The sequence below is a fragment of the Coturnix japonica genome, chromosome 5, assembly GCF_001577835.2.
Source record: "Coturnix japonica isolate 7356 chromosome 5, Coturnix japonica 2.1, whole genome shotgun sequence".
In the NCBI taxonomy this organism is placed as follows: domain Eukaryota; kingdom Metazoa; phylum Chordata; class Aves; order Galliformes; family Phasianidae; genus Coturnix; species Coturnix japonica.
The window spans coordinates 37,631,109-37,703,197 of NC_029520.1; the positions used below are offsets into that span (position 1 = coordinate 37,631,109).

The 72,089-nt window shown below is 35.3% G+C and overlaps 1 long non-coding RNA gene across 1 annotated transcript; it reads left to right on the top strand.

Moving 5' to 3' along the window:
• Window positions 1-7,891: 7,891 nt before the first annotated feature.
• LOC107315167 lies at window positions 7,892-52,183 on the top strand. Its single transcript, XR_004307593.1, has 5 exons — window positions 7,892-7,953; window positions 8,280-8,333; window positions 9,420-9,504; window positions 16,578-16,769; window positions 52,061-52,183. It is a non-coding gene; the product is annotated as an uncharacterized LOC107315167 (long non-coding RNA).
• The last annotated feature ends 19,906 nt before the right edge of the window (window positions 52,184-72,089 follow it).

A 72,089-nucleotide genomic window follows, 5' to 3' on the forward strand; every position in this document is an offset into this window, starting at 1 on the left:
TGGATTATAAATGACAAAGTTATATATTCACAAAGATTATGACTTCACCTGCTAAATTTGTTAAACTCATGATGCTATAAAGTGCCAAGCAGGGAAATTAAACCCAGAAACTGCAAACAACCATTCATAAAAAAGTAAAAATTTCAGAAATTATGCATAGTAACTTTAATTACACTGACAAATAAATTGCAAGTAGAAAATGTCAAAGTAGTTAGCCAAGAAAGTTTATAACATTTTTTTTCGTTTTTGCTTTTTTCACTTCTTAATTTTAAGGATGCATAAAAAACAGCTATGAAGATGACTGCAGGAACTAGACAGCCTTTAGCCTTCCAATTCAAATGATTCTATAATTATGTGAGTGGATCTACTTTTATTTTCTCCCTATATATTGAGAGAAGAGAGAAGAATGAAAATGCTTTTCAAAATACCATTATGTGAAGAGAGATAGTGGTTCCTTTAGTCTTTCCTTGATGAAAGTGTTACATAACATCTGGTATTACAGTGAATAAATAGAGACCTTTGGGTGGGAAGAACAGGAGATGCAATGGGAGACAGGAAACAGATAAAAATAGGGTGGGTGACAACTCACAATGTGTCCCATACATTTTACTTTAATTTATTCTCATGCGTCTTATTTGTCTATTAGAAAAGTTCAGTACTGTGGGCAGCATTTCCAAAGCTCTAAGTTTCTCAGTCAATTTGAGATTTTGTGAAATAAAGCCTAAAGTGTTAAAATGCTGTTATGAAGACATCCAAAGTAATTGTCTGAATGTTTCAAATAGGAAAGATTTTTCATTTATTCTTTTATTGTATCTGACCCAATCAGAGCCTGCTTTCCTTTTCTTGCCATTTCTACTTCCAGGAAGTACGTCTGCTTCTGGGAAGGGTGTGTTCTACCACATGAGTGCACTGTGCTCCTTTATAGTGTTTCCGAGAAGATGGCCTCTTGGAGGCATCGTCCTGCTTGGCTAGCAGTTAATACTGATCAGCACTCAGGAGTAAGAGATAAAATCATTCTATGATTCTCTAAGTTCCCCTTATATGTACAGAAGAAAGAAATAGAGAACTCTAAGGAAAAGTCTATCACATTATAAATTACATGACTTAAAGTCTATTTCTAAAGACTGTGGAGGGTTTTGTTGTTGTTGTTTTTGTTAGTTTGTTTTTTGGCAGACAGCATTTGCTTTATTCACAAATCCTCTTGGTCCCAGGATAAGCACATTTATAAGCTTAGGATTCAATGTATATCTCTTATAATTTAAATAGTAGATAATTTAATTCAAAATTTCAGTTTGGTAACAGAGAGGGGAGAAAAAAGGTTGAGCTTTCCTTTCAAAACTAGATCTTATTTTGTTTAAAAAGCAATCTTTAAATCAAATGATGTAATTCTGGAAATAAAACAGAATTGACTGTATTACCCTCAAAATAATTCACCTTCATTTTATCAAAACTCCTTTCTTAGTTTCTCCCCCCACAGTCCATTTCAGTTCATCCTGGACTTTTTCTTTTATTACTTGCCTAGCTTTATTGTCTGTGGTATATTGAAACTGAATAGATGTTCTTACTTGTAAGGGATTACAGTCAGTGATTTGGGTGTATTGTCAGTCACAAAGCAGGGTAACTGTGCAAGGCTGAAGCCCTCCTGAGTTTGGGTCTCTTTGAGACATCTGAGGAAGGAGGAACTTTGCCTTATGGAGATGGCAATTCCCAGACAGAAATGCTCTCTACAATTTACTGTGGGCCATGCCAGTTGCCATACAGTGTACCAAGGCTGTGGGAAGCACTAGCTGCACAATAACTAATCATGTTTCTGATAACTTGATATTCAGCTTTTCCCTGCAAACATAATAAGGAAAATAACTACATTTGTGCCTCCAGTTCCCTGGAGTTTAGAGTGTATTAATGGCTATTGGATTCAGAATAAATAAACTGGATAGAAAAATCATTATGTGAGGTCCATTTTCTGAACATCAATTTGGTTTCTAAGCACTTCAATAGCTTCTCCTTAATTTTCAATTTGAAGTATTTCTGAAAATAGTAGAAATTTGGGGCATCATTGCCTTTTCTCTTCCCAGTAATGGGATGTGAATGTGGTAGCTGAGCTTATTGAATTTGACATTAGAAGTTGATTCATCTTTTGAAAAGCATTTTTACATATTGAATTTTGGCCTTTGAGGAATAGAAAGTAATCAAAAATGCACTGAGAAAAAAATGAAGAAAGAAAAAAAAAAAGAAAAGAAATTAACTGAGAAAGACACATGAATAACACTTTTCTTCTCCACAGCACCTTTTAAAAGAAAAGTATGTGCATAAGATAATAAACAGATTTTAAGGTATGGTGGCAGCGACTTCGTTTACTAGAGCTCTGAACTGAGGAGAATGAGTCCTTTAGAACTTTGTGATGATGACAGGTCTTTGTCTGCGTATGAAGTGTGTGTATTTACCCAGGATGCCTGTCCTTTGTGTTCTATTGGTGCTTGTTCATATGGGTGAAACAGCTCTACAGAGGTACAATTCTTGGTTCTATTTATGCATTAATACTCATGTTTTATATATACTATGTATATATTTAAAATATATGCATTATGTATATAATGTCTTGGCCCTGGGGTTAGGACTGCAGGGAGAGCCTCTGTGTGACAGAAGTTATCAGAGCCTGTCCCATTCTGGACACAGCTGTTTCCAGTCAGCCTCACCACAGGGCATAGCTGAGGCCGTCAGAGAAGCTTCTATTGCCTCTATGAAAACACATTTAGAAGAGAGCATATAATGTCTTACAGGCTCTTTCAATGACTGAAAGGTGCTACAGCGGGAGTGAGGTTGGTCTCTTCTCACTGGTGACAGGTGATAGAAAGAGGGGAAATGGCCTTAAGTTACACCAGGGTAGGTTTAGGTTGGATATTAGTAAACACTTCTTTACAGAAAGGGTTGTTAAGCACTGGAATTGGCTCCCCAGGGAAGTGGTTGGGTCACTATATCTGGATGTATTTAAAAGTGGTTTGGATGTGGTGCTCAGGGACATGATTTAGCGAAGGGTTGTTAGAGTTAGGATAGTACGGTAAGGTTGTGTTGGACTCAATGACCTTTAAGGTCTTTTCCAACTGGAGTGATTCCGGAGTGTAACTGGAGTACAAGGAGTCCTACACAGAACTAGAAACAGTTATTAAAGTATATCTGTATGCCTAACAGTGCAATTCTGTTTGTGTACCTCTATTTCAAGCATTTTAGGGAATGAAATCCCACCTGAACAGATTTTCCAAAGTCAGAGTGAGTTTAGGGGCATATTAAGAGCAAATTTGTCTGCAATTAGGCTCTGTTTATCCCAGAATTGTATATACAGAATGTCTTACCAGTGGACAAGGGAAGCATTTCACTTACCTCTTGCACCATAACTGACAGCTCTTTTCCCTCCTGGTGCTGCTGTCTGTCTTGCTGCTTTCTGAGTGAAGTCTTCTCATTAAGTGAAGCACCTTCTTGCTAAATCAAAAGCATCTGAATATGTAACTTTCCCAACTTTGTTTTGTTCTTTTATAACTAGTTGTCATTCTTCGAACAAGTGAAGAATGAACATTTGTAAAGTAAGCCAGTCAGAAAATAATAGAAATGAAGGAAGAAAATTAATTGAGAAAATAAAAATTAAGATAATGAATAAACATGAAGAGAATGTCAACAGTCTTGTGCAGAGCTAGAGTGAAAGTGTTATGTGAATCCTCAATAATTTTTTGTTATATAATTTGATACTTTGCAATTACCAAAGGTATACTAAATGTGTAATTATATGTATTTGAGAGTGAGTCCTGGAGAGAAAATTCTGGATAATTCTTTCTCAGAGAAGTGCACACATTATTTCAAAGAGATCATTTCTACTGAATTAGAATCTCAGACTCAATGACTATCCTGCATCATATGTCTTTGCTATTAGAAAAGCGAACAGACCTCTTTCATGAATCAGAACAGAAAGTACAGAAAAAAACTTGAAGATATATATTCTGCAAAACCTCAGATCTCTGAGGGACACTCCTTACTCTAAAAGGGAGTATCTAGTCTCCAGAGTGATCTCACTGCTAGATGAGAGCTGTGCTTTTCCCATTTCTTCTTTTCTTTGAACAGTACCGTATGCAATTGAAATTTGATGTCTTTGACATATTCATTAAAATGTCCTCACTATTTCCTTGTGCTAATACCCAATCTAATTCCACAGTATTGCAACATTCTCAGTGGATTAGTCACACACTTACATTTAGGAAATAATATTTTAATCCATTAGTGAATTGCACACAAAGAAGAAATTGCTCAATATTATTTAAGGATAAAGAATGTTGCTTAGATATGCTATAGAAATCTGACATTACTCAACAGGCAAGGTGATTTAGACATCTCAAAACTGACTTACTGGGATTTATTCTTACCTACCTGCAGTCAGACCTACAGCTACACTGCTGTAAACTTGTTTGGAACAAACTCAATTGTATATGCTTTTGGGAAAGATAATTTAAGTGTCCATAGATAAGCATATTATACAAATAAATATTTCATAATAATACTCTCATTGGTATCACTTAAGTGTTGATGTGTAGGTTCCAAATAACTGTTGAAACCCATTGTGGAATTGTGTGAGACAAGACGCTTGAATGTAAAAGCCTTCTTGTAATTAATAACTGAATTATTCCATTCCTCTGTTTCATGGAAGAAAAAAAACATATTTTCTAATCCTCACAATACTGATAGTACTCTTTTGTTGTTGTTAAAAAAGGACAAAAATGTCTTTTAATTTTCTGTACCTGTTTCGGTCTTGCTGACTCACTTCACCACTTTTGGCTTCTCTCTAGTGGCATTTGGTGCCTGTGTGAATCCTACAGGCACAAATGAATAGACTGTTGAGATATTAAGCCATCTGAGTTGTTAGTGATTTCCAAAGCCACATAAAAGTCAGACCTTAGGGGTATCTTACAGATAAAAAGCTATTCATTCTGTGTGAAACTCTGAATACTGAATTTGATCGGTCACAGCATGTAAAAGTAAAGGAAGACAATAAAGTATAATAACATATTTTAGGTCACCAGAGAACCAAATAATCATGGTATGGTTTATTAGATAAACACAATCTTCCAATGCGGAAGTGAGCAATGGAATACTGGACCTGAGACTGGGTTGGAGGGTTAAAGGTCATGACCTTCAACCTTTAGTAGTGTGATTGGATAGTTTTGAAAAAAGGAAGGTTAACATAGGCATTGGAAGAAATTATTTCTGTTTTCATATGAATATTTGCTTTACTTTGGCTGCCTTGTCTGGGGCATACAGTCTGGCAGTGTCTGTTTTCACAGAATCACAGGGGTTCAAATGGACTTCAAGATATCATCAAGTCCAACCCCCACTGTGCTAAAGCAGGTACCCTACAGTAAGTTGCACAGGTAGGCATCAAGCCAGATCTTGAGTATCTCTACAGAAGGAGACTCCGCAGCATCTCTGGGCAGCCTGTTCCAGTGCTCCATCACCTTTATCATAAATAAGTCCTTCTGCATATTTATGTGGAACTTCCTTAATTCTATTTTTCAGCCATTACTCCTTTTCCTGTTGCAAAACTCCACTGAGAAGAGCCGTTTTCGTCCCACCTCTTTTCAGATATTTACAAACGTTTATCAGATTCCCTCTCAGTCTTCTTTCCTCTAAACTGAGCAGACCCAGGTTACTCATCCTTTCCTCATATGGGAGATGCTCCAGGCCCTTCATCATCTTCTTGGCCTTCTGCTGGACTTCTAGAAGTTCCCTGTCTTTTTTGATTTGGAGAGCCCAGAACTGGACACTAGTCTAATTGTAGCCTCACCAGGGCAGAGTAGAGGGGAGGATAATCTCCCTTGACCCGCTATTCACAATTTTTTTTAATGCACTCCAGGATACCATTGGCCTTCTTGGTTACAAGGGCACGCTGCTGGCTCATGGCCAACCTGTTTCCCACCAGGATCAACAGGTCCTACTCCACAGAGCTCCACTCCAGCAAGTCATTCCCTAACCTGTACTGATGCACATGGTTATTCCCCCAACAGGTACAAGACTCTGCACTTGCTCTTGTTAAACTTCATCAGGTTCCTCCCTTCCCAACTCACCAGATTGTCCAGATCTTGTTGAGTGGTAGCAGAGCCTTCAGATGTATCAGACAATTCTCCCAGCTTTGAATCATCAGCAAACTTGCTGAGTGGACTCTATCCTTTCATTCATGTAGCTAATAAAGTTTTTGAGCAAGATGATTGAACCTAGTACTGACCTCAGGGGAATACTGCTAGCTACAAGCCTCAATTCAGAGATATATTTAATGTAATTTTATCAGTGGATGCTACTGTGGGACAATATAGGCATTTATGAACAATACTGGATGTGGAGAAAGTTTGTTTGTTTGTAAAGATAGGAAAAGTCTTTAATTTCTTTTTTTTTTTTTTCTCTTGGCCCCTCAAATATAACTGTGGTGGTTTGAGCCTGGTGAGCTAAGCTATAGTGAGCTAAGCACTATACATACACATTTTGATCTGTTTGTAAGAGCAAAAATGAGAAAGGTTGTGGGTCAAGACAAATACAGTTTAATAACTGAAAGAAAGAGGAGTGGCATGGAGATAATCACTCATCAGCTCCTGCAAGGAGACTGATGCCTGAGCACTCTCTGAGCAATAGCTGCCTGGCAGTGTACTCTCTCCCCACCTCAATTTTTATTGCTGAGCATGACATTACATGGCATGATATATCTTTTCGTTCAGTTTGGGTCAGCTGTCCAAGCGATGTCCTCTCCCAGATTGCTTACTTCTGGCCTATGCAGTGCAGGGGAGCAGAGTGGGTAAAAGAGAAGCCCTTAACACTGTGTAAGTACTTTTCAGCAGTATTGAAAACACTGCTGTTACCAACATACTTTTACCTCAAAATACAGTTCCATTCAGGATGCTGTGAATACAACGAACTCTGTCCCAGCCAGACCCAGCACACTCTTCAAAGCCCCTGAGTATAATCAGTTACGGACAACTCTCACATTCAAGGCACTGAGATGCTTTAGAGTGGTCTAGGACACTGAACATATTCAATGATGTTCATGCAATGCCATATGTATATCATCAGATTTTCTTGCAAAAGACTTTTCAATAGATGTTAATAAATTCTCTGCTAGGATCCAGTCAGGATTTTCTTTATAACCACACCTGTAATTTAAACAGATGAGGACAATCAATATGTACAACTAAAGAGACAGAAGGTAATTGGTGTAGTGGGCACTGAATACCTGGAAACAAGGTCTTTTGGCTTCAAACTGTTGAGCAGATTGTATTATATGCCTGAAGTACAACTGATATTTTCATGCTGAAACAATGTAGGTACATTATGTATTCTGGAACATATGATTTTTAATGGCCTTGGTCATGTGACTAGAGGAAAGGAATTTCTGCTGCCATTACATATATAAGTCATAATAAATAGAAAATGTTTTGTTTTGTTTTAAAATTGTAGAAAACACATTTTGTCAGTAGTTGAGTGAAATAATTCATGGGAGGATAGAAAGAGAAGACAAGGGTGCGATCAAGGTGTAATTATGCCCTGGGTGTTGCAGAGGTGTAGAAGACATGAGTACAAAAGTTCTAGAAAGCAGTATTTTGACCTTAAGTGATATTCTGAGCTATTGCTAACCACTAGGAGCTTTGGTGTCTCTATCGTAATATTGCCAACATTTAAATGTTCCAAAATTTTGAATCTGTCCATCACAAACCATAGGCATATCCTGTCCCAAACTTCAACTTCCTCAGACCATATTGGTTGAATATATATTTGAACATATATTTCTAATTGCATTCTGCTTTTGGTTTCTAAGGTTTGTTTGTTGGCTGATTTGTTTGCTTTTGTTTTTCTGTTCATTTCCTCCAGAAAATTGAGGAATCGTTGTGTATTTCAGGTATGGAAGATAGAAATCTATTCCACTAAAATGTAAGTATCTAGATCTACTTAACACTGAATAGCTTGAGATTTGTTATCAAGTTGTAATAATTAGAATATTGTCTGATGCTGGAATTGGTAAGAATCATTTACTTGTCTTGGAGACTATTAAAGAAGCTCTGAATTGTCTAAGGCAAGTTTTTTAAAACTTGAATATCTAATAACTAGCCCATAAATCAGTATGCAAAAGTATTTGCTAGAAACACTGTCTTTTCATACTTACTTATATCAGAACAACAGTTTGAACGCAATAAAATGAAGCAGAATAGGGAGATCCTCTGACTTACAATGTGTATGCTGATTCATTTTCTTGTCAGGAGAAAGACAGTGAAGTCTCTGAAGAAAACTGCTTTAACTCAGCTGACCAGAAGGTGAGTTTTAACATGAGAACAGTGGCACCTTAAGCTTGTAGTGTCATAAAACACTTTGCATTGTAGGAAAATAACTAATTTAAGATTTAAGAATACTTTTCACTTGTTCTTTCCTTCTCTTCTTAAATGAGCTATAGACTCTTGATGGCTCACCACATGAACATTCAAAATATTCATTAATTTTTGCATTCATAATGCAGAAGACATTTTCTAAATGTATGCATAAGAAAAATGAAGGAATTAGAAAAATAAACCCTCTGAACTTTCATTTAGACTGAAATTCAAATACCTTCTGTAATAAGAAGCTTTTAGTTGCTTGATCCAATTATTTCAAAAAACTTCAGGGTAATTCTAAAAATTCTAAGAGTTCCTCAATTTCCACTGAGGAAGCTGCTGCCAATTGTAAGGATTAATTACACTTCTTCTTTTTTTTCCTACATAAAGAGAAGATTAGAATGCTTCAGTGATCAGTTTGGTTAATCTTGCAGTAAAAAGAGGTAATAGTCATGTTCCAATGCATCCATCACCAAATACAAATGGATTGAATAAAAAATAAATAGCATTAGTCATCTCTTCTTTTTGCTTTCTGCTTCTAAGGTAGAAGCAGAAGGAAATTATGTATGTAACAAAGCATTGTCTTGATTTAGGTTTCTGATTTTCTGCATGAAAACAGAAAATCTGAAGCCCAAGCTAATTTTTCCTTTAAGTTTAAACAGACCTTAGTAAGCTATTTAAGGACTGTGTAAGATAAAAAGAAAAAGATTAAAAAATACCTCAACAGCAACATTCAAAATAGCATATCAGCATGAAAAGACTCCCAAAGAAGCTTGTCCAAAACACTCAAACACTCCTGGTGAGACTGACTCAATTATCAGCTGTAATAGCAGCAGATGATAGACTTCAGTAAGTGAAGTGTTGCACAGTAGGAAGATTCTATTAGCAAACACCAATTTACACCTCTGAATTGCTGTGAATATTTGTTAACATCTCCTGTATGCTTTGTAGCCATTAACTGATTAATGAAATCTTAAATTGAAGCAAATACACAGTATATGGTGAGCAGGTGTTACCATTCCCTTTTTGTAGATGATGGTGAAACTGAGTTATGTCTTTCCTGAGACCAGGCTGTTGAGTGACTGGAAACGTTCCTGAAGAGTGTATCCTGTGACAGGTAATATCTGGATCTCCCACAGCAGATGATGAGGTACTTGACTACTATCCTACGCAAAAATTATAGAATCATAGAATCATTTAAGTTGGAAGGGACTTTTACAGGTCATCCAGTCCACTGAATCTTGGGTTCCTAGTGCTACCAAAAGAAGCTGCACTACTTTTTCTTTCTCTAGTGGCTTCTAACTTCTCTCATGGAAAGTGGATAGGTTTTTTTCAGCAACAGACCATATCTGCTGAGTTAGTGCTACATACAAATTGATATGATTTTAAACAAATGGAAAAGAATGCAAAAATGATCCCATAGTAGGTAGATGACACTGCATTTAATGCTAGATGTGGCTCCAGGCAGCCTATCTGGTAGTTGGTGACCCTGCACATAGCAGGGGAGTTGGGAATAGATGATCATTATGTTCCTTAACAACCCAAGCCATTCTATGATTCTGTGATTCTTTGATTCTATGATCTACCTGAAATATCAGAGAAATTGTGTTTTCTAATAGAATTAAACTGAGAAAAGATCTTAGTTTTTCCATGTGCATCTTCACAGAGGTAAGGTTTTCCCAATTACTCTTTTCTTTATTCTCCCCTCTTTAAAACACTGGCAAATGTTTATTCTGTGCAAGAGAGTCTCCTCTCTTGCAGAAATTTCCTAAAGTTTCTTGGTAACTCATGTATAGATCCTCACTAAGACAATCATGGGTGTGAGACTGAGCCATTATTTTGCATGAATTATCCTTAACTAGAAGAAATAATGAGATTGATTGGATGTGCCTTTACTGTTATTGCAGAAATTACAAACTGTCTTTTCTTAAATGCTTTGTGTATAGAAAAAAAATTGATAAGCTGACGTTAATACAAATTTCTGCATAGAAAATTATTCTGCGTAGCAGGGCTTGCTCTCAAACTTACTCCCATGAACCCAAAGACAGACAATCAAATCTAAACCTTGTGAATAAATAAATGAACAATCTTCTCCAAAGACAGCTATTCTGGAATTAGACCCAATATCACTCATGTATTCACAGTGTTCCATTTCTCTTAGAGTTGTTTCTATGACACTGTTCCTGCTCTTTCTACTGGTTGTCTGTTTGAGATCTTTATCTCAGATTCCATACTTTGAAAAAAGATTCTGATCATTGTAACAGTAAATGTTGGATCCAAAATCATCATCATCATTATCATCAATAACTTCCTATTAATAGCCATTTAAGAAACTTCACTGTCTGCTAAACTTCATGATTTCCATCTCATCAGTTAAAGCTTTAGCAATTAACACTGTATGAAATGTAACATTTCATAGTAAATTGGCGAAATTGCAGAGAAGGAAGTTGCTGATGCTGAAGCTCAAAACTTAGAAACTATATGTTACAGGCTCTTCTGATTCCTTGGACGTGCTTTCTCTCTCCAAGCAAGACTCTGTAATACTCTGTGTTTCAGTTTTCCCAAAAGAATAATGAAAAGATATATCAGAAATTGAAGGGCCTTTTACAGTTATATATTAATCAAATATATATATCAATATATACTAAATATATATATCAAATTTATCAAATATAATTTTAAAGGCAGAATGGGAGTTATCATGCTATCCAATATTTTAAAAAAGGTACTGGAAGTGTAATTGCTCTATTTACTTCCATCTTGTGGAGCAGTAAGTTGTCATACTTCTGAATACAGTTGGCAGATGGAGGATTTCTTATTTGAATAACAGTGATATCTCCCATCTAAGAGATAGTTGCTCTAAGCTCAGAGGTAAAAGTTGGATTTCTTCTAGATCAGAAGACTGGGGGAAGAAAAAAAAAAAAAGCCAAATGAAATGCATCAGTATGTGGAGGACAAGAGTCCACATATTGTTAGGGAAACAGTAAGACAAGCCAATATATAATAAATAAATTGTATAATTTATTTTCTTATGTTTACTGGAAATTCAGTTTGAAATTTCAATTATTACTGCAGAATAGATAAAAACAGCCAAAAGTCACACTGAGAGTTTTCCTATTCTAGACTCCATGTGTTCTGTATTGTATCTCCATTGTATCTCTATCGCTATGGGTGAATGTACAGTTTCTAGATCATAAATATCGTGTCCAACCAGTAACCACTACAGGCAGAGTATCCCTGTTATGTCTGTATCCAGCTCTGTAAATATGTCTCTTACTTCCAATAAACCTGTTGCTTTAAGGTTCAGTAGAGGAATGTATGACAACAGGGAGTAATAGTGATGAGACTTTATAGAATCCAGTGTCATAATACTAAAAAAAAAAAAGCCTTGTTATGTCTTTGTTGAGGAGTGGATGGGAATTTTGCAGCTGAGTAGAGCTCTGGGAAAACTTTGACACCAGAGTAATGGATGGTCTCTTACTACACATGCAAGGTTGCAGTTCCCTCCCTAAGATTAGTTTGAAGACTATAATTAGTTTAGAAATGTCTATGATTAGCCCTGAGAATGAGTTACAATTTCATACCAACTCTGGGGTAGCTACTACTTGTTATTCTGACAAAGAAGGCTATGCAGAATGTTTCTGTACTGTAAAGGTTTTTATAGCTGCATCTGTGGCTGAACTCATACAAGCATATTTAGATGGAATGAATGAAATGGTTACTGTATTTTCTTTCTGCCTCATACCTCAACTGCATCTCACCAACCTCATAGAAGAGTGAAAATGATGGGATTTATTTCTGCTTCTAAATTGATGTCGGTCTGGGTGATTGCAGTTCTTGCCAATATTCCAGACCCTTGCATTTTAATTAAACAGCTTTGACAGGGCTAGTAAATAATATAAAAATACTGTGAGAAATTGCAGAAGATAAGAACCATCCCAGCCATGCTGGTGTGGTCTACCTACTATTATGAGTTACTTCCCATGATAGAAACGGTTAAAAAAAAAAAAAAAAAAAAAAAGTAGAGGATAACAAGGTATGGTTTAATGTGAGCACTGAGGTAAGATGCCTTTTAATGACTTTCTTGTGTCATTGCATGTAAAAACACTTAAGAATGTACTGAAGCCAAAAGGCCTACCTGTGTGACATGGTGTAGGGAGCCTGCTTTGGCAGGGGGGTTGGACTCGATGATCTCTAGAGGTCCCTTCCAACCCCTACAATTCTGTGATTCAGTGACAGGTATTTAAAAATGTTCCAGCCTTCTGAAGCAACTCAGGCAAGCTGCCATTCTCAAAGGAAAAAAGCACTCTCAAACCATTTCCTTTACTTTTAGCACCAGTTTATGTCACTATAATCCTCACCCAGTCACTTTTTCTTGCCTCCATATCATTCTGTTGGTTATACCTGAAAGCTCCATTGGTTGGACCACAGAACTGATTTGGATCTAAAAACTTTCCTGTCACTAAAAGAAATACTACTGTATTATCTGTATTATACTGTACTATCCTCAGTTACAATGTTATGTGGTGACATATTAGGAGACCACTTGATCTCTTCTCCAAAAGCTTATTTGAAGTGCAACCTTCCCCTTTGCAGGACCCAAAAGTGACGAAATACATAAAAGTGCAAACTTGTGTTGGAATTTGTCAAAGAACAAGTACTTTACAGATAGAGCAAAGAAACTATAAAGTTCTTTAAAAAAATAAAAAAGAAACAAATAAAAAAGAGTAGGTCTGTGTCTGTGCCTGTGTGTGTGACATAATTTTTTCTGAAAATGAAATGAGCTATTGGTGTCTGATAAAATGCACTTCACAGAATATGTTGTTAAGTGCTCAGAGAGCCCTATAAAGTGTACATCTATGTATCTAAGTAGATAGAATTAAATTTAGGGATGTTTACCCTTTACTGAAATGCTCTTATCTCAGGACTCACTGTGAAAACATGAGGCCTGACATCTTAAACTTGCCAGTACACGTAGCTTGCTGTTAAATAATAACAGTAATGAAAATATAATTAATAATAATAGAATATTCTCTACAATTGTTAATGAAAGAAATTGCTAATCTCTTGTTACTAACAGGAGAGTTCTTTGTCTCTGCTGCCAGAAACATATTACAACTTGTAATTAATTAAGAAGCATGCTGAGTGGGCTGGCAACACACATTATAAGTAATGTAATATTAAGAAATAAAGGCTTTGTCAGTGGAAAGGTGACAGAAGACACTGAGATACTGCCAGAAATAAATACCACATGATGATTACAGCTAGAGAAGAACAGCAGGTATTCTAACCACTGTAGTGTGAGTAAAGAATTTTACTTGATTTCATCAGCTTTAACTTAAAATATCATATGTGTCTTCTTTTTTCCCAGAGGCAATAGTTTGATGGAGGAAATTTTGATTCATGGTTAGAACAGAAGACTTGGAATTTGCTATTTTGAGCTCTGCCACTAAATCATTTCCTGACCTTGGCAAAGTCAATCACAGTAGCTATGCATCTTTCTCCATCTGTAATATGGGAACAATCACAATCAGATCATAAGAATATGGTGATATACCAGGAGTGAAAGATTTATAATGTTTTATTCACAAAAAGAAAATGTCTTGATGATGGTGATGTACCTTTACCTGGAAACATATCTGGGTGAAAATTCAGAAGTAGTTCTTATTCTAATTGTTTTTTAGAGATGTCTGTGTTTGTTTTTACCCAGTTCCTGTAAGACAAAGGGAATGATCATGCTCACATCTGCAGTAATGAACCTTTATTTCTGCTAGCTTGGAAATATGTTTCATCCTGCTCTGACTGCAATGCTAGTCTTCTCATTCCCACCCAAGGTGACTAAATCAAAACTTGGAGAGGGAGTAATGGCTGTTAGGAAGAGATGTGAAATGCACTGGTAAACTTAGTTTGGTGCTTCAAGAGGAAATAGATTCATCACTACATTTAACTTGCTTCTTCTCTGGCTTCCACCTGTGCTTTCAGTATTGGGCTAGCTGAAAAAACAGGGAGACAGGTTTCTTCTAAGCTGGTATAATAATTTCAGAAATCCATATAGTTGGCGTATTCTGCTCTGTGTGTTTCACTTCTGGAAGACTGGCCTGTTCTGTGTTTAAGAACAATTTTTTTAATAAAATATATATATTGTCTCACTTCTGTCTTCTCAAGACATCTTGAGTTTTAAATCTAAAGTCACTTTTGGAATTTCTGGTGTTTCTGTGTCTGTAGAAAACTTCAAATGTCATTACACATGCTTCTCTGCCAAACAAGGGCAGACTCTCATCAGCAGTGTAAATATTAGCATCACAGTCCCACCTGTTTCACCTGTTTTCATTAAGCATTAGAGGAAGCAATGGTTCTAGCTGCTGAAGTGCACTGCTAGTTCCAAACACTGCTGCTGTGTAGATTTTTGAGGATGGGTGCTGAAGGTCAACTGTTTCGTTCCATTTGAGAGCTGGAGGTGCTAAAGAAGTTTATATCTGCTTCTGGTTTGGGTATATAGTAATAGTAAAACTTGGACTACTGCATAAATTTCATTATTATTATTATATCCTTATTTGTATGTAGAAGTAGCTTTTCTTTCTGTCTGTGTACCAATGGGAATTTCAGAATTCCTTCTGAGTAAAGCTGTATTTACATGGGCACAAAACCTGTTTTTGTAAAGACTAAAAACAATCATTTGTTACCAAGTAGACATGCATTTTTTTTTCTCCTTAGATACTGGAAGATTCTTCAAGTGAATTATGTTGATAATGGTATTGAAATACATGTTTACTTTAACAGGAAGGTCAAAATATACATGTACTGGAACAGTGCAGCTATTAAGCATTAATTTCATTTGGAATTAATCAATGATGAGGAAACAAGCAAGACTCTTTTCTTTTTTGTCAGAAAGAAATGGCTGCCCTGATCTATAGCTCAGTCAATAGGCTAAAATTATGAATAATCGGGGAACAAGTTGGGAATTAACCTCTTGATCTCAGCTTGAATGCAATAAATGTAATAAAAAAAACACAGGCCTAATAATATTATCAATATCACTCCTTGTAGGTGATTATTTAGTTTGATTGCATGATTTTTACAAAGAAAAAATGGCAGTGCATTGTGTTCAATTTAGAAATGATTCATTCATAAAAATTAAATTATCTGAAACTTCATAGTGTGTTTAGTAGGCATCATATATATTGCAAAATCACTCTCTGGTTGCTTACTGCAATTTTTAAAAAGCAATAAGTAATCATACTCTTATTATTACTATTATTACTATTATTATTATTATTATTATTATTATTATTATTATTATTATTATTATTATTTAAAATTGCCCAGTGTCTCAGAAGTAACTGGTTTTATCAACAAACTGTTTCCCTGCCATGTTTAAGAACTGCTATATCTGTCTACTGAGGTTTGAACCTGTTTGTGCACATAACTGTCTCCTCGTTTACTGTAGACAGAAATCTCTCAGAATCAAGGAAGTGTTTTGCTCTTCTATCCCTAGTTTAAGTAAGCAAATTTCATTAGCGGTTATTGGAATAATGCTGATATCTCTTCATTTATAAATTTACTGTAATACATACCTACAGCATTGTAATAGTAATTATAGATAGATTTGTTGTGGAATGCTGTAAAAAATATGTTGCTTTTATTAGGCTAAGGGTAACAGTTTTTGAAATGCTCAAAGGCTTAGAGAATTTTAAGGCATTTTTAAGAAAGTAAACAGACACTTATGGTTTTAATTTGCTTTCAGTGGGGCCACAGTTAGCGAATGAGGGAGCTGGGCTTGTTCAGCCTGGAGAAAAGAAGGCTGTGGGGTGACCTAATTACAGCCTTTTACAGATCTTTCAGTATCAGCCTGTAAACAGGAGGGGAGTCAACTCTTTGAAAGGGTAGATAAAAGCAGGATAAGGGGAAATGGTTTTAAGTTGAAGGAGGGTGATACAACCTACTGTGTTGATAAGTCTGATATAACAATTCCAGTGAAGAGTACTAAGAAAATATACTGCAAAAGATACAGCTTCAGTAAATTCCACAACAAAATCTGATTCACATTGGAGGTGTCTTTGCTCAAAACAGATTTATGGAACCAAATGAATCTTCAGTTACCCTTGTTATTTCAGACAGTCCAAGGACTAAGTGCATTTATGCTTAGACCACTGGATTTTTAATATACTTCCCTATCTGGTTTCTTTACAGGTCTGACAACTGTGACCAAGCTTATTTGTAAAGATTTGCTGCATCCATGCAAGGGAAAAGCAGAGCAGTTGGCCATCAGCTAGGAAAAGCAGGAAGAACCAAACAGAAGACTTTCTGAAACAGACATAGAGTGTATTTCTCCCAGAATACAATAATAGGACTTCTCTGCCACTGTAAAAAAAACAGCATGAGGTAGGCATATAAGATGTCTCTCAGCAATATCTAGGAATTTCCCCTACACAGTTGTTTAGAATTGTGATTCATACCTTTGTTTGACACCAATATTATGAGGGTTGCCCTGAAAATAATGCCACCTGTTTTAATATGTTGGACCACAATGTCAGGGGAGGATGTTGGTGATAAGTTTGAACCTCCCCACCAGTCTAACAGAAGCTGACATTTTAGCGGAGTCTGTTGTGGTAAGAAAAGGGAAAAAAGGAGAGGAGATTTAGACTGGATATAAGAAGTAAGTTTTTACAATGAAGATAGTGAAGCACTGGAACACCTTGCTCTGATAGTTGGTGGATGCCCCATCCCTGGAGACACTGAAAATCAGGCTTCCCTCACATCTGGTCTGTATGAAGTTTTTATTGTCTTGAAGAACAAACTATTTCATCTTAGTGATATAAATTCCAGATGTATTTCCAAACAGCACTGCAAGGCTCCTGCAGAGCAGCTTGTGATGGGACAATTAATGAGAACAGCTGAAATGCATTAGTTCATGAGACTGAATAAGTAGAAGTTCATTTAATTGAACAAAACTTTCAATTTCTGTAAATGTTATTTTAAAAGTTATGATGAAAAAGGATGAATACTTTAAACTGCTTTATTTGCTGCCTACATTAATTCACAATTAGTGAGGGTTCTTTTCTTTCTTTTAATAAGCTGGAACATCAAGGAGGAAAACAAGAACCTGTCCTATAGCCTGTGTAGTCCACAGTGGACTTTGCAGGCTGATGCTCTGTAAATAGGATTGGCAACTTTGTCTTACTAGATTCTTAGACCTTTCCAATAAGAAAGAGTGGACAGATATAGTCAAAGGATATGGTAGCTTGGTTTCTTGTGCAGTAAATGCTATTGTTTGATTACTTATGCAAATAATTTATATCTGGATTCATTACCCTTTTTTCCCCGTTTACAAGCTCATATCATTTAGATCAACTTCTGCTAGAAAGAAAAAGTAGCATCTCAATCTTTTCTGACAGTGTTAAAGATTTTTTAAGGGAGCTGGTTGTATTTTTGTTTGGAGAGAGAAAAGTTTAGGTTGTAGCTGCTCAACTGAGACAGAAGTAATGTGTTACTATGTTTGTCAAGAGAGCTTGACGTACCTTTGGAAATTTCAGTATTGCCCTGAATGAGCAAATGGATTGTTATAAAGCTGATTTATGGCAACACTATCTGTAGAAGAAACTTCCGGTATCAAGCTGTGTTCTTGTTGAATCTACTACAAGAATAAGAAGTTAATTTTGGTGTTGAATAGTGCTGTTTTGTTTGCCTTTGGAATAACTTTGCAGGAAGAACTATCAGAATCTGTAATTAAATCAGTCCAACATTTGCGTTCTGATAATCCTCCCTTTACGTGACACTGCTGAATAATTTACGGTTAACTTTTGCACAAATAAGTGTTGTGTGGCACCACACTCAAAGGTGTAAACACACTTGTGCCCATACAGTATTTTTTTCCCATAGTTTTCCAAAACATCTTGATTAGAATCCACATAATTCTACTGTTAATATTTTGAGTTATCTCAGTTTTAGTGAAAACAGAGCTGAACTACTCACAGGTGATAGCTCCTCTAGTCAGGAAACTTAATCTTATTTAAATATACATACGCAAGAATACACATGTGTGTGTTTGTATGTACATATATAAGTATGTACATAATTCTGAGTAGACAAAATTGAGTAAAACACAAGGAAATACCTGTATCCAGGCATTCATTCACTGTTTTCATAGGGAAAATTCAACAAATGACCCTATGAGCTACCATCTATCCTCTTTCCCTTAGAATCTGAGCCCAAGGTTTTTGCCAATTGATTTGCATGATATGAAGTTATCATGTCTCACTGAATCATTCTATCTTTCAACCCCAAGCAGAAGAATGTCTAGTACCATTAATAAAAGGTTTTTGCAAACACAAGTGCAAGAAAATTCCAGTTTGTTTATGTGACCAACAGCAAATAAGTATTGTCAGGTTGGTACTATGCAGCTGATGCTTGCTGGTTGCCAGACTAGTGTCAGTTAGTTATTTTTTTCCACGTTTCCATTTTCTATTTCACAAAAGCATTCTTGTATAACAAAGTGAGCTTTGTTCTAAGATGTCACTGAAACAGAAGACAGAAAATAAACCAACATGCTTATGCTATGTTAGATCTCAGTCATATGTGTGAGATATGTATAAATTTAATCACAATTTTTTTTTAAAGGACTGACTAAATTTAGAAAATCCTGAATGCTTAAAAATGGGTACAGTGACAAGTAACTGGTGATGTATATATTTATATGTATATGTTATGTACATCTATATAAGAAAACCTTATCAACCACAAACTTAATCTGACAAAGCAAATCTATTGTTGTTTATGTGATCTCACCCTGCACCAGAAATATATCCTCTGCAGGTAGAAAATAACAGTATTTTGGCGGGACACAGCAGCGTACTGTAATTCAGTGGAAAAACTAATTGACGTAAAGAGTGAAATTATAGTACAGGAGAAATATTAGTAAAACTGATTGGAATCTTACCAGAAAAACAAACAAAACCCCCCTTCTCCCCATATCCCATCCAAAATCCCAGTCATTTTAATATTTAAAAGGAATATAATACTATCATTTTGCTATAATTGGTTTCTAAAATATTTTAGGTGTATGAATGATTCATTGTAGTTCAGTGTATTTGAAATCAGGCATGTGACCAAAAGATTTGCATGATTAAGCCTGCAGACCCATATCACTGAGTCTTAACTTAAGCAGAACAGCACTTCCACTGCTGATGGCAGCATGTGTGTCATGTAGGAATCTCACTTGTTGGACTCTAGTAGTTAGGTAGAAAGCAAAATGCTTGTTTTATGGATGCAGAAAAAAATGTAGCATTCTTCAAACGCTGTAGTATGCTGTCACTGAAGCTTTTGAATAACTGGTTTTCCTGATGTGATGATTTTTCTAAATTTTGACTTGTTGCCAAAATACCATTTCAGTTCAAATGATGGAATTATCTATGATTTTTCCCAATATGTCATCAAATTTCCATTTTAATTATGCCTCTGTTCATGGATGCAGGCATAACTTAAAGTACAGAAGGTTCAGTTTAAGCTTCAGGAAACAATTTGCAAGTGCCTGAGCATCTGTAGGTTACTTACAGACACTGTGCAATCTCTCTCCTTGGAGATACTCAGAAGACATCTGTACATGGTCCTGGGTACCCAACTCTAGGTGTAAGTGCTTGAGAAAGGCAGTTGGACAAGATGACTTGAGTGTTCCTCATTCAACCACAGCTGTTCTGAGAAGAAACAGAACAGAACCTCACTCAGGTCCTTTGGTTCACTCAAGTGTGTTTGTGTGATAGAGAAACATGCCTGCAGGGGAGATGCTGTGGTATTTGACTCTGAAGAGTCTATTAGCTAAGTGCAGCTCCTGCTCACAGTGTCTATTTGATGTAGGATTTTCCTGCCAAGTGGATTTACCTGGAGAAACATAATGAAATTGTGATGACCACTCTTTGTGAAATCGACACTGGAAAGATTAACAGTATAATTCTTACGCATCATTATGAACAGGCACATGGTATTAGGCAAATGAAAGTGAAGCCTCTGGTGTTTAAGGTTCCAGGAAGCACAGATGTACAGAGAATATTTCTTGCACTGGGGCAGCTTAAATGTCTCAATTATGCTTGTGTTTCTATTTCAGCATTTCTTTGCCAAATGCAGTTCCCAGACATTTACCTACACTTATGAGGACATCTTTATTTTGGCAGCTTGAAAACATCTATGAAATCCATTTTGATATTCTGAATAGAGTAGATTTTTTAATGGGATGCACTACTCACTCCATGAGGGGAAAAAAAAAAATATCTGACAGGTTTGATCTGACTCTTTGTATTTAGCATTAATCATGAAGGAAAAAGCCTCTTATTTTACATTATTCTAAATCCTTTGCAAGCACTTAACATGACTTGGGTACGTTTTTTGTTGTTTTTTTTTATTGATTCACAAAATTTCCCAGTGAACAGGGAGGCCACAGTTAGTCACATAAGTAATGTGTTTTTCCTCACTTCCTTTCACCATACATTTACTTCTTAATTGCTTTTTACAACTTTCTGGGTTTGCCAAAAACAACTATAAATTTTGACCTCTTTTTTTTTTTTTTTTTTTTTTTTTTTTTTCCCCTGTGTGCTGAATCTTCTTTTCATTCATTTGCCCAGGTTCACTTTTAAACTGAATGTGAAATTGACCAAATCTGCTGGTTAAAACTTTGTACCTACTTAATTTGACTTTAATTAAGCAACAAGCATGACCCCATGTTGGCCCATGTCTCAGCTCAGACCAGTTACAGGCTAAAGCGGAGCCCTGGGATAGGTTTGTAATGATGATAGGAGCAGGGGGAATGACTGTCCTGTGAAAAGCTTTGTATGCAAGATTATTTGGATCTACAATTATTATTTTACTTTCAGATTTCATTTGGATGCATTTTTGTTTCATCTTTCTGGCTTGAAGTAAGTCAGTGGTTGAAGTTCACTGTTAGCAGCTTCTTGTCCCATGGTTGAGAGAGCGGTATTAATCAGTGACCTAATTCTGCACTGTGTGAATCCAATAGAAATTGCTCTGTGTTCAACCTTCACAAAAGTGAATTTCCTTGTTATATCAGTACCATATAGCACTAAAACTATTCTTCATAAGCACTTTGTGTAAAGTTAATAATATATTTTAAATTAATACTGGTTTCTACTGCAAATGGTTAGTCTCCCATACAAAGATGGATTGAGAGCACTCCTGAGGAGAAAGATTTTGGCTGCTGGAAATACTCAGCATGAAGTGTAGTGTGGCCAGCAGTCCAAAAGACATCAGCCCCTGTGAGCCACTCAGATTAAGCCTGAAAACATGCCCATTGTAGACTCTCCAAAAGGGAGGATTCCCACCAAGATATTCAGTAGCAGCTTCTTCATAATGATATTAATGATATTAAGCATTATACTGCTGGACCACAAGGTGGATGAAGTAGGTTGCCAGAACTGAGATTAAAATAAGGCTACCAAAGGCAATCATTGTTGGGAATAACTCTGTTTATAGAATAAGACCTGTTGACCTGTATTGCCAGATTTACCAGTAACCTCTGTTCAACCTTTAAAAAATCAATGCATGGATATTAAAATTATATTAAAATCAAAACTTATGTATCCATCCAAAGTTGAGACTGACTTGTATTGCTTTTTAGAACTGGTGTTAATTTCTCAATTAAGATATTTATTTCAGTTTCTAAGGGTAATTCCACTAAAGTGAGCATAAGTGAAAGCTTATTCTCTGTCTTAAAAATAAATTATACCAATGTTCTATTCAAAAAGTGCTCGAGAACTGAAACAATTCGTATATAGGTATGTACTGTATATTTATTATGTGAGCACACATATGTAAAATATAGATATTTGATAAGAAAGTCCCTTAAGCTGCCTCTATTTCCTTGTTCTGTATGGTATTTCTGCAATATTAATAATTTATCATGCTTAATTAGATAAAAAGATTGCAATTGAGTAAATTTTGACTATGTTAATGCGGGAAAATGAAAAACTGAATGAGAAAAGATAAACAAGAATACCCCGATTCTGCCCCCTGAGTAATAAAAAGAAAAAAAAAAAAAAAAAAAGCCTCTGCATTTTTGCAAAGTGCTGTCAAATCACAGGTTTCTGTAGAACCTTATGACATTATGTTTGTGTGTACACATTATTTATTTAAGATTGATTTTAATATTTATATAGCTGTAGCAGAGTGAGGAGGGAAGCAGATTTCCTCTTTCCAATGAAACACACTTGTTTTCATCTTCTTGTACAGTGAGAAGAAAACAAATAGTGAGAAGAAAACATTTTGATATTCCCTTTGAAATGAAAGTATAATAATATTCAGATAATTCCAAATGTGGTGTTTTTTGTTTTTTTTTTTCAGTAGAGCAGAATTAATTAGATTTGATTTAATTGATTAAATTAAATTTGATGTTGATGTTTAGAAAAGTATAGTATAAACTGAAAGAATCATATCACTGTGAATGTTAGAAAGTTGTTTTTTTTTTCAGCATAATTTTTGGTATGATATCTTTGCAACTTATCATAAATGTCCTCTGCCCAAGGAAATTATTCCAAACTGACACATTTCTGTTAACCTTTTCTTGTGAATGACCTTTGTCATAAGCTTTTGGGCTCTTTGTATCTCCAAGATGTTTTTCTATGAAGTTTTAGTGAGACTAAAATGTCAGACAACTTCCCTCTCCCACAAAAACAAAGGCAAAGCTCTTCTACCATGCAACATTTTATTTTTAGAGATCCATATGAATAGCCTGATTTACACAAATGCTGCACATTCAGCTTTATCTGTCTGTGGGAATTGTTGGGTACTTGATGCTTTTTAGAAATCATAAGAGGATCAGTTGAAAAGTAATCCTTAAGAGGAAGAAAACAGGATATTTCTGTGTGAACATCATGCCCATGTTAAGCTTCTCTGCAAATTTGTCAGTTCTGCTATGCTACTTAACACTTTTCTCCAAGCAAAAAAAAAATCAATTAAAGGCGCATGAATCATTTTAAATAGTGTTAATTTGAACATCTGAATCTTTAAAAAAAAAAAAAAAAGTGTATTAATTCCTTTAGAAGTTGTAAGATGAAATGATGTTGTGTTATCCTACTTTGTTTGAATCTGAAGACTATGCCACAACTGAAATATGCCTTTAGACCTCCAAATTTTTATATTTGAAACAAACTGTTTTCACTGTGTTCAAAGAAAACAAATCTCTCCAACACTGGGAATTCTTATACTTTTCAGTGTTATAGGAATCTTTTCTAGAGTGTCCTTCACAGATAGATGGAATAAATGCTATCAGTTTGCCCTTAATGTCAAATGGCACTGCTGCTGAGATATGGCTTGGGTCAGCATTTTTACCTCAAATCTCTCCTTGTGCTTGTATCAAACTCGTACACACATAAAGATTTCTAGATAGAATGCTTCAGTAAAGATGGTTGCTTTCTGCACCAGCTCATGACTTTGCTGTGTGGGATGACTGTACATTGCCGTTATTGAAATCTGCTGGAGGGGTTTCTGAGTAACTCAGAAGATCTTTTCCTTTGGATGGAGAAGTATATTAAAGTATATCATATTGACCCCCCGTGTATCTGTCTGCCAAACAGTCACAAAGAAACCTGCAAATATTAGAGACTAAACTCTAACCCAGTGTACATTTGCATGAATTCTAAGCAAGCCCACAGCAGTAGGTGGATTTCCATCAGATTTATAGCTGTTTTAAAGAATAATGTATAGACATGGCAGATAATGTGGTTTAAGGTCTCTCAAAAGACTAACTCAGAATTCAAAGTTCAGCTATATTATTTGAGGATTCATTTTTCTTTTGTTCCTTCATTCTATGTCTTTTGCATTGCTGATTTCTACCCTGCTCCTCAGAGGTCATGAAATTACATAACTGATCATCTTCTTGTTAAATTTTTATAGACTACTTTGATGTTCAAAATAAATCTCTGTATGTTGCAGATCAAAGAGGACAATTCCTCGCACCAAAGTGGTACAACAACTGAACTAGTATTTAATTATTTTGTTGTTGTTGTTAATTTTATGTGGAAAGTATCATACTAATTTATCTGCTGTAACTGGATAGGTCTTCAGTGAGGTTACAGGTAGGAGAGCCAAAGAATCAGGATCTGATTTCATAGTTTCACCAGTATTTCAGCTGATCAAAACATTTAGACGGATGTGAATCAATTGAATAATTAAAAAATACATATTTTAAAATGGAAAAGAATAATATGATGTGAAAAGTCTTCTTTTTTGGCTTAACATAAAAGCATAAATGTTCAATAAGCTCTCAAACTTTGTTTTATAAGTCTTTTTTTTTTTTTTCCTTTTTTCTTTAGTTATTTTCTCCTTTGAAAATTAAACCAACATCAAGTCTCAAATACAATTTCAAAATTAATAACTGAACCATTATGCTCTTATCATCTTGAAAGTAAAGATTGAGTTGCACAGTTACATTTATGAAGGAAGTCTGAAAAATGTTAACAAATTTCACCTAGATCAACAGTCATTTTTTACACTGCCATTGAACTAAGTTTTAGTTATGATTACTATTAATGAAAAATGTCTATATCTTCACCCCTTCTAACCTTGCCAGATCATGGTATCTTGGATCATGTACTAACTGCTTTTTTTCACTAAAAGAATCTATTTCATTTTAAATATTCATTTCTGGTGTTTTGTTTTTTTTTTTGTTGTTGTTCTTTTTGTTGTTTTTTGGGGTTTTTTTTGTTTGTGTTTTTTTGTAGTTTGTTTGATTTATTTTTCTTTTTTAATGAATATGAATATGTACATTGTGTATAAATTTACAACCCCAGGAAGTGATAGAAATTACAGAAGACTTAATGCAAATTGTTCCTGAATTGCTATTGCAGCCACATATCTAAAAAAATGCTAATAGGTTGACTATTTCACCCTCAAATGGAGTGTGTTTCTTACTATATTGAAAAAGCCTGATGGTAAAAGGAGTTGGCTATTGTAATTGTTACTGTTGCCAGCTAAAGGTGTCATGATGTATTTGGCTTTTCAAAACGCAGATGTTTTATGAAGATTTCAATGAGAGCTGAAACTCTTCTGAGTTTATTTGCAATGGTTTTTCTTTTAGATAAATTATTTCAAATTAAATCATGATTTATTATTAATTATAATATATATATATAATATAATATTCTGTATTATATTATTAATAATGCTTTTTAATATATGACTTTTGAACTCCTGCAATAAATATACCATGGAAACTGTTTCAAAAATCATCAATGAGCAGGTCTAAATTTGATTATCAAATACTTACTGTGATTTGCACAAGAACTACACTAAAGGTAGTGATAAGTGTAAAGTAGATTTGACTTTTACATTTATTTTCATAGATGGTTCAATTTTGCTTTCTTGGAGTTCTAAGTGGGTGTAGATGAGGGGTCAGTAACATCAACACAGCCTAACAGTAAAGGGAAGAATTTGCTCATAACATACAGTTCCTAAAAGGAAATTTTTCACTATATAAACCTTGCTTCAGGAGGAAAAAGATGTATCTGTGTGGCTGATAGAGCAGGTAAAATATAATCAGTCATTCTACCATCCAGACTACTGTAGTGACTTTTACCTCACTGTAGTTCTGCAGGAAGTAACTTCAACAGCAGCCTGACTGAATCTGTATGATTTTAAATTCAATCTACTCCTGGAAACACTCAAAAAACTACGTTGTCTGACTTGGGATAATAACCCTGTGGTTTTCATCCTGTTCTAATCATTTATGCACTTTGATAGCACATTCAGAATTGCACTTAAATTTCTGGAAAAAAAATAGAAGTATATAAGAGGTGCTCCAGTTTCCTAGCTAGCACCAAGACATTAAGGGAAAAATGATATTAATCATGAGTGTGTGGGGAGCAGGTGTTAATTTAAAAAAAAAAAAAAAAAGAAATTTTGATCTGAGAGCCTAGAATCAAGTTATTTATATATCTAGAGCAAGCTCTCTCACTCTCTTTCTCTTTCTCTCTTTCTCTCTCTCTCTTTTTCTTTTTTTTCTTTTTTTTTTTTTTACCTCCCCTTTGACCGTTATTTCCACTTTAGTAATTGATATATGCTAGGAATATTCATGCCTTTTCCAAAGGTGACTGTAAACAGCTATCTCCCCATCCTCCTACATTAAGATTCAAGTCACGGTAATGGAAGTTCAGCTCAGCCTGATTCTGTCCTTGGGCTCTGGCCACATGGTCCTGACATTTCATTGGCCAAAATCATGAACACTTCCTGCACTCAATAAAATAATTCAAGAATACCTTAGGAAGAGGAGGAAATGGGGCTTTGTTAGTAATACATTTAAATAGTGATTGGATTAAACTGAGCCTTCAATCAATCTTTTTCTGAGGAATCATGCTCAGATCCTGTTTTGTTCATAAATATTTGAAATTGGAATTTCCTTAGAAAGCCTTTCTTTGAGCTTTTAAACATACTGAATAAAGTGTTTAACACACAGAGGACTAACAGAGGACTGATGTGAAATTTTCCCTTTCACATTTTTTTTCAAGTTTGACATGTATACATAACCTGTCGTATTTACTCAGTGTTGGATTCCTTTCTTACAGTTTACATCTATACTGTCCTAATTCAGAAATAAAATTAAGTCTCATCCGGAAGCACTATACAATTACCTTAAATTAAAATTTCCTTAGTTCAAGCAAGGAACTAACTTTGAAAAGCCCAATGAAACCATGAATTATCAGGGCACAGAAAAGCAATGGGCAATGAGCTTTCTCCTGTAATAGACTGAGTTTACTAGACTACCAGTTTTGCATTGCTAGGACTAATTCCTTGAAAAGAACATTTTGCATAATACATACTTCAATGATTTTTATGCAGTACTAAATATCTCAAATGCTTTATTTCATATAATGCAAAAAAAGTAAGTACTGCATGTATATGAAATCTTCCTTGTACCACGGTAAAACAGAAATGATTAATGAATAGTATTTCAATGATATCAGTATCTGACATACTTTATTCTGAGATAAGAGATTTGAAGACCATTTCCAGTGAGGCAACACAGTACTTCTTAAAAAGATGAAAATAGCTCTCTTTTAAAAGTTGTGGAGAAAGGAAGGAAATTATGCCAAGTAATTATAGGATTTTAAAGAGCATGTGCTGGATTGTTAATGTGTTAATTAAGGTTGCTGGTTACTTAGCAACGTATGATTTGGTGGTTGCACATGACCCTTCATTTAGGGTGTTATAATCTTAAACTGACCATAGACATAAGAAATCGATCAATTTATGTTGCTTGTGAAGACATAGACTGTATCAACAGCACATATTTAATCTTTCTTGTTAAAATGGAAGAAATGTACTCCCTTAAGTAAATAACTTATTTATGGCTAAAAAGACTTTGATTTGGAACTCAAACACTTCCAGCTATCACAAACTCTCTTGTCATAAAGAAAACACATTCACATTTTTATCACTCTTAAAGTGTTTTCATGTTGAATGTTTACCCTTAACTTTTCAGAAACTGCTTTCCTTTTCTTTATTATTTCTTAAAAGCACCTTATTCCTTAAAGACTACTTCTAGCTAAGTAAGTTGACTCTGCTGCCTATGCAGCATGTCTGTGTTTTGGAAACTGTGAACATTACTGTTTTGCAAAAAAATCTACCCAAGTCTCTTGCTTATTAATCACATTGTGCTTATTAATTTTTCACGTATCTCCTCTAATGGAACATTATACTCCTTAGTCTTCTGTAATTCAGTAGAATCCTGACAATAAAGGTCAAATGGCACATCTGACTTCAGATAAACTGGGATAGGTACACTAAATTGTTATTAGAAGAATTGCTCCAGGTTTTGTGTGTAGGAAATGTATAGTAAGAATCTTAAGGAGACCAGTTACAATATTCATAACATTTATAGTAATTTCCTCATGGTCAATGCACAAAGTCCCATCCAGCCTGGCCTTGAATGCCTCCAGGTAGGGATAATCTAAAACTTTGCTTTGCTTTTAGTGTCTTATGACCATCGCAGTAAGGAATTTTTTCCTAATATCATTTAAATCTACCCTCTTCCAGTTTAAATCTATTTCCCTTCATCCTGTCACTATGTACCTTTATAAAAAACCCATTTAGCAGTGGAGTATGGTGTTGTAGGTGCTTTCTGTGAGATTAAACATGTCGTTACTGTAGTCAACAGAACAGTTTTGAGTGACTTGAATCAGATCTCAAAAGATTGGGCTAAGTCTTCTGTATATTATCTTCTCGTTTAGCATAGCTCTATATATTAGTATAATTGACAGCAGAATTTTGCTGTTGAATTAGACAGTTCCTGTCAGAGTTTTATTGTCTTTTCTCTTTTTGAAAGGAGGCTGCTGAAGCACTGAAGTGTGTTCAGAGTTATGATGCAGAAAATTATAAATGAGTTGGAATAAAGAAACAAATTCAAATAGTCTGTCTACAAATATTCTTTGCAATAATGCAAATTTCAATAATAATTATCAGTAATAAAAGTTATAAGATTTCACTCTATGCTGGAATGCAGAGTATATAAGCAAACTTCCAGTAAGTAAGTGACTTTAAAATAATAGGAAAAATTTTGTATTTTATTCTAATTAAATAAATTGATGCCACTTCATGAACTGAACTGTTACGGTAAGATGCATCATATAGAGTGGGGAAGTTGACAGAATAATATTTTGTGCTAACATGCTTGAATGCCTGGTACTGAATAGTCACTGAAGTAAAAAAATCTTAGGCCAGTCAGTACTTTCTATGATGCACTTTATATCTTTCTCTCTGTTACACACAGTGGCTTTTATTTTTTCCTCTCAGTCTCTCTGACTAGCTCTCATAGCAGGATTAGATGCATCTGTTTACATGTCCAATAAATTATCAGCAACTGCCGTGTTGAAGATACGTTGATACATACAGAATATTTATATCTTTTCTCCTTGCAAGCAGACTGATATTATCCAATTTATCTTATGCAAGATACCTGGCACACAGAAGGTTTAACTTTAATTTACAAAGTTATTAGTATCTGTAGTCTCCGCAGCATCTGAAGCATTTTGTAGCCATATTTGGTAGCAATTATCCCTTAAAATGTAATGAATGTTTGTTTTCTGTGTCCTGAATTCAGAACAATTGTGAAACAGAATACTTAAGGCTCTGTGGGCCTTTTCTCATAGGAAAATTGTATTTGTACATTTTGAATAAGTAATATATTTACAACAGTAAATATATATTTCATGTGTAAAAGTGGTATAATTAAAGTAGATAAAATGATATGTATTTTCCCCTTATAAGCTGTCTTCAAACCCTGGTGAAGCTCATTTAAGTAGACTGGAAAATTAGCACTGACACCAATATTATTAGAATTATTATTAGTGTTCTTATTTGTTCATTTGTTGGCTCGAATGACTGTTTTCCTGTTGATATGCTAAATAAGATAGGACTGGTTTAAACTGAAACACACGTTGCCTTCTCCATTGGGAATAGAACTACTGGCCTTAAAATGCACGTGCATTTTTTTTTCAAAAAGGAAATGTTCATATTGTAGATGTATTTTGCTTTTCTTTGCTTTTGTCAGTACCTTTTGATATATCTCTAAGACACAAATGAGAATTCTGGGATACTAAGCTTGGAAAGAATGTGCTTTTAAAAAAAAAAAAAAAAAAAGAAAAAGAAAATATCAGAATGTATGTAAATTGGATTTTTTTGGTCATATTTCAATTTCAAAATGTCTCTTGATCCAAAATGGACTCTGGGCAGAAGGTGCAATAGCTCCTGGTTGACATAATTTATTTCCATCATAAAGCTTCATGAGTATTGGGTGTTACATTCAAAAGGATTAGGTCACATCAAGGCATCATACTTGGCTTCTGGAGGGTGGAAGAGCTCTTTAATCCTGCTGCATGGGTGCAGTCAGAAACAAGTCTGTGAGGTATTAGATAAAGTACAACATTACACATAACTAGGAAAAAAAAAGAAAAAAAAAGTGCCACATTTTATCACTTAGGTTACTTCTAGCCTCAATTATGTGAGAATTTGGACACAAAAACTGAACCAGTCATTTTCAGATTTGCTCACTAAAACCCATATTATGATGTGCCATTCCAGATGTAATTATGGTTCATTAGTTTAAATAAGGAATAATTAGTTGGCACTGTGAACAAATAGCATCACCTACACAAAAGGCTTTGGGAACCTGGAAAACACTTTTTTTCCACCTATGTTGAAGTACAAGGCTGGTCCCCTACTGAAATTAATACCAGTTTTGCCGTTTACTTCAGTAGGACTAAGATGTTCTGCATACTTCCTATGATTTCCATATGGACCTTTTCTTCATGTGCACTTGAATATCAGATGCCTTTTTCTCAGACTGCCCTTATCCTTCCTGATCAGCCTGTAATTATATTCTTCTAGAATCATTCCATTATATATGAGCTGATTATTATGACTGACATCTTGCCTAAATAAAAAAATCAGGATTGCATTTGCTAGACTATGCTTTGGAATTAATAAAGAAAGTCTTATATTTACTCTACATAGTGTAGCATACACTAAAATTTCCCCTAAACTAAATTAAAAATAAAAAACAGAGTGGTCCTGGATCCAAGGTGTTATATAAGAAGATCTGGAGTTAATTGCCAGCAACTTTTTCTGGAATGAGCATACAACAGCAGAGCTCTCACAGAGTTCTCTCTTAAATGGTGAGAACATAAAGCACAGAGTGTTCCAAGTCTAAGACCATTATTTTTTCTGGCATAATGAATCTCTGATAATGCAAACAAATTTTATCTGGCATGTTAACAGTGTATCAAGAAATCAGATAATGTAACCATGATACAGCAGTATTAATCTGCAGGATGCCAGGTGTGAATTATAGGAAAAATTTCAGGATGAACTATATGAGTGTGCTTTGTGTAGACTATTAAGCCGCAAAGATTTCAAGTTTTTAAAAAATGTGTCTGTGGGCTACTGCCATTTACATCCTACTCAACCTGGGAATTAGATCTTGATGATATATGGTAGCTATTAAATTGTGTATAGTAGGGCTGTGCTCTGATCCCTGCAGAGCCACTAATTGAGTTGTTCGTATATTAAGGGATAAATGTTGAATATAGCTACAGAGACTAAAAAAGATCTATAGTTCTCTATATGTTGGAGTAAGCACAAACTCAGAGCAAACTTAGCATTCATTCATCCTCTTATGATTCCCATCTTCTGGTAACATTTCAACTGCTTTACTAAATAATGACAAATGCTTGATGCTAAGATGTCTGGAGAATGAAATTATTTTTTTGAAGTTAATTCCTCTGAAGAACCACCACCTTAAAGGTTGCTGTCAAGAGCAACTGGATTGAATTATGCTACATACTGATGGAAAAGGAGGGAGGNGTGAAAGAGAAATATGTGATACATTCCATTTTTTTTAATGGTAGGTATAATAAGTTTGATAGTTTGCAGCAGGCTGTTTTGTGTTTTGACAGAGGGTCCATATTTATAATAATTATTTTAATTATCTGTGCAGCCTCACATCACATTGCTGTTAAATGTAAAAGTACTATATCTGTAATTTTTTTTATAAACCAGATTTCAAATTTGACTTTATAGAATTATAAAATGTACTGTGTAGTAGTAACACTCAAGAGGTCATCTAATTCAACTACCTGCTGTAATCAAGACTGTGCTGGGCTTGCTAAGATCTTTAATCAGGAAAGTCTACTTCAGAGACTGAGATTCCACAGGCTCCTTGGGAAACTGAAGAGCTGATGAGTACAATTTCAGTTCTGCAAACACAGTAAGTCTAAGTCCTGGATTCTTACTGTATTTCAGTCAAGAACTATAAAATACGTAATATTTATTTTAAATATAAATACAAAAGTAATATGATGAGAATATTCCTTTATGTTATATTTGAAGGACATAGTCTTTTTTTTTATGTGTGTGTGCTTTTAGATACTTCACAGGTTTCACTTTTCTGAGACAATTTTAAATCACAGTCAGAGTTCAACCATATTTTTTAGGCCCAGGATGATCCCATGTATGTTAATTAACCACACTCCTACATATAATACTTAGTGATGAACAGATCTATAAAGGCTTCTGAGACTAAAAAAGTTGATAATGCTAGAGCATCTTCACCCTGCTCCTTTGAAATGAGGAAAACTCTGACCCATATGCAAAGCTTCTAGCTGATTTTAGCCAGTGATTAAATGATCTTATCCTTATTCAAAATACACTGTCACTTTCTTTGGTCACATTCCAAAAAATGAGAAAAAGATGAAAATTTGTGAACATTTAGTGCAAGTTATAAAATACTTCAGCTGCGTATTCAGAAAGTGTACAACAGCTCTATATCAGTGAAAGGGGTTGGAATATATAGACAAAAACTACCGGTAGAAATGACTTCTGGAGACATAAGCAGTAAATTCTCTGGTTGTCATTCTCAGTGGGATGGAGTCAAAACAAGAAACACAGCCTCATTACACTCTTCCAGTCCTAGCATTTGTAGTCTCATGGCTAGAGATGATGATCCAGTATTAGCTATATGAGTGTACAGGAGTTTAAATTTCCTAATGTCCAGAGAAAAAAAGTTTTGCTATTCATGCTTAGTGACAAGTCAATCTAGGACATATTAAACTACCATGGGTGCAACAGTATGGCACTCAGTCTTATGGACAGATCATGTTGGCTCTGCCAGAACTCAGAGTTTTGCTATTGTTCACAGACACAGTCTAGCCTTCCATTTGTAAGTTTACAAAACAGATCACCTGTGTAGAGTGAATGAGAAGGGTTGCACAAGTTGATTCTGCCACTCTACCATTCTTATAAAGGGATCACCGTGGACTTCTCACATGACCCAGAAATATTATCCTGCTAAACTGAAATTCAGAAAATGTGATTACTTTTAACTTCTTCAGTAAATGGAGGTAGGTTTTTTGTTTGTTTGTTTGTTTGTTTTTTGGGGGGAGAAGGGGAAGGAAAAAGGAAAGGTTAGATCAAAGCAGCAACATCTGAGAACCCATTGCTCCAGAGACAAGCAAAACAGTGTTGTAGAATCCAGAGAAAAAAAAAAGGTTGAGGTTGATTAATGCATCACTACAGCATGTACCAGAGAAATATCAAAATTCAAATTCCTGCTCTGCAAGATCCAAGGGAGACATTTAGTCTGTAACTTCTCTGTCAGTATTCTTCATCTAGGTTAAAGAAAGTTGTTTAGTAGAAACAGTCTTACTAAGACCATGCATTCAACTGTATTTCACTCTACAAAAGCAAAGTGTTTAAGGCTGCTAAGAAACTAATTATTAGTCTACAATTCAAGTCAGGTTATACAGACACTAAACTTGTGGTAATAGTTTTGTTTGGTAGTAGTAATGGTGATGGAATTGACCTCAAGGTAGGTCACATCTCACAACAGACAAGGCAATTCAGCATTACATCTGAGGTCCTTTTATGATTGCTTTTTATAGCAGTTTTCTGCTTTTTCAATATTTCAGTTTCCAGGAGTCAGCATCATCTCTATTTTAATGTATTTCAAGTTGTTGGTAATCAAAGCAAAATGCATTTCTGGGAGATTGCATAAAAGGATAAAAAGAATCTAGTGACACTTTTGATAAAGAAAATATATCTATTCCTGCCTACATACCAGTACCTGTACTCCCTCCCTGGGGAAATAAATTCTAATACCTACACAGTGGTGAAGGTATTGTCCATCACATTTGTATTTGTCATTCATTGACCAGGTAATATCAAAACACTGTTTCATAGTGCTTGAACATGCTGGATCTAAATTAGCAAGAGACTCTACATAAATAGTCAATGACTTGAACAGGAAGCCTGTTGCAATTTGCTGGAAAACTGCCACATCTCCTTCAGTGGAAAGAAAGATGTGTAAGGTGGCAGTGAACTGGAAAACACACAGTATAATTAAAGGAAGCTGGATCAGTTGGGAAGGTGAGTGGATTCAATAGCAGAGACTTTTTACAGGTTTTTCTGTGTGTGTGTGCTTGTAGAGAAACTATTCTCCTTCATAAACAAGTTGAAGCGATCCCTTGACAGAAGAATGTCCACAACTGACACATGAACTTCAGTTTTTCATGTGTCAACCTCAACTAACAGTCCCTAGACTCAGTCACAGATAGTTTACTTTTATTTATGCCTTTCTTTACAATTCCCATTGAGTTCTGATGATTTTTTTGGAAGAAATTTTTCCACTTTTGATTTGATTTTCACTGAGAAAAATATACATAATTCCTGAATTTAAATTACTCCACATTACAGGAAAACATTTTATTGAATATGGCCATGGTCTCTTCTTTGTCTTAGTCAGGGCTTCTTAACTCCATCGGTGTACACTAACTAGGGCACAGAGCACTCCAGCCAACACTCTTACTATATCTTCCTCAGACATGAGAAGTTGGTTCTCAGATCACTGAACTCTTGTGATCTGAGACACAGCAGATTTGGCAGCTTCTCCACTTGGCTCACAGCTCCCTTGTGTAAGGAGACATAGATATTTGTTGCTCCCTGATAAGTGTCTCAGAATAGTTAAGCCAGTGGTCTGAGAATATGAGCTTGTTTAGAGAATCCAGTTGTGTTACATGACAGTAATCTGGGACTGTGTGTTCAAAGGACATGCATTGTCTACATAGCCAAACACCTGCTCCAGTATTAAAACTTGAAAGTATTTTGAAAGAAATGTCTTATTTAATGAATGTGTGTGATACCCAGCCCACATAGCAGTTCTCTTCATTAACTCACAGATGCTCAAGAACTTCTCCAATAGGGACACATTCTCAGGAAATTAGGTTACTCATGTTATTTAAAAATAGGGAGCTCTAAAGTGCCCTCTCTTCTCTGTCAGCAATCTGAGTCACATTTCTTACTTTTTCTTTTATTGGAAATATTTATTTTTATTAAGGAATTTATTCATATCTCTCTGCCTTAATGAAGAATGATTATGTGTTTATATGTAGTCTGATGTTACCTCATTTGGAAAAAGAAAAGCATGTAATTCTTTGTAAGCCACTATTGTTTGTGAGAAATTAATGTTTTTTTCTTATAATAGTCCTATGACACTAGATGAAATGATTCAGTTTTGGAATTTTCAGCCTCTCCCTTGAGATTTATTGATGTAGAAGCAGCAGGCAGAAGCAATGCACCACTGGTAGGTGAGGAAGCCGTTCTTCAGTTTCACCCCAAGACTGGTTGCTGCCTCAGGAAATGAAACAGACTATGACAAAATGAGGAACAGAAGGAGCAAGTCAGCTGCTATTGTACGTTATGTGAACTGTTTTCGGATTTAGCCCTGATGGTGGTCTCTTGTACAGTGGCTCCATCCAAGACTGTGAGCTGCAGTGTTCTAAAATAAATTATCAACTGTCAGAGTGCCTGGGTTAACAATACAGTTCTTGGCCTCATTTTGGAGTTGGGATTGATCCTTTAACCCCACCCTGAAACTACAGCAGTTCTATACTCTCCTTTTTCTCTTTACACAGAATTTCCAATGCCTTTATTGTTAGATAAGGATGATGAGATATAATTCAACTTCCTTTTTTTTTTTTTTTTTTTGCATTTTGAGTCACAGAGGATGAAAAGTGATTGATTTGTAGCTGTAAATCCCACATCTCATAGCAACTTTCTGATGACATCAGAGATTTTAAAGCACCATTAAGAAAAATGACTACTACTCAGACATCTGTTTTATGTACGTGGTATTCTTTCAGTCCATTGCTGATACTTAGTACACTTTGTATCAGATATATATCCTATTCCATATGTAACTGCCATTTGAAATTGCCATTATATTTCATACTTGGTCTGGATTTATAAACTTTAATATCATTATATAACTCAGGACAGTATAAATTTATAGAGTTCCTTGTTAGTGCATTTGCATTAATTTATGGAGTAGTGTTTTCATAAGCACCTTGAAATTACTTGTTTAATGGAATGTCTAAGTCCTGAAATAAGAACTAACATGGATTTCTTTGCTTAAGAGTAGGTGGCTGACTATTTATTTTTTTATTTTTTTTCCAATTTCATAGAAATGTGAGTTATACCTCTGTCTGAAAATCTTGGTAATAATTACTAGACGCAGCAACAACATATTAGAATATTTTTAGCCTTGCTGATTGCCTTTAAATTTTATTTGGTTCATGTATAAAGTTTCCAAAAAGTGAACTTGTTATGTTAGGAGTCAGGCAGAATCTTCAGAGCTTCTCTTAGCTTCAGGTGTTTTAAGTCCTGAAGACTCCCTTATCTTCTCAGAATACTACTATAATTTAGGAAAATCAGAAAAATGTCCATACATGTTTTTACTGATAACTTACATAATGCACAGTGCCAGTGATTTGAAGTGCTAGTTAAAGATCTGAGAGCAGGGGAAAAAAGAAAAAACCAAAACCTGATGTAGGTAGAACACATTTTTGTAAAAGAGCAAAATTATTAAGGTGAATGAATATCTTGCAAGATACAAATGTAAAGAAAAAACTGGAGCTCCTGAGAAGACTTTTACATGGCTTATTGTGAGATATTATATAGATTTGAATTTCTGCTCTCACCGAGTTTCACTTATACTGTGGAAAGTGAATCTTAAATATACAAAAAAAAAAAAAACTGTGAGAATGAAAATGAAGTTTTTGAATTAGAAACATTCAATGATGACTAAGGTCTTAAATAAAAAAAAAAAAAAAAAAAAAAAGAGCTCATATTCTGATTTGGCTAGATGCTCTGCACCATATTTGTGAGGTAATTAATGACTGTTGCTAGTGAAGGTTAATGAAACAATTCAACACTTCTTTTCTTATAATTCATTTTTCATTTTGAAAAAAAAAAAGTTACCAACTTTAGAAGCTGCATCTGAACCACTTCCAACTCTTGTGCACAATTTTCATTTTCCATTTACTACTGCCCCGGTGGAGCAAGTGGTAGGAATGCCGCCTTGCAACACCGGAGGCCCTGGGTTCGAATCCCCCCTGTGGCGCAAGTGGTAGAAGTGCCGCTCTGCTACACAGAGGCTCGAATCCTGGGAGGTTGGACTCGATGATCTCTAAGGTCCCTTCCAACCCGCACGAGACTATGATACTATGATACTATGATACTGGATGAAAGTTGAGAGACAATTGTGATTTTGTTTTGTGTACTGCAAAATACTTTAGTAGAAGTTGACATGAGTACTGTGAGGTCTGTGTAAAGAGGGAGTGAGGAGGGAAATTTGGAATGAAGAAAGGGAATAGAAGTAATCCTTTTTTCAGGACAGGAGAATAATTAATCACTCAAAACCAATAGGCTCTGCTTTTTCATTAATTTAAAAGTATCTACCTGTACAGAAATTAATAGAACTTGGCTTGAATGAGTTTTCAGTGCTATCACAAAGAGCAGTAACTAAGGAGAGGTTTGCAGTATGTGATTTGGGACTATTATTTATAGGACTTTTTTTAAAAAAAATTCTTGACACTCCCATTTGAAAAGTGGCAATATGAGACAGCAAATGGAGAACTCCGTTGACTATTTGCATGGAGAATGACCTGGGACGTGAGGAAACTAAGGAGTGTGCATAAAACCTGCTGTGCAATCCTCAAATGGCTCCATGGAGACTGCTTATACTTGTGTGCATAGAAGTAGTTCTGGTGTGTGCAAGGGTTGAATGGGAACTGGGAAATGGAAAGAGGGCACAAAAGAAGTGTAGAAATATAAGACTGCTGTTGTATGGGAAATCACAGCTTGAACCTCTGATTAATTAGCTGAGGCAAATGTTGGGGCAGCTGCAGGAGCACAGGTGAGAGTAATCTAGCTGTGCTCCCGGAAGGGGTGGACTTTGACTCCACCTCCTCTGAGACCTCATTTAAGGGCTGACCACCTCTGAGGCAGTATCTCTTGGAGATTGCTTCCCAGTGGAGACTGCCTCAGCTTTCTGGTCAAGGCATCAACATGGGTGAGTTTTCTTTACTAACAACCTTTGACTATTTACCACTGTCTTGGTCAACATCTTTATATTAGCCACCCTTACAGCTGTCTTTAATATTCTGTTTTTACCCTTACAGATTTTGGTGTTAATTGAGTGCACTATTCAGTCAGAGATATACTTAAAAACTGAGATTCTATTTTTTATTTTTGATTTGTGGCTTGAGAAGTGTGGAAGATAATTGTTCTTAGTCCTTTGGATACAATCTGGACCACATTTCAGTTAATGGCTGAAGACTACAAATATAAGTTGGGTAACAGGTCTGGGATTACTCTTACTAATATTGGGTTTACTATTGCTGTCTCCTTGCTTTTGTGCTGCTGCTTGTTATATTCTTGTATGTGATGGTGACTTAAGAATGCAATTGTGTATTTTATTCTATTCCAGACTGTAACACATTTGTTGGGTAAAATATAGCATTCTAGAAGGTGGAAAATTATTACAGTTAGGTTAACTATTCTTGACAAGTGATGACATTTATTTATTTGTAAGTTTGTTTATTTAATCTTTTTCTTTCTGTCTTGTGAGGTGCACAGGGATAGATTGTGTATCTATGTGGTTTCTTTTATTCAGGAGAATAACCAGACTAAGCAACTAGAATGAAGTCACTTTTATTAAGATGTCTACAGGAAACTTGTAAAGAATCTAACAGGTGAATAGAATATTATTGTTATATTTTAATCTGGAAAGCAGTTGCTTCCTTCTAAACATATATGTCAGGTTTGCTTAGTAATATGAGTTTTAGAAAAACTGGCAATCTATTACAAAGCAAATGCATTTTGATTCCCTTTTCTCTGACTGTTGTACAATAACCTAAATACACGTAATAGCTTTAGCCTTTTTGCCTTCATACAGTCTACTCAGCACACGTGAGTATTTGAATACAAACTAAGACTTGTATTCTGATATCTCGTTTATTTGTAAATTTATTATACCTTTCAGTAGTATCTATTAAATCTGAGTAAAATCTGTTTGCTTGTATTTTGGAAGGAAAAAAAAATATTACTTAGGAATAGAAATTAGGAATCATTGGATCATCAAATGAATTTTAGTAAACTAATCTGAATTGTTAATATTTCTAAAAAGGATCCACACTAGCACCTTCATTTTGTTTTATCGGTGTAATTACTAGCCTCTTATAGGGCTCTGTAAGGCAGATCTGACTTTCCATATTGGAAATATTTGAGATAAATGGATGAGCTACACAGAACAGACTAAAGGATGTAATTGTGTGCTGTGATGTAATCTTCATTATAACACTAAGATCTCTCCACTCACACATAGACTCCACAAATTAATCCCTTGTGAATATGACTTCGGAGATTTAGTGTAGAAGTGTTCTTAGATGTATTCCAAACCTAAATAGATCCAAGGTTAATGTGAAAAAGAATTTTATACATTCTCTCACTCAACTCCCTAGTTTTCAGTACATTAAACTATGATGAGTGAGCTTTATGATTTATGTTATTAGGATAATGTAATTGTAGCAGCGACTCTTAGTATTACTACTTCTGATTTTGTTCTAATTTTAAGAACGTATTGTCATTAAGGGTAGTGGCTTGGACACCCATTCTTTGCCCTTTCAACAGCTCTAATCTCTTAAGAATAGCTTTCTTTTTCAACTGTATCTAACCCCTAATTTAAATATTTTTTGCTTAAACTTTGGATCACTTGGGAAAGCAAATGATAATGACCAGCGTACATTTAGATAGTTTATTTTCAAAATTTTATCATTTTTGATCATATGTTTGTCTTGGTGTTTTCTCATTTAGAGATGAGCTTGAATCATAAGTGTGAAAACTCTGAAATATGAAGATGTTTGGGATTTTGCCAAATTTCTGTCCATCGTGTAATGCCAGAAGTGGAGCTTCTTTTAATTTGTCGTATAGAAATTATTGTCGTGGTTTTTTTCCCCTTTGTCTCTCTAGAGTTTGCTGATTATAATTTGAATAGCAGAAGGAAGCCAACTGAAAGAAAGCCATCCAGTTCCAAAGACATTTTCCTTTGCACTTGAGATTTAAGTGATTTAAACTGAGTTTCAATTTACATGTTGGATTTAACATCACACTAATTGCATATTAATTAAATAGCAACGGATCATTTACTAGCCCATTTAAACTGGTGTAACAACAGCTGCAGATGAAATATGCAGGCTCTATTATTACATAGTCCTTAAACCTTGGTAAATAAGCTTGAATAATCATTAGAACTTCAGCAGTATATGGTAACTAATGCATCTCTGCATAAATTCATTGATGTTCTTGATATAAACTTATACCAAATAATTCTCTTGAGTCTATGCTCCTGTCCTTCTACATAATCACTGGGAGCATCACAAGGCTTGTCTCTTCTTACTTTTAAATCACTTTAAATCGTGATGTATCAGAATCTAATAATAAATGAAGAGATCTTGAATCAAAATATGCATGCAGATATATTTAACTTGTTTGAAGTTCACCTCACAGGGCTGATTAACAAATGCAGTTACTGCATGTATTGATTGTGTCTCCACATAACATTATGGGCAGACTATTAGCAATAGTAAGTGCTGTACTGTTAGTGCTATGGGCTATGTCAGGGGTCATGAATTGGCAATAATAATAGAAATACTGTATGAAACTGCATGTGTAATTGCTTGAATAGAGGAACCAATAAATGAGTATTTGCTCTTTTTGATTTCTAATGAGTGAGATTGGAGCTGACAGAGACAGTGATTGATAGCTATTATAAGGACCAGTAACTGTCTCATGGCCATATTGTACATTCTTTTTCTGCCGAGTGAAGAATGGATTTGAAAAACAGTCATGTGTTTGTGGAATGAATTTTGGAGTATTCACATGTACATAACTTAAAATAATTATCACCGTGATTACAAAATTACTTTATGTAAAGCCCAATTCAAGAGCAGTTTCCTGGTGTGGTAGGATTCACTTAGCAGTACCACCTCAGTTTAATCACTCTTAGCTATATAAAAATCTGGTGTTTTAAGTGTTACTTCTCAGTGAGGGCTCAGACAGGGATTAAGAGCAGCCAAGTCTCAAAACTTTAAAAGGAACATAAACAGAAAAGAAGAATTTTCTTCACCTAAATATTAGAGATCTGAAGAGAAAAATAGGATGGAACAGTCTAAAGGTGCTATCCTGCTAGTGTAATAGTTAAATAACTTAGTTGTATAAATACTCAGGAATTAAAAGCAGTTAGCCTACTCTATTAATTGGTAGCCTAATTAAGAAAATGGGAAATGTTCTTTTGACTGTGGAAAATACATCAAGCATGTTTTTGTGAGCATAAATTATGCTATTTCTTATACTCTTTTCAAATTCAACTTAGTGCTTATAAAAATTGTGGCCTTCATTTTTTTTTTTGGAGGGTTACTTAGTAGCAGGAGGAAAGGAGTAATATCCTAATCTATATCCTCATTTTGTGAGGAATCCAAAATAAAAACTAAACAAAACAAACAGCAAACTCTATTTAGTTGGAATGGAAATATACCACTGAGTAGTTCAGAGGCTTAACAATAAAACGGTTTTAATACTGATGTCTAATTCATCTCGATATTTATTTTTTGTCATTTTAGTTGAAAATCTGAGAGAGGAAAGGAAAAGGTTGAGAATTGTGTGTTGCCAGGCATCAATCAATCACTTATCTCCAAGCTTCTAAATACTTAATTACTTTTTCATTTGTCTTTGTGTTCATAGTCATACCATAATATAACTTTGTTTTGCCATTAATATCAACGTATTTAAGTAAAATTTTGAAGCAAAATAAAATAAGGGATTTCCTGCTGGCAGCAAATCGAAGGAGCAGAAAGAGTGCAGGAGGCCAAATTCTTGTTTAATTTATATCCTTTCCAGCATCCCAGGGTTCAGTGTTGCAGTTTGATTAATGATTTCTATACTTAATGGAGCTGTACTACTGTAATGAAGTGAAAAGATATAGTCTGTGACTTTCATGGGGCAACACTGATCATACATTACTGCAAGTATAGGGCCTTATCTTTTGCAAGCTGTCCAAGATTTTCAAGTGTCTTGGTTAGTTTGTTATATTTCAGTATAAACCATAGCTATACAAAAGGCTATTTAAACCAATGTCTTACCACCAACAGTAGTGAGTGCCATGTATTCAGAGACTTAAGCAAATTTTCAGAAAATCTAGCTAAATTTAAGTTATTATAATAGGCTAGAATGTATTTTCATTCTCAGCTATATGATTAATTTTTATGCCTTGATCTATGTCTAGGTTTATATCTCATAAATTTTTATCCAAGCTTATTTTGCAGTTCGCATTCACCCAATTCTTTATCCTTTTTCTTTTGCACAAAGTAGAAGGAAGCTCTCAGAGTATGAATGAAGCACACAAATCTGAGGTAATTCAGAAGTAAGAAGATATTCTAATTAGAGGTGGCTGACCTTCTCTCAGTCTTTTTGTCCCACCAGGAATGACCTTTCAATCTGCAACTTTCAGTTGGCCTTTTCAGTTTGGAAAGCTATTATACATGATCCATTTTCAGCCTCACAGACAAACACAATATATCTAAATTGTCTGATGGAAGCTGGTATTTTGTCAATTTTGATAGGCATGGGCTTGCTAACCACAGCATAACATGTCATAACAAATAAACTAGCTGACTCAAAACAACAATCCCAAAGCTGTGTTTTAAAACAATAACATTAAAGACTAATTTTACTCTTGTATCAAAAAATTAGGTTGTCATTAAATTATAGAAAGTTAAGAAAGTTTAAAAGAAGATGTTGTGAGGTCTTCTTTCTGGAGACATTCAAAACCAGCCTGGCTATGTTTCGGTGTGACTGGATCCAAGTGTTCCTGCCCTGGAGGGATTTGACTAGATGATCTTTCAAGGTCTCCTCCAATTCCTGATATTCTGTGATAAAGGTAAACTGAAATATCTGCTGATATTACAGATGTGCTTTGACAATTGAAATATACAGTTTAACTCTTTTTTTTTTTTTTTTTTTTTTCCCTTAACATATAATTTTTTTATTTTTTTTACTTTTTTACCCAAACTTGTGATCTGGTTTATCTGCATGATCTTGAGAAGATTCTTATGTCTTGGTTGAAGAAAAAGCTTAGGTAAAATTTAGGACCTAAGTACAAACACATGCTCAGAAATGGTCTTAACTGCATAGTCATATGGAATTTGCAGATTCCTCCCTTACTCTTTAGATAGAGCATATGCAGGCTAGATATTCCTGTGATTTACAGAAGTGAAACAATGTAGGTATCTGGGCGATGTTTTGGGGACAATATGTGTTTCCTTATCCAAACTGGTATCTGTTTGTGCATTTCAGTTTCCATTGTGAATCTATAGTGATTTTTTTTTTATACACTGGGTATCCTCTATACTTAGAAAATAGCTATGATAAGGACATTTTTGGGGATCTGGATCCTAGGATCCCTGTGCCTTCGTTCCACCCTATAAAATGAAAACAATTTTTAAACTCCAGAAATAAACTTCTTGAAATAAAACAGATCTATTTGTGAAAACAAATTCAATCCTCCCTTGAGGCATCAAAAACCGATTTTTTTTAAAAAGGCTTTTTTTTTTTTTTTTTTTTGGTGGCTCTTGGCCGCAAGAGAAAATGAAAATGTCAAGTAAGGCAGACTTTGAAGGCAAACAGGAAATCAGCAAAGCATGTATATTACATCTGGTCTAAAATTTTCAGCTGGTGGAGCTTTTTTTACCATTTCCACTGAAAGAAATATCCACAGACTAATAGAAATAGAGATGCTCTGGAAGGTCAATGGGGAATATCAGAAATAACAAAGCAATCCCTACAGTTAGGCCCTGAGAAATTAATTGGAGAAGTATGCCTGACTCGCCACGTTACCTTCTGCATTCATTCTCCCTCTAAGCAGATTTCAGCTTCCAGGTCTTGAAACTGGGAAGCTTTGCCCAATAAATGAACTGAATAAGATCAAGGGTACACACACACTCCTTGTGCTTTCACTCAGTATTTCGGCTTCTACAGTGTGAATTACTGTGGGAGAAAAGACTGGATAAATTATTGCTAATTTCTGACAATGTTGTTCTGCTAGTCCTAAATTGAAATTATGGCATTTTAACTGGTGACACTAAGCATAGCAAAAATTAATAGTGGTGCTAATTACTTCTCAATGAGCTAAGTTTATAGTCTTTTAAACAGCCTGGTACAAGGACATGAAAATCAGTCCCACTGTGTGTGGAATAAGATTGTTATATATCAAAAAAGAAAAATCCCATAGAGAGATAAAGATGGGAAGAAATCTGTATAGACTCAGCATATTACAATGCTAGGTGGAGTTGCATTAGATAGCCTTCTGGATCAGGATCAAGCATGTGAGCTAGTAGTGAATTAGTGGTTGTTTCATACTATCCATGAATAATGAAAGTTCACTGTTGTTCCTGAAACTCTCCTTAACGTGCACGATAAATTTGCATCTGGAGCAAAGAAGGAATTATTTAATTTATGTAAACTGTACTTTGAAAATGATTTGTTTAAAAAAAATAAGATGTGAAAGAAAGCATTCAAGACATGGGTAATGCATGGAGATGTATAGTTTCGTAGTTTGTATGCATTTTACACCTCCATTGAGTCTTGGATACTGAGATGTTTTTCAGAGTTGAAAACTTCTGTTATTTATGTACCAAAGTTTGGTTAAGGAAGAGTGGAAAAAAAAAAATTCAGACTGTAAACTGAAGATCTGTGAATTGAGCTGTTTTGGGCTGTGATGTTATACAATTGGAATGTGACTTTATTTAAGCCATGAAACTCATTTATTTAAGCCATGAAACATACACCCCGAAAGATAGACAGAGACCAAGGCTTGCTGATCACAGACAGCAATTCAAAAAATGTTTAATTGCCATCAGTGACTCATGTTTCTACTCTGTAATCCTTTATGGAAGGTCCCTGAACACCTGAATAATGCAAGAAAAGCATTCACAAATGAAGCTGTGTCCAGTAGATGCGAGTATATATTTGCTCCATTGCAATTACACATCCCTTGCCATTTACCTGCATATTTCTTAAGATATATATTCTTACCCCTGTGCTACTATTTCAAAGTTTTTTTTCAACCTGAATGTTTTTACTAGATTGGGCTGCAGATTCTTTTGAATTTGAGAAATTAAAGAACTTCCCCTTAATTTTACTAGATGTGTTTTGAGTTCAGTTGTATTTTTCCTCTCTCACTCAAAGATTGTCAGCTATGTCATCAAATTCTTTCTCGCAAACATAACCAGGGTCAGCTGTGTCATCTCAAAATGTGCATTTATTTAGCAAAACAAGGCAGATGCTTTTATAACCACAGAGATTAATTTTAATATTTTCTAGTATGTATAGAGTTTAACCTTTTTAATTTTAACCCCACAGCCATGCATAACAGCTTGTTGTCAGTTCTGTATGAAGTGTGCAGCCTATGGAAGTGCTTTCTGTATTTTTAAATGAATTTCCTGAAGCTGGAAGATCTGGTCAGAAAAAAAGCACACTATGACTAAGTCTCTAATTGCATTTGATGGGAGGCTACTTGAGAAGCAATAAACACAGTGTGCTCACAAACCTGAGTGCTTTCCAACTATTTATGTATTCACAGTCATTTGTTTTTGTTTTTGTAAAATTGTGTAATGACTTATTCTTTGGGCTCTGAGTGTAGATGTTTGATAAATGCAATATACGGTAAGGTGTGAGTTTTGAGAGGATGAAATTAACTTGCATGTCCTGCTGCAGCACTGTCCTCTATCCCATCTGTTGTAGATATAGTTGTAGCTTTGATCTTGATTGGCCATAATGCAAATTGGTGTTGCTTCTGTTATTAATCATCCTTCAGTAACTTTAAGTAAAGGAGATTTCATCTTGACTGAATGACATTAAAATTTAAGGGGACAAGAGCTGATACAACTCCAATATTTAAAGTTGCATAAAAATGCAATTCAGTGGAAAGTAAGCATCATGTCTGTATATCAGAACTGTTCCTTGATGTATTCAAGGTGATTTTTTTTTTTTAGTTCACAAATATTTATTAGATGTTGACAGTACAAACTTTGCACAATTACACTAAAACATACTGGAAATGGATGCTGAAGAACACTATATAAAAATGTAAATGTAAATATCAAGATATAGATACAAAAAAATTACTGATTTTCCACAAAGTAAATTAAACAGCATAAGTAAAAATAATTGGATTGGGAATTCATGGATGTGTATGATTACTGTTAACAGTATCTTCACTTGATAGCATCACTATCTGTAATTAAAACAGAAATAAGCTGGAGAGGCAGGATACTGAGCTCTCAGATACAACTGGACAAGTAGAAGTGTATAGAGTTCCTCACTTTACTAATTTAAGTTATTGGTTTCTGGCTCTGTACTTCCTTTTCACTTAAATTCAAAACTTCCTTAATATAGTGCATTCTGGTTTTGATGTCTCACTTTTGATGACCTATTGATCTGTGGTGGACGAAATCCCTTTTCATCTGAGAGTCTTTTTCATCCATTTGATTGGTGTAATTGTCAGCCTTACCAAGGTCAAAGGCCTGTTGATAGATAAAATCAGCATTTATATAGAGTCCTTGGGAGGTCAATATCTTTATCTTTCAACAAAGGGGAAATAAGTCACAGAGTTTATTTATAGCCCTTTTCTCCTTTTCTTATTTTTCATTTTTTCTTTTTTTTTTTTTCCTTCCCCCTTTCTTTCTTAGACTGTAAGTGGTCCAGATTCTTAAATGGATTTGGTAATAAAAAAAGAATAGGTGTCAACCACATAGCATTTTAAGGGTCTGTAGATCTGCTGTGGAGTTTCAGATTGCTATAAAGATAGGAACTACTAATACTAAGATTAGAACTGTCTTTTGTGTTCTACTCTGAGGTTTTGGTGTTTTTATCCATTTTTAGTATGTGATTTTGGTATCTAAAGCGTGTACTACAAAAGATGATAAACTAATCTGGATGTGAAAATAATTTTTGCTTTGGTTATAGCTTGGTATTAATATCATCATTTTCAGATGCTTAGGTGAGGAGTTCTGAATAATCACAAGTTGTTATGTTTCAAGCTAGGGCATCTCTGTTTTTCCAAGCATATCTGTTTACCTTTTTTATACAGAGTCAAGAACAATTTAATTAACTCTGCATCATCCTTGCTGAATGACTATTTAGTGTAAGCTGTAAACATCTTCAATGGCCTTGTACTAACAGAGACAAAGCTACAATTGAAAAGTTGTAGAAAGTTGAAAGTGAAGGCCTGACTAAAATGTTCTTGGGAAGATTCCTCAAATTCCAGGCATACTGCTAGTTGGACAGACGTTTAATTTTTTCTGCATACTTCCAGTTATTAACAGTGTATTTAAGGATAAATTTATCATATTCTTTCCAGAGTAGGATACGTATTTCAGGAGGATGTTTTCTCTGAGAATTATTCTTGTTCCAATTTACTGAGATCCAACAATGAAACTTGTATAAGTTTGTGTTGCAGGTAGTTCTTTAATACTTTGCCAGGCAGACAGCAGAATAAGTAGAGACAAGGTATTGCAATTAAATATTACATTTCTGTTCAGAATATTCTGAATAGAAATATTCTGAACAGAAATGTAATATTCTGAAGAGAACAAAAATACTGTGAGAACAGGAATTGTATTTTTAAGAGGGTAAAAGCAGTATAAATGCTTTATTTTTACTTAATATTGTCTTTTAAATAAACCTAGATTGCACTAACTTTGCTTGTATGTCCATGCAGTTTTCTGTTTTTCTTTCTATTGCAATGAAAATTCATGTGGAAACAAGTAGCCAAATGAACCACAGGCCTTTTGTAATCTAACTTATTTTCACAAGACAGATCTCCCCCTTTTATGGAGAATGATGAACTATCTTCTTTTTCCACTTATGCCTATGCTTGCCTATATTAAAATAAATACTTTTAAATGCAGACTTCTAAAACAACTTTATTTTAAATGCAGTATCATCTAAGTCTTGAACATGAAAATTCTTCTCCACTTTAAAGTCGTTTTAACTACATTGTTCAGAAAAAAAAAAGTTAAAACATGGTTTGCAAAATCATGCCAAGCTTTGAGATGTATATATTATACTCCTTGATACAACTAGTCCTTAGATTTTCTATGTCATATTTATGATAAATTGCATCACTAATAGTAGGTCATACTTACAGTATGTTTTATCAGCCATGTCTTTACACATGACACTAATGCTCTCACTTGTTAAATAATTCAGCAAGGGAAATTTATTGCTGATATATGTTTGCAGATGAATGTAATGCAGAGGCTTCTTAAGTTTTCAAATGAACCCATTACCCAATAAGGAAATTAGGTACTGTAAGTTGTATATAAATATGTTACATCTCTGAAGACTGAATCTGATTTATACTAGCTTGAAGGGAATACTTGTAGTCAGGACATATTCTGGAGCAGTGGAAGAAGTAACAAGTATAATGAAAATTATCAAACTGAAAATGTTTTTGAAATATCCATTGGTGACTTCTCAGATATTCTTATATATTTCTTACCGTCTCTGCACAGCAAATTTAATTTACTACATCTCCCTAATGGTATCTGGCTACTATTGATAATTAATCCAGATAATGACACTCCTGGATATGATGCCACATCTCTGGACATTGAAGCGTGTCCAACATGCCATTAAAATCCCATTAAAGCTTTATTTACCAGTCCCAAACTAAAAATAAACATTGATGGTACATATGAGAGAATACTTATTACACTGACCTTGCAATGCATCTTCCAAAACTGTGTCACAGAGGACTTTCTTGAGGCAATCTGAAACAATATTTTATTTATTATTATTCCAGGTAAAACATGAGTTCTTTTTTATCTATCAGATTTAGTGTCTTCAATTTTTAATCTGCTTCCCAACAAAAAAATGAGCATACTTTCACACAGCAGAGGAGTCATCTCCTCTAATGCTTGATACAAACTCCTCTGTGGGTAATATTTATATGAGTGTAGGATGTCCTATCTTTCTGGTCAGATTTACTCCTTTACTTATTCCCTTAACCTCTTATCACAATCTCTTCTTTTTCTTGTCCCACAATTTTTAACTTTTCAAAATCTTTCTTGTCATTTAGACTCCTTCTTCCAGAACATTACTTTGTTTCTTATGCTCCATTCTTACTGATGGGCTTGTCATTTTTATTTTTTTTTTTTACAGTCATTATCTTTTTTTTTTTTTTCCAGTCATTTTTCATCCCACTCCTTCCAGGTTTTTTTTAATGTTTAATTCTTTCTGGAATCATGACATCATCTAACAATCTGATATCTAATTTCTGATCATTACCATTTTTATTTTTCCCTAGAAGCTGCAAGGAAAGGAGTAGTGTTTTACCTCAGTAGTTTGCTAAAGGAGAATTCTGTTCTAGGCAGATTCTTAACTTGGCGCAGTAGTGCTTTCTGAAATAGAAAGTGACATGTAGTTTGTTTAAATTTGGCCAGAAAGACCAAGTGAAGTAGGCTGGATTACAGTTCAAAGATTATTAGTGCTATGAAACTTGGCAGAGATTTTGCTTTAATGGGAGTAACAGTACTGAATATCTAATAATTAATCACAATGGCAATTATGTGCAAACACAATAATACAGCGCTAACGTTCCAAAGATGTAAAGAAGTTCCTAAAGAGAAATATTTGAATAGCTGCAACTGTACAACTGACTTCCTTGCTTTTTAAGTATCTTTATTAGATACAATTTTTAGTAAAAATAGATTAACTGAAACAATTCCATCAATTTTTTTTTTTTTTTCATGCTCTCTGAAGCAATTGTAGGTAACATGGACAATTTGTGTGCTTCATATGTAGTTTCCCTTTTAGTTCAGACTAGTTCAGTGTGCAAAATATTTCTTTAAATTTGTTGTAGCATATAACATGATTCATGAAAAGCACCTCAGTTGTAGATGTGAAAATAAAAGAGAGAGTTAGGGGAGATTTATCAGATTAATTAGAATAAATTTGGGGGATTTACATGGAATAACAACGTACTTAATAAACAAAATCCTCATATTGTAAGCACTTAGGTGTTGTGAATACATTCACAGTCAGTCCAATGAGGCCTCAAAGCATTCAAGATTGTTTGAAGGAAAACTATATTGATTTCAGAACTATACTGTACTAGAAAGCTTTATGTCTCAATCAGATAAAGAGAATGTCTCATCAGGTTTCCTAGCAGTGCTGAGGTTCCACTTCAGTGATATAACCTCTATGTGATTTAAAGGAACCTAGCAGAGCTATGAGATGTGGAGAGTCTGAATTTGGAAGACTGAAGTCCTGAAATTACCCAGGGAGAAGATCAAGACTGTTCTGCTTTTTTTTTTCTTGTGGTGCTGCAATGTACTGCTGTTGCGAACAGAGATGAAGAATTGCTGCCCAAGGTAATGGGCATAGTAGCTAGTTGCTGCTTCAGGGGCAGTCTTTCTGCTACTGGTTATGCTAAACAGAAACTGGAGGTGAAATCACATGAATGGAATATGGAACTAAGCACCCCCCTCATGCAAGGAGCGTTCAGTGAATGTGTCCCTTTTCTCATCACTTTCTGTTCTCATTTGACTTTTCTGAAATGAAAGAGGAGGGCTTAAGAATGCCACTGAAAAACTATGGTGCCTGTGGCTGTTGGCAGTTTATGTGTGATTAGAGTCTGTATTTGTGAGCATGAAGTTGCAAGCATGGAGTTCGTGAGGTTTTAGACATGGGTTCTTCACCTTATCTGTCAAGCTGAGTGATAGCTGATAGAAGCCACTTCAAAGAAGAATGCTTGTATGCCAGATTGTATGTATGGGGCCAGTCATTAAAGAAATGCCTCCTATTTTATTGTGTTGGCCCACAATGTCAGAGGCAGACGGTGGTGGTATAGCAGGAAAAACTGAACCTTGCCATCAATATTCTTTTATGTTTTGTTGCTTTGTGAGAAATAGCAGTGGAGGAGCTCCTTCAACAGCTGTTATTTCCCTATTGCCATGAGTGTGATTGCCATTTATTTCCCTCTCCTATTTAAAAATTTCATCTTTCCATGCTCTTTGTTTTCTGCAAGTGTTCGTATTTGTGCAGATGCAAGCATACCTTCTCTATGTACACTTGTATGTTTTATTGTTGCACAAAAGAATACCATAACAGGTTGACTGTTATCACTGTCTTGCTTATTGTTATATAGTATTATAATTTATATATATATTTATATATATATATTATATATTGTTATAATTTCATCACATGACAATGTTCTTAATGGTATTTTGTGGAAAGCAGTTGTCACATGATCAAACATTTAAAATGAAAATATATTGTCCATGCTGTAGTACACAAAATATAATATTAGCATATTTTGTAGGTACAAAGGTACAAATGAATTTCTAAAGCATTGTAACCTGCAGATTTTTTTAAACTTAAATATTTTGCAAAGTTTATTTTTTCTTTTATTTCAAAAAGAGATATTTTCTCCACAAAAATGTGTATGCTACCAGAGAAAATTTGGTTCTAAGCTTATTTTTATTAAATGTAATACTTATGTCCGTAAGTTTATTTATAAAACTGCAAATTGTTGGCCAGAAAATTAAGTCTCATGCTGTTAAGCAGTTCAAAGCTAAGTGTTCTGTTTGTAACTATAGCTTCTCAAATGTTCATCTCTAGTATGTTTTACAATAGCTTTCATTTTAGTATGCAAATGTTGTGCCTAATTTAACTCCATTCTGCATGTGTCTAATTTTTTCTGTATGTTGATCTTTCTCTATCTGCAGGAGGCACCTGACTTAAAAGAGCATGCAGACTAATGACTTTAGTCTTGAAGACTTTTATTTGCCCTCATACTGTAGAGAATTTAGGCACAATCTGATTTATGGATGATGTTCTGCAGGTGGGTTTGAAGGTATGACGTTTTTGCAAATACATTATTCTGAATGTTATTTATTTTGTTTCAAAAAGACGTGACCTGCATTTCTGTCAGCAACGCAAATTAAATTGATGTTTCTCAGACTTGTCAGAAGGAACTGGGAGAGGCAAGAATTTAGTCATGTACTGCTAACAAACTGTCTATAACATTTCTGTCAAAATTAAATGCAGCAAACCATAAAATGACTTTAAAGATAATTACAGAGTGAAGAATTTCTTCCCTGCCCTCCCCCCCCCAGTAAGTGTCATGTGTTCATGTAAGCACTAGAGGGCAATGTGACTTATTATTTTGGCAGGGGATATTCCAAAATGCCTACTCTGCAAGGTTCTGGTAAACTTTTGTAAGATATGTAAAACATATTAAATTAAAGTATACTTTAGTAAGATTGTATGAGAAACATTTCAAATGTACCTGCTCGTTAATTGCTCTGAATTGCTAGCAGCACCAAACAGAACATGGTCTAAACTCCTTAATTTTCTTCCATACCTTGGGGGGGGGGGGGGGAAGAGAAAGAGAGAAATAATTCAGAATCTTTGTGAATAAGCTGGTAGATGTAGATAAACCTTACATTTAAACAAAACTACCTAGTGTGTGAGAAGTAAAAATGCATTCAAGTTTTTATAGACATCCAGCCTGAAATGTCAAGCAGAGGTATTTACGTTAATTAAGATAAACAGGTTGCCAGGCCAATTTGTTGATGCTATTCACTTTCACAGTGCACTCAGCACTTAGAGGCTCTGAATCTGCAGCACTTAGAGGATCTGAGTCTGCAGCACAGTGCTAATACCTAAGCTAGTTACTGCTGGCACATGAGCTTCTGAGAACGTATGTGACTAAAGGGAAGCTAGGTCCATTCTGACTTTGGATGGCATTAGAACTTGTCTTTTCTGCACTCTGCAGTTCTGCTCCCCACCCTCAGGTATCTGCTTGCAAAGCTTAAAAGAATAAATTTATAAACATAAGGCACCAGAAATGAAAACATCCTTTTATTCTCTTTCCTGCAGTGAAAAGAGATGTATATTCTAGGTTGTAGACAGAGCTGCCTTGGAGATAAATCATCTGATTTCAACATCTCAGCAGTAGATAATAGATTCCCCTCAGAACCACGTAATTAAAAAATGACATTTCTGCTAGTGTGCCAGCTCAGTGTTGCCATTGCCCCAGGATTCTGGGGATGCAGGAGCCCTGCAGAGCACAACAAAACAAATGTTTTATTATTAAGGGGGACGTTGTAAGGTTGTTTTAACAAAGATAAAGATCCTTTGGGGGGAGTGGGGTGGGACAAAGTATATTCCTCTTTCCTACAGTTTTGAAAGGGGATAAGATTAAATAAATTGATTTGTTAAAAATACACTGAATGAAGGAAAGCATATACAGAATAGCAATCAAGATTTTAGATTCCATTAGCGTCTAGATAGCAAGGATTTGGCATGAATCTAGAACCCTCAGTTGAAGGACTTGTGATGAGATCTTCCCTATACAGTCTTCTGTTTGCGGGTAGTGACTGCCATTCCTGTTCTTCAACTATCAAGAAAGCAGTAATTTTCTTGTAGCTAAACTTAGTTATTTTTAATACTCATGAGGAGTAAAATTCACCACAAACATGATCCATGGTGGGTATATTATTATTTCCTGAATATAATTGGCCTAGCAGCAAAGGGGGGGTGGGGGGGGGATTTTGTGAGTCTAACTTAAACAATAAACTTAATGAGGAGATGTCCATGAAGTTTAAGATGTTTGTTGCAGAGCAAGGTGGCACGTTCAGTGAGAGCTCTGAGAAAATGATTGCAACCTCGTGTGTTCAGTAGGCTAATAGGCTAAGGACTGAAGTAAACTGGAGACCCTTAAGTGTCATAAGACTGTTTGCAGTCATAAGGCAGAACACTCTTACTGCTGTGTTTTGCTTGAACAAATTTAAAGTGAAGATAAGGCTAGAATCAACTTGTACCTGCTTTGTACACTTTAAACCTTTTCTCCCTTAACAAAGTCATTTCTGTATTTCTTGCATGGCATTTGGAATGAAAAGAAGCCAAGAAAAGAAATACCGTCAGTGATTTGTTTTTTTTCATTGCTTTTTCAAATGTTGGTAACAATTGGCATTCGCTACTGAGTATATTGCTAGCATAAGCTGCTAAATTGTCATCAGTGTTATTACTGTTATTATAGACATCTGTCTAGAGTTCCTCATTTTGAGAAATAATACTGAGTAGATTTACTCTATAGCCTAACAAAAGGCCTGACTCTGCTCTCTATTTTACATCTGAGGAATTCTATTATGAGCAGCCCCACGGGGGACTCCTTCCTGAGTAAAAGCGGCAGAGAGGTGACAATTACAATGTAACTAGTTTGCAGTGTGATGAATGTGAGCAACAGTTCATTTTCCTCTTAAATAACAGCCTCTGCTGAGCCTGAATTTTGCCATTTCTGAGGCAAGTACAGCAACAATAAGATGTTTCAGAATTTCAGTAGTATGTGAATAGTTATTTTATACAGATTAATTCCAATGCAAGGAAGGTATGAGGATTTCCTTTATCCGCTGAGAATTCATATGGATTATTTTAAGCAAAAAGTATTTAATCCAACTTGAATAAAAGCCAGGATCTCTATCCCTATGATACTTAGAAAATGGAATAATGAGTCATAGAACACTAGACATGTCCTTCAAAGAGAAATCTGTGGGGCTAACTTCATGATATCTTGGGTGACCATTGCCCTGAAACACAGTAGCTAATGCTGAGCTATTTGAGTATATACATGTGCACACATATATATACATGTCTATATATGTAAACCTTGTTTCTGCACATAACAGTGAATTGAATTCTGAGTTTCTTATGATCCAGAGTTTCTTTAATCTAATAAAATCTGTAACCACTCAGAAAATATTTGCAAAAGAGGAAAACAAGACATACTGGAGCTGATCAGGAATGGATCAGGAGAAGAAAGCTAATCAATTACAATTAATGACAGAGAGATCTAAAAGCTTTAAAGTCATGTGGGAGCTTTCTCAGAGCTGAAAGCATCAGAGGAACCTGCAACCAGATAGCAACATAAGAGAACTTGCTGCTAACTGGTGAGCTGGATCAGACTAAATTGTAAATAGTGAGAAGAATTTAGAAGTCTGCTGCAGTTCAGCATACCTTAATAATACTCCCTAACAAGCTCTTGTGTGCCCTGCTGCTAACACTATACTTAAGAGTGATGACAAAACAAGTCAAAAACAAAGTGAATCACCTCTTTTGTGTGTTCTTGAGCACTCGTTCTCTTCTCCCAGCACAATTTCTCTGTCACTATGGTAAAGTCTCTGTAATGGTTTAGAGTTGTGTAGTATTTTTGAAGGCTGTAATCCAGAATGATGTTAATAACTGTCACCAATGCATCAGGTCTTCACTAAGAATACTCCTAATTTAAGTGAACTGTGTTAGGGCAGGGAGGGGAAAGGTATGTCAGCAACAATTTAAGTTAGGTAATGAAAAGGAATATAAGGCTTAAGGCCTTTTGTGAACTGTTGCCTGTGTGATAATGTGTTCCCTCCCTTCCTTGCCATACCCTTTCTCCTTCGGGCTTACCATTACACATAAGACCTCATTTATGCAGACAATGATGTGCCCGTAGCCTCCCTCAAAGCTAACAGCTTTCAAGGTCTGAAAGATCATTATAGTCTCAAACTGAGCGTTCAAAGTTCTGGTAGCAGACACCTGGTTGAACAGCTAAGTTTAGTGTGCCCCAGAACCACCACCACAAGTCACCCATCTTATCTCATAAACAGTGAACACTCCACCAGCCTCCTTGTTTTTCCTGTATGGTAGTTGGCTGTATGACAAGATATACTATTTAGTAGCAGTGTGTCTTATTATTATTATGCTTGTTGCAGAGATCTCTTACACTTCAATACTGACTCTTTCCTGATACTGATCCTCAGTAAATGACCGATCAGATAAGATTTCTTTATGATTGTGTTTTTAGCTGTACACTTATAATTCCCTATGTGTAAACTGTTGCTTGAGTCTGAGACTAGGGCTGGATTTGGCTGCACATCTGGGACTTCTCTGGGAAAGAATTTAGAAAGTAAGGGGCGCACCCACTCTGAATCTCGTGACTCAATGGGAGCATGGCCTGGATGAATGTGTTGACATTTTGATAGGATGAAACCTACCCCCTGTGCAGTAAATAATCAATTGTACCTTCCTCACTAGAATTTTAAGTTACTGTCTTATGTATGATTAGGGTCTGTTAAATAACTATGTTCTACAAATAAATATATTTCTGCATCTTTCTTATGAGTGATATGCATAGTTTCCATCTGAGACGTCAGAGTTGCCACGCTTGCCTGACAGATTCTTTCTATTCCTTAAAACAAATGATCCGGTGATAAAACTACATCATGTACATGGGCTTTACTGTCAAACAAATGCCAGAATCTCATTACTGTACATGGTCACTTTTGTTAGTCAAAACAGTTATTCATTTCAGGTGTGTGTGTATGCAGACAAATGTGACCTATTCCTAAATACACTCTAACTCTTGATGGCAGCCCTGATCTATTTGAATTCACCTGTGTTGTCAGCCAGCAGCACCTCAAACTTCCTAACATTTTTGGTCACGTTTTGGGATACTAATTTCTCTTGGTCTTACCAAGGCTGACTTGCATAAGATATTTTAATGAAAGACTGCTGCTTCTGAAACTGTTTTGAAGGTTAGTGCCTCTAGATTTGTCTTTACGTGTATTTTTAACTTTATTTTATCTATGGTGTCTTCAGCTCTCAGATAAGATGCATTCACCAGTTACTAATTCCTACTGCCTATTTGGTAGTAAAAGAAAACAGGAAGATCACTAGCACCCAAGAAATAATAGGCCCATTCATGGACAGAAGAAACTATTCCTACCAGCTTTTGGTGAGAGCAGAGGGAAGTGTTTGTATGTTACTTTAGCAAAAATTTGTTTTTTTTAAAGTAGTCTGAGCAATCTTTCTTGAAGTATATAGCTGACAAATGAGAATGCAGCCTGATGTAGAAGTCGCTTTTCAAGAAAAGTTGCCTTTCCTTATTCAGCAAAGTGCTAATCACGATACCCACCCAGATGCTCTGTCTCATTAAATTGACAGCTTTTCTTCTAGAAAAAGCAAAATTAAAATCTCTGACATATTACACCTGGTATACACCTTGCTGAACCTTGCAAGAAATCTTCACCTGTCCTTTCAGAGTACTCTAGAGGGCCTTGTTTCCTTACAGTCTCTGTAACAGAAAAAAAAAGTCCATATATATAGCTCTGTTCAATTGTATCAGTGTTGTTAACACCCTACATTTTTAGATGAGAAACTATCTAGTAATTGCAGATGTTCTGCCAAGAGCACATGCTGTACTTGATGACATAAACAGTTGATCGGAACAAGCAATAGAAACAGCAGGTGTGAAGCTGATAAAAGCTGTATCACAAAGCATATGAATTGAGCTGGAAAAAGAAACAGAGGAGAACAAAGTACTACAAGATGCAGCTGACAGAGATGAAACAATTCTTCTCACCTGCATAGTCCCGGGAGAGAAAAAGAATGTTGGACAATTGGAAGTGAGAAGGCTCATAGAAGAATAGTGAGCTGGATAACAAAGAGTGTAAAGTCTAGTAAAAAGGAGAAGAAAAGGATGAGAAAGTAAATAAATGAAATGCTGACAAGGAAGCCAGTGAAATCATCTAGACAAGAAGTTGGTATGTGATTCTTTCTGCACTGTCTTGAGAACAAATTCACTCTTGTCATATAGCTAAGCAGTTAAATTCACTTCGAATTGTTCCAACTGCCTTCACTATAATGCACAGTTACAACATAGATACCCTGCACTCTTAAATAATAGGATAATTTGTTTCTCATAGTCTATCTTGTAAGTCCCTGTCTTATGTGTCTGTATTTCCCAGAGTGAAATCTGTTCCCAGAGAGAACAGATCTGTGGTGATTGTAATGCATCTAACTAATAGTTGCATGTGGAGTATCATAATTTCCCAGAATATTCCATCATGGAAGCAATAGAAAATATTACTGATTATCATCACATCTTAAGCTGCTATAAAGCAAAGGACCAAATATGAAAATAAGCTAGCAGGACTAGGCAGCAACCTCAGAGCAAGGCTAGTATTTTTTATTCTTTAAAATAAAGAGAAAAAGGAAGGGAGGAAAAGAAGGAGGGAGAGAGAGGAGAGGAGAGGAAAAGAAAAGGAAAAGAAAAGAAAAGAAAAGAAAAGAAAAGAAAAGAAAAGAAAAGAAAAGAAAAGAAAAGAAAAGAAAAATACTTTAAGCCCTAAGGCTAATTGCTAGTTGTAAAGTGCAGTCTGCTTCCTTCACCATGTTGAGAGGCATTTCAAATCTATTACTTGCTGTGTTGCTTTAGGGGCAGATTGGTAAAAGGGGCGAGAGCTTGAAATAATTCACTTAATGGATCCTCAGTCATTTAACCAGCTAGTTCCAATGGAAGCAGTGTTCTGATTAAAAAGCAACTGCTGATACAATGAATGTTTTCTGTGATAGCCAAATCTAAATGGAGGTGCAAGTGGGAAGAAGGAAGCTGAAGGTAGAAAATGAGATCACTTCACTGTAGGCTGGAAATGATGAGAGATCAATCTATTGTGGACTGCTAAGATAGCAGTACTTCTAGAGGAGGGTGAGAATCAGTATAACGAGTGTAACTATTCAGGTATTTTCCGATTGAATGATATCCACAGATATGTTATGGATAGCTCCCACAAGAGGTAACGGGTCTTCTGTGTCAGTAATAATAATACAAGAACTGCTCAAAAGTAATACCTCTTTTTTTTTATGTTGTCCAATAACATCAGAGATAGACATTGGTAGTATGGCAATGGTTGAACCTTCTCACCTATATTCCATTACATATTGTTACTGTGTGACAGAAGGGATCAGAGGGGCAGTGTTATAGAATGGTGTCTGACGTGGAAGTGCCTATGAAGAAAAGATGCATATCAGTGAATTCCTCTGAGCAGTGAAAATGGCACTAATTCATTGACACTTGCTGAATGTTTACAGAGACCAAACAGTGGTATGAGCGCAGTGAGTCAGCGGGTGGTCTCCTTCATACCAATGCAACCTCTGCTGAAACACAAGCCACAGTGTAGATGGCCGAGCACAGCTATCACACTATGTAAGAAGGGGTATCTCAATCAGTTTATCTGTGCAAACCAGCAAATGACTGTGATTATGCTGAAAAATATCTTTTTGTAGGCGAGAATTTGGGATATCAGTGTTATTGTACTCTCATAATTTCCAGGGAAACTAATAGAAGGCATTACTTTTGGAATAACCTATACATTCTCTGTGTTTTGAAGTAAACAGTTTAAGCAGTTTCTTCTATGTGTGCATTTATAAAATACCTGGGATGTTATAGACATACTTTCTTTTAGCTTTTGTGCTCTATCATCTTTTGTTCTCTGTCATCTCTTCCACTGCATTTATGCAAATGAGTTTGTCACTCCCACATCTGCTAATATGGTTGAAATAATATATCAGTTCTATACTTTGATTTGTATGCTGCCAGACATAGTCTTACTACTGCCTGTTGAAGAATGTAGCAGAAGACCTGAAAAGGTATTATTTCCTAAAATAACAACTTTTGTATGCAATGAAGTGTGACTTTTTTAAAGAAACATCATTGATGTAAATTGATATAGGCTGGTTTGTTTAGCAATAGGGATTAATATATTAGTTTAAGAACCAGTATAATAGCTTAGCAATCCATGAGTGATAGTTCTAAACTTTCAGTTTCAACTTTAGTGGGTGAATAGTCAAATCAAGAATTGCCTGCATTCAGGTTATTCATAAACATAGCGTAGACCACATGTGAGTGTCTTTCAGTATTTGCATTTTGAAGGAAGGAAGGTGACGGACAGAGCTGCCTGCTGTTGTCCAACTTACAGTAAACCTTATGTGCCAAGTTAAACAACTTTGAGCTCTCATGATCATGTTATTGCTTGTGTTACTATGTGTAGCATAAAAACGAAAAAAACAAAAAACAAAAAACAAAAAAACTCAAAACCTAAAAAGGCCTATAAAAGCCTATTTATAGAGAAAAAAGAAGAAGAAGAAAAAAAAGTAGTGTAGAATCCAGATAGAAGTTGTTTGTGTGATTTCATTTCTTTGTGCCACACTAGCAGCAAGTTAAATCTTTCTGTGTATTTTTAGGTTGTGTTATGACCCGTCTGTTTATTTCAGTAGGAGGTGAAAAAAAACTGCTCCCACTCCCTTAGACACTTCTGTCCTTCATCCACATTCCAGCTGCATTCAGACTTAGCTAAATTTAGTAAGCAACTGTGTTTAGTTTTCTTCTTCACCTATATTTACTGTAGTAAATCATTTGGCAGTTTCAGGTTTTCCTTTCTCAAGGCATCTGGCTGCTACTTCAAATGCAGTGACTGTGCTTGAATGGATCAGATAGTGCTTTTAAGAGCTTGATAAGGTTGTCATTCATCATGCAAATGAGAACTTCTCTATTACTGACATGCTACTTTTTGTCTATATTTGCAGAGAAAATGCTAGGATGTTGAGGAGATGACTGGATTACAAATGAGGAGTGAACCTAAAAAAAAAATAAAAAATGATTTGGAGATAAAATAGATTGGCAGTGTAACAACTTTATTTTTACTGGTCACAAGGATATCTGTGTTACCTAAGGGGTTTAGTTATCTTTTGACACATCCATCCAAAGCAAAGGTGAATTCCCACCTTACAGGACTCTTAATGGGGAACAAATTCACTGAACTTGGTAGTTGCATGCAAAGGCATAAAACCTGTCAGAATAGAAGGGATTAGGGTACTATTCTCTTTGTGAACCAACATAATGGACTTCACCAGTGAATCATGGCTTAGCATGAAATCAGTGAGAGGAGCAGGCTTCGGATTTATTCAGTGTATTTGGGAGGATATATTTTCTGAAAAGCTTTCACAGCATTCACAAAGCTTTCACTTGAACACAATGAGTAAACATTGTTGTTTGTTTCTATCTTTTCAGATATATCTGCTCTCTTAAAATAGTGTATATTCTGAGTATACAGTGAGGCAGATTTGGAACATATAACATGCTGGTGGCTTTTGGATTTTCTGATTTTCATTACTTTTCCCATAGGAGTGACAATTGTAATATATTGCTTAAAGTAATATGTGATATGCCTAGGAGAGGCTTTTTAAGGTGCTTAGAGAACTCTTATGTTGTCACTGAACAAAAAGATTGGTATTGCATCTAAAGGCCAGTGACAACTGAGTCATGCTTCTGAGGCAGTTCTAAAGTTTTGAAATGAATTCTGATAACTTTATATTGTTGCTCCTCTTGCTATTTCAAAATGTTTCTTTGCATTGCAACAGTGAAAGGACTTCACTGTGGACTACTGTAGACTCTCACAGCACATTGACAGCTCCTCTCCTTGGATTCAGTCTTGTCTCAAATAATTAGCTCACATGGACGCACAAAGACATCTTCAGAATCCCTGGAACAGCCATACAATAAATGATATTTTAAAAGTTGATTCAGAGAAATAAAGTGTTTCCAAAACCTTTCCTTGAAAAACTGCAGGATATTTTTCAATTGAACTCTTGCTGTTTGGTGGGAGTTAGTTACTTCCTGAAGTTACTGAGAGTCATTTAACCTCTGGAAAACAAAGATAGACACTGTCAGTTTTGTTTTTCTTATTAATCTGAAGAATCCTAGCAGTAGGTGTCCACCCCTGTGCCTGGCTAAAGAACTAAGCAAGAGTTACAGTGTACAAAAATCTTTCCTGTTGAGGACAATTCATAGTGGACCACTGAGACAGTGGAGGAGAAGAAAGGACAATCTGTCCTTTAAGACAGCAAAATTTTTTCATTTATGCTTTAATTTCAAGTAATTTCATAGCTGTATGAACTGCTGTTATTTCTCAACTACCTTTCATCTAGCTCACTGATTACATTTTGTCTGGCATAAGGAGTGTCTCATGTTAAGTTTCTTACTCTTCAAATATACACAACACATCCTATGCCTTTTTTTCCTCCTCTCTGCTGAGATCAGTTAACACAATCATAACAAAAAAGTATTTACACTTAAAAAAATACTTAAGAGAATGAATGTATGTTAAGAATGGTAAATAGAAGTACTGAATCAGGAGACAGCAGAGGATGAAAACATAGAAACATATATCAAATGCTGAAAGCTGCAGGGAAGAAAATGCACATAAAATTAACCTGCCATACTGTATGTGACCCTAAGTTCAACAACTTTGGTGTGTGTCTGCTCCATAGTTAGGGTAGGAAAGAGAAAGATTATTCTTTAAGAAAGCTTTAAATAGAACCAATAATTAAACTGTACATAATTTTCTTCTCATTATGAATTGAATGAGCAAACACAGGCTTATCTCCTTCTCTCACACACATTTACCTGCATACCTTTTTTTTCTTTCTCTTCTCTTGTTAAGACAGCATTGAAAGTCTTTTGTACAGCATGGGGAAGTGGAGAGCTTAATTATAGTGCTTCTGAAATGCTATGAGATCTTGAAGCAAAAGATGTTATTGTACCATGGCAAAAAATGACTTGGCTATTTAAAAATTATTTTCTACCTCTCTTCTCCTCCCTCCTTTACCCAGTCTCCTCCTTTGTGTTTGGTACTTCATTTCACCACCTTCCTGAAAGGTAAATGGTCTTTCTGTCTTACTAGTGTGGAAAACAGACAATATGATCTCCTACAAAAGATAAGCACTGCAGATAGCTTTGCAACATATAGTTAGAATAAGAGCAGTATTTGATCTTGAATAGTTTAACATTGTATTTAAGTTTTTCACTATGAAATTCTGTAGCATCTGGAATGTAAATAATCTGAAACATTTATACTGAGTTGATGAGGTATTTAACAGATATGAGACACTGACTTTAATCAAAACATTTGGATCTATGTGATTAGAACTGGTTGGCTCTAAGATTCAGTTCTAGGCTGGGAAGCTGTGAGAGAGAAAACTATTCTTGGATTTTAATGTAATCCTTCACCCGTGAGATGGATATTTGAAGGATATGATCAGGTACAAGGAAGGCCAGTGATATAATCTTAGTGTCTCTCCACAAAACCACAAGTTTTTAACTTTGTTACATTATTGGCTGTTAAGAGAATTTTTGCCACTGAGAAAACTGATGGTTTTTTGTTCAGATAAAGTTTGCACCTTCAAACAAACACAGAGCTTCATGAGAGATTACATTCTGTCATAGACTTGTTAAAAACCTCTTTAGACACACTCAATAATATTCTATTACACCTTCTGAACTCTTTTCATAGGTGATATTTCAATGGACGATGTCTGTTCTTTAGTTTACATATTTATATATTGAATGTAGACAGATTTACAACCTACTGAAAACAATACTTTCTGATTTTATTAATACCAAGAAATTATTTTAGCCCTGCTGTTTCCCATTATCCCTTCCTGTTTTGCCCTTGCAGATGAAAACAGTGTTTCTGACCAGAATAAACCAGCAGAACTAGAACAGACCCCTCAATTTATATATATTCTTAAGCAAATGTAATAGAAGTTCCAAGAAGAAGCCATGAATCTGGGCTGCCACTGAGCCTTTCGTATGGTGCTTCATAGTCCTGACAGACATATCTCCTGACTGAAAGAAAGTTGCCTGTACAACTCATTCGTACTATTAACATATAATATAGTGGCTCTTCCAGGATAGTACCAGGATATGAGGTGCACAAAAGAGATGAGTTTAGCACAGCAGGTTTCCTGCAACAGTACAGCAGAAAGCTAACATTTGATTTCAGAGCTAATGCTTTTATCCCGGGCATTCTCTGTGAATTACATTATACTAAACTCAACTGCACCCCAAAGGAATAACAATGCAGGGTCATTCTCAAGCACTACATTTAAACGACCAAGAAGTTGTAATTCACTGGTGTCCAAAATACCTGTATACATATTGCAATTCTGTATATTTACACTGAAAATGGTGAGTTCTTTTTGTCTGGCTGTCTGTGAATCCTCACACTATTACTTGCTCATCCTTCAGGGTATAGAGAAAAAAAAAAAAATATTAACTCATAAAATAATGCAAAGCTTATTGTGATATGCAACCATGGATACACTGAGCCATAGTTTATGAAATTATCCTTATAAATACAGAGTTATTACAGAGTGATTTGAAATGTGTAGGGTTTATTTATTGCAACCAGAAAAGTCTCTTATGTCTAGTTTACAAAATAAGCATCCTGTTAGTTGTGAACCTATTCTAATCTACTGTTGTTAAAATCATAAATAACAATTTGATCTACTGAAAATTAGATACAGATGGTTGCAAAATTGAGTTTGAATTTAGTAAGTGTTAGCTGGTGATTTTCCATTTCATCCACTGATACAATTGTTTTTGCTTCAGTTACCACTCAGCACTTCTTGATTTTTCTGCTGTGTTCTTTGTCAGTGGAAAGAAATCACTGAACACAGTACTCAAGGAAAGGCCTCACCAATGCCAAGTACAGGGGCAGTATTACTTCACTAGTCCTGCTCACCACAACATTCCTGATCCCAGTCAGGATGCCACTGACCTTCTTGGCCACCTGAGCACACTTCTGGTTCATATTCAGCTGGCTGTCCATCAAGGTCCCTTTCCATCAGGCAGCTTTCCAGCCAATCCTCCCCAACCCTGTAGTGTTGCCTGGGGTTGTTGAGACCCAAATGCAGGACCCGACACTTGGCCTTACTGAAGCTCATACAGTTTACCTTGGCTCATCAATCCAGTCTATCCAGGTCCCACTGTAGTCCCCCTCTCTCCTCAGGCAGAAGAAATAAGAGAGAAGAAAGGTAGCGGCCTTTCCCTTCCATGAAGTCAGCATTCAGAACTTTTTCAGTCAGAAGTTCATGGCAGGCAGTGTTTTCTTCTGAAGAATGGATGTTGTGATCTGGTTTAACAAGTCACCTGGCATTTACATCTCACTGATTCTGTACAGGAATATCTACATAAAGTTTCCAGCAGCTTTGAGCAAATGTGATTTTAGTTTTGGTGGACTTTGTTAGAGCAAGGAGCCTGGACACTGTTAAAGTACCCAGAAGTTTAATCATGCCAATCTCTGGTTACACAGTCTCTACGTGAGGGACTAGCATTTTTTTCCCGCAACATTAATTTTGTTTATTATTGAAGCCTGTTTCTCCAGGGAACCTTCTTCAACTTTAAGCTTTAAATAACTCTAGTGTTTAAATTTTTGCCCTGCTTTCAACTTTGGGACCAGGAAGGAAATCCATTAGGTTTGAGGGCTGCTTTCACAGCAACAACATAATATTAAAAAATATATGAGAAGATCAATAATGAGAACAGAGTGTTTGTATATTCTTTGTTACAATAAGCATGTGATTAAATTAAGTCTTTAAAAGAGCCAGAGGTTTACCAGAAATTTGTGAGACTTCTGACACTATGGTTTTCTAATTCTGTTTCACTCTAGCAGAGTGAAACGAAGTCTGATGTGCATAGCAGCTTAAGTCTTAGCAGTTCAGTTATCCACAGTGCTGGATTTAGCAGTCCCAGATGGTAGATAAAACTGGGAAGAGCTCTGTAAGCCCATAGTTAGTTCATAGTTCTCAGTGTTGTAGGACAGTGATTTGCTGTCCAGCATACATGAGCAAAATCAGGTTCTGTTGGCTTAATTTATTAGAATTTGGTTAGTGAGTATATGTTTTATATTCAAGTAGGTAAGAGTTACTTTCTTTGTCTCCATTATAGCAAAGCTAACATTAAACTTGAATGCCGGATCATTACTGCTCTATGTTAAAGATTCTTGTGCCCAAGACACAATATCCTCCATATATCCCTGAAGACCTTTTACTGGGTGCTAGAAATGCATGGTTTCTCAGTTTTATGCTGACAGCTGTGTATGACAAAAAGAAATGTTGACAAAAACTCAAAGTTTTTCATAAACAAATTGCCTATACAGGAGCTTACATCTCAACAGAGTTTACAGGCTCATATTTAGTTATTTGCAAATGTAATGATTGAGCCTATTCCCCAAGAAAATCTGCCCCAAGGCAAATAAACTAGTGTAAATAGTTCTATAAGTGGTCTTTTTTTTTTTTTTTTTATTGTTACTGGGATGATATTTATAAATAAATCCATCTTTTATAATGAGTTTTTTCTCTCTTAACTATTCTTTGTTCTGCAGTAATATAAACTTATGCTATTGTGTAATCACAGACAGTCTTATTCATATATTGAATAGTTAAAGACAATGACAAGTAATGTAAGCACAAAATTTAGTAACAAGTCTGAAGCCCTTTTAGAATTTTTCACATAGATCAGCCTCTCTTTGGGAAAGAAAAAAAACCTGTCCAGAAATGGATGAAGTAATTCCAGTGGCATTTCACAGCGCTTAATTGTAAGAAAGGCTTACTTGCTATTTAGCAAAAGCTTTCTTTTATTTCTAGTGGCATGGGATGAAGCTACTGACAGTATATACATTTGGGCTTTCATTAAGGTATCAAAGAAGGACTGAAATACTGGAAGTATATGACCAAAAATTAAAGTGAAAATTAGAAATTTTCAGAGAGCTCAATTTTCTTCTGCATTCAGCGCAGCTGAAATCCAACAGTGACTGTGTTCTGATGCACCCTTCTTCCTCAAAAGTGAATTGAAACAGAAATTAAATCAATGGCAACATTTTTAAATTAAAGCAATTCAAGTCTGGTTTCTATCCATTTGATCCTTGTCATACAAATCCAAATAGAACCAGTGCTATAACTAAAGCAACAAAAGCTACAAATGTGATGAGGAAGAATCTGTGGAAATATATTATAAAAGTGACCTGGAGAAATCAAGCTTTGTGGATGTAACTAGTATTTGGAAGAAACTCTTATAAATAGTGACAAATTTAAACATTTGAATGATAAAACATGCAATCAGTGTAGCTATAAGTAGCTGTATTGGGTGGATGAAAAAGGATGCAAAATAAATGGAGCTAAAGGCTGCCATGAATCTACTCTGTAAATAAATAAAAAATCAGTGGCAATTTTGCTCTATGAAGGCAATAATAGGACTGGAATACTTAATCCTAGCCTCAGTATGGGCAGAATTTTGTCAGTATGTAAGAATGCAAGGTAGGTAGCAGTACTGCCTATACAAGTTGGATAATTAATGTTTCTTAAAAATACTTTTTTACTTATAATATTCTTATTCATGTTTTTGTAGCACTCTGTAGGAGACCTTGCTTTTGCACTATTGCCTCAAAGTTTCCTGAGTATGGTCAAGTTCAAGCAAGTCCTGGGCAGGGGTTGAGAAATCCTTTGTCTGAGGGACACAGATGGACAAGGCCAGAGAGATAAGCTGCAGATAAATGGGCGTGAAGTGTTTTTCTGTGAGAGTTTATTTTGAGGAAGACTTTATTTTGTAGAGACTTTACAGAGAGATTTCAATATCAGGACATGCGTCTTGAATGGATATTTTGTACAGAGGAGCCTAAAACATTTTAAAGTAGAGGATATATCTAAGGGATTTTACTTATTTTTTCTTTAAACTGTCTTTTTAAGCGTAATGTCATTCTTCATAAACATTCATTTTAATAATTATTGGACTTAGTAAAACAGGCCTTCTTTAAACTTTTTGATAAGATTGCATCTAGCTTGAATCTAATTTATTAGAGGTATAGCTGAGCAAATGCAGACTGTAAGCCAAAATACATCGCAGATACCCATCCATCAAAGGAAATATTTACACCTGACAACAAGTTTCCACCACTTTTTAGCAGGGGAAAAGTCTGGAATGGCATTAAGGGATGGAAGGAAACTGGAACTAATTTGTTTCAGACCAAGTTCAAAATCTGACACTTTTATCTAACATTTAAGCAAAGGCCACCTGAGAGATACTGAACAGAAGACATCCAATAGAATTTTGGCCCTGCAAATCTAATTGACTTAGAAAGCTGGTCTGACTGGAATATCACAATCTGCATATTCTGCTGTAGTTAAATGTTATCAGTAATATGGTTTCTTTAATCAACAGCACTGTTAGCACATAGGGACTAACATGATCTCAGATTCAGCAGGAGACAGACTAAACAGGAAATATTTGGAGGACTTTAGGAACTGGGAGAAAATGTATATAAATCTTATAGCTTTTGTCTTAACTGGTATTTTCTGAAAATACTAATGTAAACATGCAGGGTCTTTTGTTATTTATGAGCAATAAAAACATCTTGGGAAGGACTGAAGCCTTCAATTAGTAATAGAGTCTTTACCTCATTACTATTCAAAGTGCAAATCTCCTCACCTCTTTTAGTCACATAGAATGGCATTTTGGCTGCTTCATTTTAGCTGAGCTTTTGTTGACTCTTGGCAGAGGAAGCATAAAGAAAACAAAGATGCTCTCTCAGCTTTCAAAGAACTCTAACTTCTCCTGAGGCACAATCCTGTGAGCAAACCTTAACATAAACTGAGTTCAATGGATGTGTTTAAAGCATTTCCCCCTCTATTTTACAGAATTTATTAATCTGCTGCTTCTGAAGGATCTAATTGAGGATGTTAGTGAGCAACTGGCTCTGCTCAAAATCACCTCACTTTTGAGTTAAAATACAAGTCTGCTTTTCCTGTGTTTGAGACCCCACACATATCTGTCAGTGCTCAGTATAATAACTCTGGATGTTCCCTTACCCCTCTAGAGCTCTGCCAACACAGTAAGTCTGCAGCTCCAGCTCCAGTAATTTCCTCTCCTTCCAGAATATCCATCTGCATTTGCAGTTACGGCATCTGTGAAAAAATCATCCTTTTCTCAAAGAAACAAAACCAAAACATAAAACAAACAAACAAAAAAATAAACAAACAACAACAACAAAAACCACAAAGCCACCTTTTCTTAGTCTGTACTCATAATTCTCTTTCTAATATTTAAAATATAACTTCATTAATTATCCCTGCAGAAATGTTTTCTTCATATATGACCTTTAAGAAACTCTCTGTCACATAGACACACCTGTTATTCAAGAGGGAAAAATTTAAGTAAGAAGGAAAGAGCAATGCAATCAAAATAAATGGTAAAACTATTTATGTATTTGTATATCATAATTAAAGAGAATCAGATTTTAAGAGTGTTGGCTATCAATGAAGATGAATCACGAAGTATATGACTTGCTGAGGTGTTCGGTGTTAGTCACAAACAGTCCCTCCTGAATTTAAAATCATGCTCTACTAGTCAGGTAAATTAGAGTATGTCTGCTCTAAATTAGAGAAACATAAAACACTGGGCATTGTTTCAATGTGTAGAGATCTTTTCTACTCTTGAGATATTGCTTCAGCCAGGTTATCCAGACCTATTTGTGAAGACAGGTTTGTCCTCTGTCTGAGCGAGTGTCAAGGGGGAGTTAGGGACTCAATTTGTAACTAGACCTGAAAATGTCTGTTAATGCAAAAACTTAAAACTAAATCTCTCTCTCTTTGCCTCACCCTGTGCCAAGCTCTCTCTTTCAAATTTCTTTCAGTTATCATAAACTCCAGGGAGTAAGCCAGAGGAAAACATGCCATTATTTAGTACTTCTGAACTGAAGTATGTCAACATGTCTCAGTGAATTTAAGTGTGACAGGGATACACATCTTGCTATAGAGATATGTATACTCCATAGCATGTATTGAATGTCTTCCTTGTTTATATCAATGCTACCAGTCATTTGCACCATCAGGATATGCGCAAAATCCTACTGAAGAGGATCAGTGTAAAATTATACATGTTGTAAATTTCACAAATGAGACTAGTTAGAGCTGAGTTCTCTGTCTTGAATATAGCAGGAAACTTCATTATCTTCAAGATTAAGGCATTCATAGACCAAGTTAATTTTTGTATTTTCTGATTAACAGTTCCTGCTGAAGAATGTTTCTTGCTGTGGGAAATGCCGTTGGAATATCTCAACACTGTTTCAGGACCATCTGTGAATTTGCTCAAGTTATTTTGAGGAAAAATGAAATTTCCTATGAATTTTTAAAATTCTAGACTTTAGACTAAGCTTAAAGGAGAAAAAAAAAACACAGACAAAAACCAAACAACAACAAAAGTTGAATCAAAATGTTTCCAGAAAATGAAATAAGCTCTTTAGTTTCTGAATTTCTGTGTTAATGTAGCAACATCGTAGTATTGGATAAAGCTAGCAGGATAAGAAAGGGTTTTTTGTTTTTTTTCTTAATGTCTTCACATGATGTCAAAATAAAATTTTCTTTTTACAACTACAGTCTTTGAGATCAAAAATTCTATTATTCAAAACATTTTATATTCATTATGAAAAAGAGGTTTAAAAATGAAATAATTTGGCCTGCTGAGTAAATGAGCATATAATCAGTCAAGACTGGAAAATATTTTCAAGAGCTCAAAAGATCTATTGCTATTCCATATGCTTCTGACTTAGTTTTGTTACCTTAGTACTGCTGATAGATCCTAATCTTGTGTTTGATGCATGGTACAATGAGGTCAATAGGATTGACTATTTTAGGATTAGAGACCTTGATATATTTTTAAATTTTATGAAATATGTACTGTTAGTTGATCTGGTGATTCACTCAGTAGTATTTAAACATAAGTACCTCCTAATATACTTGAAGCTTGAAGTTGTAAAAGTGCTTATCTCCTGAATTTCCTCTATAACTTTCTAAGTTATATATATATAAGTACTTCTCTCTTGAGTTTTAGATAAAAAAACATCTGTTGAGATAATACACCCCAAGAAAATGAGATTTCAGGTAGAAGCAGAGGGACTAATGTTAGACTGCTTTTATGTGTTCATGGCTTGTTAGAGTATAATCTGTTCCATCTCTTCTCAGTAAAATCACATGCATTTACCTTAAAGGCTATCAGTATTTTGGGTTGTTTTCTGAAAGTTAAATGCACACATTGTAAGAGATTATTCTTTTGTACCATTGACTCAAAGCTTTCTGAAGGACACAGGTGAACAAGTCCAAATGAGTCCTGGGCAAGGGTTAAAAATCCTTTGTCTGTGGGACACAGATGGGCAAGGCTAGGACAAACAAGAGAGAGGGAGATAAACCCCAGATGAATGGGCGTGAAGTGATCTTCTGTGTGGGCTTATCTCGAGGAAGATGGCCATCTCACGGGGTGCTGCCCATGACTCTTACCCAAGCACCCAGGAATGTTACAAGGCAGGAGAAAGGAGGATAAAAGAGGGATCAACAACCATGAAGTTAGGGTTTCTGACATCAGATTCCTAACAACGTGATGCTTGTGTGCTGAAGATATTTCAGTGAAAGGCCTCTCAAGAGGTTGTTATATCTTAAATTATATCTAAGAATTAAGATTACTTAAGGGAAGCAGTTTACCCTGACTATATTTAGTAGTGGAAAATGAGATAGTATATGAAATCCTGTTGTGAACTGTACAATTACCTAACCCTAAACCTTGAAGTAATTTATCAGTGTTTCTCACATCCTAAATTAAAAAGGAAAATATTTGTTACAAAAATAAGACACAGTGTATTTTTTCTAACCTTCAAATTTCTTACTTTTGCGTCTGTACAAATCACATATTCAATCTATATTCCTTATATTTCATGAGAATAACTAAAGTTCCTTTCATTTAAGAAGTTGCATTAAACGTGTTCCAGCACACTGATGTGGTGCAAAAAATCCATTGAATGCTCTTGTGATGGTCCCCTAGGTGCCTATGTCTCAGACGAGATCAACTTTGTTTTAAATGTTTGAGTGTCTAACATCACATGAAGAATTTATGGTCCTGTCTAGTGCAAAAACATAATGGATGCCCATCTGATGATTGTATGGAAACTGCTAAATCATAGACTGAACCAGTGATTGTGCACCTGGAGAAAAAACCCAGTCAGCCCTGGAAGCACAGGTGAAGGTAATTCTCCTGTGCAACAAGAAGGGGTGGAG